Below are 72,089 nucleotides of genomic sequence, written 5' to 3'. Positions count from 1 at the left end.
TTCCCAAGGGTACCAGGAGAAATTGGACCCCAAAAGTTGTTGTCCAATTTGTTCTGAGTATGCTGATACCCCATATGTGGGAGAAAACTACTGTATGGGCACACGTCGGGGCTCAGAAGGGAAGTAGTGACGTTTTGGAATGCAGACTTTGATGGAATGGTCTGCGGGTGTCATGTTGCCTTTTGAGAGCCCCTAATGTACCTAAACAGTGGAAACCCCCCACAAATGACACCATTTTGTAAACTAGACCCCCCAAGGAACTTATCTAGATGTGTGGTGAGCACTCAGAACCCCCCAGTGCTTCACAGAAGTTTATAACGCCCGGGCATGAAAATAACAAATTCGTATTTTTTCCACGAACATGATCTTTTAGTCACCATTTTTTTATTTTCCCAAGGGTACCAGGAGAAATTGGACCCCAAAAGTTGTTGTCCAATTTGTCCTGAGTATGCTGATACCCCATATGTGGGAGAAAACTACTGTATGGGCACACGTCGGGGCTCGGAAGGGAAGTAGTGACGTTTTGGAATGCAGACTTTGATGGAATGGTCTGCGGGTGTCATGTTGCCTTTGGAGAGCCCCTAATGTACCTAAACAGTGGAAACCCCCCACAAATGACCCCATTTTGAAAACTAGACCCACTAAGGAACTTATCTAGATGTGAGGTGAGCACTTTGAACCCCCAAGGGCTTCACTGAAGTTTATAATGCCAGGGCATGAAAATAAAAAAATCGTATTTTTTCCAGAAACATGATCAATTAGTCCCCAGTTTTTTCATTTTCCCAAGGGTAACAGGAGAAATTGGACCCCCAAAAGTTGTTGTCCAATTTGGCCTGAGTACGCTGACACCCCATATGTGGGAGAAAACTACTGTATGGACACACGTCGGGGCTCGGAAGGGAAGCAGTGACGTTTTGGAATGCAGACTTTGATGGAATGGTCTGCGGGTGTCATGTGCGTTTGGAGAGCCCCTGATGTACCTAAACTATTGAAACTCCCCACAAGTGACCCCATTTTGGACACTAGACCCCCACGGAACTTATCTAGATGTGTGGTGAGCACTTTGAACCCCCAAGTGCTTCACAGAAGTTTATAACACTCGGACATGAAAATAAAAAAATCATTTTTTTCCACAAAAATGATATTTTTGCCCCCAATTTTTTATTTTCCTAAGGGTAACAGGAGAAATTGGACCCCAAAAATTGTTTTGCAATTTGTCCTGGGTAGGCTGATACCCTACATGTGGGGGTAAAACACTGTTTGGGCGCATGGCAGAGCTTGGAAGGGAAGGAGCACCATTTGACTTTTTCAACTCAGAATTGGCTGGAATTGAGATCAGACGCCATGTTGCATTTGGAGAGCCCCTGATGTGCCCAAACAGTGGAAACCCCCAATTATAACTCCAACCCTAACCCCAACACACCCCTAACCCTAATCTGAGCCCTAACCCTAGCCCTAACCCTAACCCTAACCCTAGCCCTAACCCTAGCCCTAACCCTAGCCCTAACCCTAGCCCTAACCCTAAGGCTGTGTGCACACGCTGCGGATTTTGCTGCGGTTCCGCAGCGGTTTTGGCTGCTGCAGACCCGCAGCAGTATCTGCTGCGGTGTACAGTACCATGATTCCCTATGGGAATCAAAAACCGCAGTGCAGACGGTGCGGAATTTTCCGCGCGGATTATCTGCGGTTTTCAATCCGCAGAAAGAATTGACATGTCAATTCTTTCTGCGGATTCTCCTGCGGTTTGCCATCTCCTCTATTGAGGAGATGAAAAACCGCAGGACAAAACCGCAGAGCAATCCGCAGGTAAAACCGCAGGTCTTTTGACCTGCGGTTTCACCTGCGGATTTTACAAAATCCGCGCGGATGAATCCGCACCTAATCCGCAGCGTGTGCACACAGCCTTACCCTAACGGGAAAATGGAGATAAATACTTTTTTTTTAGTTTTATTATTTTTCCCTAACTAAGGGGGTGATAACGGGGGGTTTGACTTACTATTTATGGCGGTTTTTATGTTTGGCGACTGTCACACGCTAAAAGACGCTTTTTATTGTAAAATAGTTTTTGCATCACCACATTTTGAGAGCTATAATTTTTCCGTCTTTTGACCCACTGAGTCATGTGAGGTCTTATTTTTTGTGGGACGAGTTGACGTTTTTATTGGTACCATTTTCGGGCACGTGAAATTTTTTGATCGCTTTTTATTCCGATTTTTGGGACGCAGAATGAAGAAAAACCAGCGTTTCATGAATTTCTTTTGGGGGGGTGCGTTTACACCGTTCCGCGTGCGGTAAAATTGATAAAGCGGTTTTATTCTTCGGGTCAGTACGGTTACAGCGATACCTCATTTAGGTCGTTTTTTTATGTTTTTGTCGGTTTTATGCAATGAAAACTATTTTATATAAAAAATAATTATTTTTGCATCGCTTTATTCTGCGAGCTATAACTTTTTTATTTTTTCGCTGATGATGCTGTGTGGTGGCTCGTTTTTTGCAGGACAAGATGACGTTTTCAGCGGTACCATGGATATTTATATGCGTCTTTTTGATCGCGCGTTATTACACTTTTTGTTTGGCGGTATGATAATAAATCATTATTTTTTGCTTCGTTTTTTATTTTTATTTTTTAAGGGGTTCGCTAAAAGGGTTAACTAATGGGACAGTTTTATAGGGCGGGTCATTACGGACGCGGCGATACCTAATATGTGTACTTTTATTGTTTTTTTTTTTATTATTTCCAAAAAATGGATTTATTGAGGGAATATTTTTTTTTTTTTTTCTAATTTATTTGGCGATTTTTTTTTAATTTATTTTTACATTTTTTTTTAATTTTTTTTTTACTATATTACATAGTCCCAGGTGGGACATCACTGTCCTGTGACAGATCGCTGATCTGTCACATCACAGATCACTGTGACAGATCAGCAATCTGTCACAGGCATTGAAGAAGACTTCCTCTTGCCTGCGCTTTGCAGGCACTGAGGAAGCCAGCTTCCTCAGGTCCCCGAAGGCCCCCGTCGCCATCTTGGATCCGGGGGCCTGGAGGATAGGAGCCCCCGGCAGCAGCGCTGCACATTGCGCTGCCGTGGGGGGCTCAGGGAAGCACGGAGGGAGCCCCCTCCCTCCCGATGCTTCCCTTTAACTCCCGGTACACCGCGATCATGTTTGATCGCGGTGTGCAAGGGGTTAACGTGTCTGGGGCGGTCCGTGACCGCCCCTGACACATAGTGCCGGGTGTCAGCTGTGATAATCAGCTGACACCCGGCCGCAATCAGCGGCGCTCACCACGTGGGCGCCGCTGATCGCGGTAGACGTACTATCCCGTCCACGGTCATACGGGCCCGGGTACCGTGGACAGGATAGTACATCGGATGTCAGGAAGGGGTTAAACTTCCCAATTCTTTCCCTTGGCACTCCCTGACGAAGGAACTTATGTTCCGAAACGCGCATCGGGGCTCATGCTGTATGTGATACCGGAGGCTTTTAAAGGTATTGTATAATTGTTATACATTTTGCACACATTTATGAAAAAGGAATTTTTTGTATTCTCTTATATGTTGGTGTTCACACATGTTTTTATGGGATATTTCATATCTTTGGGAATCCTTTTAGCTACAGTACATATTGATTGGGACTATTGTTTATTGGGTTTATGGAATGATACTGTTTTTTTATCCTTTTTCTGCCTACCTATTTGGTCAAGATATAAAATTTATTGTATTTCCAGTAATTTTTTTTTATAGGGCCGGTATTATACAGACACTGTGTGTTGGGTATTTTCCCATTGCCATTGTTTTTATTTTTATATATAATAAAAGATTTTTAATTATCTACTTACCTTGTCCTTCCTTATGGATGTTCTTGGTTTTTCTGGTTTCTGGGTATTTCCACCTTTCATGAGCACTAGCTATAGAGCTCCTGTTTATATATGTGTATAAGCTTTACACATCATTTGAGCAGAAGGCATGCGCTGGGGCACAAGCATAGTCATGAGTGAAGCTATCGAGCTCCTGCATGTCAGGTCCGGAACTGAAGAGGCTGCATCCACTGTTCCCGGGGGGAAGCCTGAGTGAGGAGGACCTTCCCTATTGCCTGGTGGAAGTACTAGTGAAGCAGACCTTCCTGCAGTCCCAGGAAGGTGGGAAAAGACAGAAAAGTGCGCGCAGCAGCAGGGGGGAAAAAGGGAAAATCGTGTGAAGTGGGGAAGTCTGGCGCTGGCACACAGGAGTACAGAGGGCATCGTGCTCTGCTTTCCCCGTCAGAGAGTGCCGGTGTGACAACGGGCCACATAGAAGGAGCACCCGACGCCTGCAAAGAGAGCCATACAGAGCAGAGCCATGCCAGCAGAGCAGAGCCGTGTCAGCAGAGCAGAGTTGTGCAGAGCCGTGCACACAGAGCACAGCTGAGCCGGGGTTTGCAGCAGCAAGAGAGAGGAGTGCTCCGTCCGGGAAGCACCAATGCCACACAGACCAGCGACCGCTGTCGCTTGCAACCAAACGCAGGGACCAGAGAGAGAAAGACGGGCAAGATGTGCCCGGTGACTGACATAAAGCAGGTGCCAGACTCTTCAGGATCGTGAGTACCGTGTGCATGCTGCCTGAAATAGACCGGGTGTTGTGAATTCTCTTTCTGGGATCCCTCTGGTGGTTACTGAAGGTAGTGGAGCTGATCAGATTGATAGAGGTGTTGCGAGTTCTCTTTCTGGGATCTCTCTGGTGGTTACTGGAGGTAGTGGGGCTGGTCAGATTGACAAAGGCTTGCCACCTAGTAATGATGATGACGATTGGAGATCTGGGGTTTCTGACTGGTGTATTTAAGACAGCTGACTTCATTCAATTCCTGCAGGTGATTTTTTTCCTGTGCCTTCTGAGGTCTGATGTCTGATGTCTCCTGCTCTGTTCCTGCATGGTTCAGATAAGTGGCTCATTTGCTAATCTTTTTGCATTTGATCTGGCTTTGTCTATATCTGCTTTGTGCGGGTCAGCTTGCTCCTGCTGGGGCTGTGCTGGATCAGCGCCCATATGTTACTGCTTGTGTCAGTTTGTTTTGTGGAAGGCGTCAGGGATGGCTAAGTCGCCAGGGGCAGAAGTTGGAGCGGAGCGCCAATGTTTATCGGCGGGCGTCTTCATTCTCACTTTAGAGACTTGAGTGACATGTGGGATGCGAGCCAAGCTGTTACGAACCTCCATTGCCCGGTCTGGCACCGGCAAGGGATACAGTAATCCAGCCGGCCTCTGTTTAGAGGAGCTGCACTGAGCACAAGAGGCGCATGCCTGAATATATTTTTTAGTGTCCTGGGCCCTGATCGATGCCCTTTGGCATAATCAGCAGGGACAACGTCTCGTGATGAGACCGGGAAATTGAGAGCCTTAGGGGTGCTGTCTGGTGGGTAATCTGGGATGGTAAGGTCGCACCGTTGACCATCCTGATGGTCAGCGGGTGAGGAAGAGGCACCAGCGGAATAGCGTGTTCATGGGTGAAGGCCGAGGACATAAAGTTTCCTTCGGCCCCGGAGTCCACCGTGACCTCTACCTACCAGGTGGAAGCACCGCTATCTAACGTCCCTCAGAATACCGGTTTGGGGGAAAAAGTTGTCATATTAGATAGACCCCCACCAACTACTACAGGACGTGACCGTTTTTTCGACCACTGCGGACAACTGTTAGCCAGGTGACCAGACTGTAGACACAGGTAACAGCGTGTGGAGCTTTGTGCCGGGCGCGGCTTGGAACCGGCGCGGGACACCTCCATGGGCTTAGGTGGAGAACTCTCCGGCTCGAGAGGTTCTAGAGGCTCAAAGAGGTTGGAAGGCAAGCTAACCTTCCGTCTGGATTGAGCACGCTCCAGCCCGCACTCAGAAAAACGGAGATCAATGCGGGTGGAAATGGCGATCAGCTCTTCCAGATTTATAGGAACCTCCCTGGTAGATAGAGCATCCTTAACATGCTCTGCCAAACCTCTCCAGAACACAGGGATGAGGGTTTTGTCAGGCCACACCAACTCGGAAGCCAGTGTGCGAAAACGGACGGCGTACTGGCTGACCGAGAGGGATCCCTGTGTTAACGCTAGTAGCTGGAGAGCGGAGTCGTGAGTGACCCGTGGCCCCAAAAATACCTGCTTTAGGGATGTGAGGAACTGAGCAGCAGTCCGAACCTCAGGGTCACCACGCTCCCACAGTGGCGTGGCCCACTCCAACGCCCTGCCCGACAGAAGGGAAACAAGAAACCCCACCTTGGCCCGTTCTGTAGGGAATCATGCAGCCAGTAACTCAAGCTGGATAGAGCACTGACTCACGAAACCCTTGCAGGAGGCGCTGTCGCCAGAAAATTTATCGGGCAACGGGAGGCGGGAAACTGCCGGTGCAGGCGTGGACGTGGACACACATGAGACAGCCTCTGCGACTGCCTGAGCAGCAGCCTCAGTAAACTTCACAGCTGAGGTGGCACTCTTGAGAGTGGCCAACCTGCCCTCCAGCTGCCGAATGTACTGCAGAAGCTGCTGCTGCTGCTGGTACGCCATTGCTAGCCAGACCCTGGCGCTAGTATAATGTTAGGGACGGTGGAACACACTAAATATTAAATAATAGAAAGTGCGTTCGCAGCCCGGGTCCACCGTGCAGTAGGTGTTAAAACCGCTGCTAGACAATGGCAGATGCGCTATATGGCGGTATAAGGCACACGGGTTCAACGTCACCCGATGTGCGCAGAGTGGACTCTGTTAGCTCACAGAGGTGCTGTAACACAAATATAAACACTGAGCCTGTTAGACTCACAGGTCTCAGCGAAATCGTACGCACGGTATCTGGTCACAGGACATGGGTCCAAGAGAGGGGACGGTGTCCATCTAGACCTCCCGTGCGTGTGGCGTCGCTACTGCGGACGCCGATAACTGCTGCTGAATGCAGTGCGGAAACAGACACTGCCGCTGATCGACAGTGCCCGGTAGTAGGCGCAGTTTCGGACGCTAGGACTGAGGTGAGGTGTGGCACTGACTCTTCTTTTAGTTCCCTATCCACATGCGTAATATCATAGGGAGGGGAATCTTAATAAGTCAGTCACCAGAATCATACATCCATCACCATTCACACATCTAGCAAGTAAAGTCTATACTAGCGCATGGCCGAAAGGCCATGCGGACCTTTTATAGTTGTGCGGGACCTTCCAGATCTCTGAGATGGACCATTGAGATCAGGAGAAGGACCTGAGCACGTGACTCCCGATCTCCAATGGGAGATCGTCTCGTGAGCATGCTCAGTAGAGCGGCGGAGGGATTTGCTGCTGAGCAGCCTGCATTGCTATTGCTGACCCAAAGGTAGCAGCAACATCCAGACCCATAGAGCAGGTCTGGGCAGAGCATCTGCGACGCTGGGACTACTGAGCAATCTCCTCTGCGGTCGATAAATAATGGAAGACCGCAGAATGTGCGGCTCTGGATTCCTGCTGAGCTGCCGCAGGAACCCGATGCCTAACAGGTCTGCCCTAAATGATAAAAGTGTTTTGCTCATGCATTTGCGGTGGGCAGTGTACAGCCTAAGTTCCTTTTGGCAATTACCTTGATCTGCTCCTTGTCTACATTTTCCGCTAAAGCTTTTGTTGATTCAGGAGCAGCTTTAAATCTGATGGATTTTGACTTTGCCAAACGTTGTGGTTTTCCCATGATACCCCTGTGGACTCCTATCCCTTTGAGGGGTATTGATGCTACTCCTTTGGTGGAGAATAAACCCCAGTTTTGGACCCAGGTGATAATGCGGGTCGCCCCGGACCACCAAGAGAATTGTAAATTTTTGGTGTTGTACAATTTGCATGATACTGATGTTCTGGGTTTTCCTTGGTTGAAACTCATAATCCTGTTTCGGACTGGAAATCTGTGTCTGTGGTGAGTTGGGGTTGTCAATGTGTTCTTAGGGACACTCTTGTTTTCTCCACCTCTCCCCAGGCTCATGATATTCCTGACTATTCGGCTGATTTTTCTCATGTATTTAGTGAGAGTAAGTCTGCGTCTTTGCCTCCTCATAGGAGTTATGAATGTGCAATTGAGTTGATGCCCGGGTGTAAAATTCTCAAGGGTCGGCTTTTCAACTTATCGGTACCCGAACATGATGCTATGCGATCTTATATCAAGGAGTCGTTGGAGAAGGGTCATATTAGACCATCCTCATCACCTTTAGTTGCTGCGGTTTTTTTTGTGGCCAAGAAAGATGGCTCATTAATGCCATGTATTGACTATCGTTCCCTTAACAAAATCACTGTTAAATATCAGTACCCATTACCCCTGATTTCTGATTTATTTTCCAGAGTTAAAAGTGCCTGTTGGTTTACCAAACTTGACCTCAGGGGGGCGTATAATCTGATTTACATCAAGCACGGGGATGAATGGAAGACGGCGTTTAATACCCCGGAGGGACATTTTGAGTACCTGGTGATGCCTTTTGGGCTCATTAATGCCCCTTCTGTCTTCCAATCTTTTATGAACGATATTTTCCGGGACTTTGTGGATAAGTTTTTGATCATTTATCTGGATGATGTTTGATCTTTTCCAGTGATTGGGATTCTCATGTGGAACATGTCCGGACTGTGTTCCGGATTTTGAGGGAAAATTTTCTGTATGTTAAGGGATCGAAGTGCCTCTTTGATGTACAGAGGATTTCATTTTTTGGATTCATTTTGTCCCCGTCTACTATTGAAATAGACCCGACCAAGGTACAGGCCATTTATGATTGGGTTCAGCCCACTTCTTTGAAGGCTCTCCAGAAGTTTTTGGGTTTTGCTAATTTCTACCGTAAATTTATAAGTAACTTTTCTGTTATTGTTAAACCACTGACTGATTTGACCAAAAAGGGCGCTGATGTGGTGAATTGGTCTCCAGAGGCAGCCTCGGCATTTCAGGACCTCAAGCGGAGATTCACTTCTGCTCCAGTTTTACGGCAACCTGATGTCTCACTCCTATTTCAGGTGGAGGTAGATGCTTCTGAGATTGGTACAGGAGCCATTTTGTCCCAAAGAGATCCGGAGACTTCTAAGATGAATCCCTGTGCCTTCTTTTCTCGAATATTTTCTCCATCTGAACGTAACTATGACGTGGGGAATCAGGAATTGTTGGCCATGAAATGGGCTTTTGAAGAGTGGAGACATTGGTTGGAGGGAGCTAGACATCAAGTTGTGGTCCTCACCGACCACAAGAATTTGATTTATCTTGAATCAGCTAAACGCTTGAATCCCAAACAGGCTAGGTGGGCCTTGTTTTTCACGCTTTTTAATTTTGTGGTCTCTTTTCTTCTGGGCACTAAGAATGTTAAGGCAGATGCCCTTTCTAGGAGTTTCTTTGCTGATTCTCTTGATGTGACCGAGCCTACTACCATTCTAAATGAGGATGTAGTTCTTTCCGCCATCTCACCCGATTTGAGACGTTCCCTGGGGGAATTTCAGTAGGACAAACCTGAACGTTGCCTTATGGGAAAATTGTATGTCCCTGAAAAGAGGAAGAAAAGAGTAATGTCTGAAATTCATTGCTCCACGTTGGCTGGTCATCCAGGTATTTTTGGTACCAGAGATTTGGTGAGTCTGTCTTTTTGGTGGCCTGTCTTATCTCGTGATGTCAGTAATTTGTGCAGTCCTGTGGGACTTGTTCTCGGTCCAAGCCCTGTTCTCGTTCTAGTGGTTTGTTGATACCCCTGCCGGTGCCCAGGAGGCCATGGACCTATATCTCAATGGATTTTATTTCTGATCTACCTGTCTCTCAGAGAATGACTGTTATCTGGGTGATCTGTGATAGATTTTCTAAGATGGTGCAACTTGTACCACTCCCAAAGTGGCCATCTTATTCTGAGTTGGTGCCCTTGTTTTTACAACAGGTGGTTCGTTTGCACGGGATTCCTGAGAACATTGTGTCGGACAGAGGAGTCCAGTTTGTTTCCAGATTTTGGAGAGCTTTTTGTTCCAAACTGGGAATTCAGTTATCCTTCTCCTCTGCATTTCATCCTCAGACCAATGGGCAGACTAAGAGAACCAACCAGACTTTGGAATCCTATTTGAGATGTTTCATATCTGCTGATCAGGATGACTGGGTCTCATTTTTGCCCTTGGCCGAATTCACGCTAAACTATAGGGCTAATTCTGCCAGTTTGATGTCGCCTTTTTTCTGTAACTTTGGATTTCATCCTCGATTTTCTTCAGGGCAGGTGGAATCTTCGGCCTGCCCAAGTGTGGATTCTGTGGTAGAGAGAATGCAGCAGATTTGGGACCAAGTAGTGGATAAGTTGTCCCACTCTCAGGAAAAGGCCCAAAGGTTTTCCAACCGGCATAGGACTATTGGTCCCCGGTTTAAAGTGGGTGATATGGTTTGGTTGTCTTCAAAAAATGTTCCTATGAAGGTTGTGTCTCCAAAATTCAAGCCAAGATTCATTGGACCTTATAAGATTTTGGAAATCCTTAACCCCGTTTCTTTCCGTTATGTTTAAGATTCATAACGTTTTTCATAAATCTTTGTTGAAGAGGTTTGTGGAGCCAGTAGTTCCCATGGTGGCGCCTCCTGACTCTGTATTGACTGAAGGTAATTTGGAGTATGAGGTAGAGAAGATATTGGATTCTCGTTTTGGCTAGACAGAGACTCCAGTGCTTGGTCAAGTGGAGGGGTTTTGGCCAGGAGGATTATTCTTGGGTCTCTGCTTCTGACATTCATGCCGAAAGATTGGTTCGTGCTTTTCATCGGGCCCATCCTGACCAGTTTGGTGGCGTGGATGAGGGTTCGGTGACCCCTTCTCAAGGGGGGAGTACTGTTGTGAATTCTCTTTCTGGGATCCCTCTGGTGGTTACTGAAGGTAGTGGAGCTGGTAAGATTGACAGAGGCTTGCCACCTGATAATGATGATGACGATTGGAGATCTAAGGTTTCTGACTGGTGTATTTAAGACAGCTGACTTCCTTCAATCCCTGCTGGTGATTTCTTCCTGTGCCTTCTGAGGTCTGATGTCTGATGTCTCCTGCTCTGTTCCTGCATGGTTCAGATAAGTGGCTCATTTGCTAATCTTTTTGCATTTGATCTGGTTTTGTCTATCTCTGCTTTGTGCGGGTCAGCTTGCTCCTGCTGGGGCTGTGCTGGATCAGCGCCCATATGTTACTGCTTGTGTCAGTTTGTTTTGTCCCCAGTTATATTGGTCTCTTTTTGCTTTGCTTTCAGTATTTACCAGAGTGCTGATATAGTGGGGGCGAAATCGTGTGACTTTTTAGTGTTTTTTGTTCATCAGTGTTTTTTGTATCTGAATTTTCGACATATCATATCACTGATCACAACCAATAGATGCAATTTTTCCATTCCCAAAAACAGGTTAATACAGTTTTGGCCAAAAGTATTGACACCCCTGCAATTCTGTCAGATAATGATTGCAAACACAAATTCTTTGGTATTATTATCTTCATTTAATTTGTCTTAAATGAAAAAACACAAAAGAGAATGAAGCAAAAAGCAAAACATCGATCATTTCACACAAAACTCCAAAAATGGGCTAGACAAAAGTATTGGCACCCTCAGCCTAATACTTGGTTGCACAACCTTTAGCCAAAATAACTACGACCAACCGCTTCCGATAACCATCAATGAGTTTCTTACAATGCTCTGCTGGAATTTTAGACCATTCTTCTTTGGCAAACTGCTCCAGGTCCCTGATATTTGAAGGGTGCCTTCTCCAAACTGCCATTTTTAGATCTCTCCACAGGTGTTCTATGGGATTCAGGTCTGAACTCATTGCTGGCCACCTTAGAAGTCTCCAGTGCTTTCTCTCAAACCATTTTCTAGTGCTTTTTGAAGTGTGTTTTGAGTCATTGTCCTGCTGGAAGACCCATGACCTCTGAGGGAGACCCAGCTTTCTCACACTGGGCCCTACATTATGCTGCAAAATTTGCTGGTAGTCTTCAGACTTCATAATGCCATGCACACGGTTAAGCAGTCCAGTGCCAGAGGCAGCAAAGCAACCCCAAAACATCAGGGAACCTCCGCCATGTTAGACTGTAGGGACTGTGTTCTTTTCTTTGAATGCCTCTTTTTTTCTCCTGTAAACTCTATGTTGATGCCTTTGCCCAAAAAGCTCTACTTTTGTCTCATCTGACCAGAGAACATTCTTCCAAAACGTTTTAGGCTTTTTCAGGTAAGTTTTGGCAAACTCCAGCCTGGCTTTTTTATGTCTCGGGGTAAGAAGTGGGGTCTTCCTGGGTCTCCTTCCATACAGTCCCTTTTCATTCAGATGGATAGTATGGGTTGACACTGTTGTACCCTCGGACTGCAGGGCAGCTTGAACTTGTTTGGATGTTAGTCGAGGTTCTTTATTCAACATCCACACAATCTTACGTTGAAATCTCTTGTCAATTTTTCTTTTCCGTCCACATCTAGGGAGGTTAGCCACAGTGCCATGGGCTTTAAACTTCTTGATGACACTGCGCATGGTAGACACAGGAACATCCAGGTCTTTGGAGATGGACTTGTAGCCTTGAGATTGCTCATGCTTCCTCACAATTTGATTTCTCAAGTCCTCAGACAGTTCTTTGGTCTTCTTTCTTTTCTCCATGCTCAATGTGGTACACACAAGGACACAGGACAGAGGTTGAGTCAACTTTAATCCATGTCAACTGGCTGCAAGTGTGATTTAGTTATTGCTAACACCTGTTAGGTTCCACAGGTAAGTTACAGGTGCTGTTAATTACACAAATTAGAGAAGCATCACATGATTTTTCGAACAGTGCCAATACTTTTGTCCACCCTCTTTTTTATGTTTGGTGTGGAATTATATCCAATTTGGCTTTAGGATCATTCTTTTTGTGTTTTTTCATTTAAGACAAATTAAATGAAGATAATAATACCAAAGAATTTGTGTTTGCAATCATTTTCAGGAAGAAACTGAGTATTATCTGACAGAATTGCAGGGGTGTCAATACTTTTGACCACAACTGTAGGTATGTCCTTCTTATCTCTTCTTCCATTGGTTTTATTCATATTGTAGGAAAACAATGTATACTGGCATTTTTCAAATATGGTCCAGTATGGATCTCATTTGTGCCTTTGTTTGTGTCACACTTGTCATTTGCTCTGAAATGTTCAGGAGGCTCCCTGGAGAAAATGGGGGGCCTCTTGGACTCTCAGAAGATGAGGTAAAACTATCAGGTGCCCCTTTGAATCCTCCAGAACCCACCTGGAAAGTAGCTCTTACAGAAAGACCATTCTGTAGAACTATTATTTCTTCAATAGTAGGATAGGCCCGGGAAGAGGTGGCAATGCGTAAGGGATTGGCATTTAAGAGCTTGACTATGGATCAAAAAAGTTTTGTGCATGAATTTCATATAGTCGTTCCTTCCTTGAAGACCTTACGTTGAAGTTTGCTGTTGGTTTTAGTGGTACACCATATTGAATATTATCATTACATTGTGTCTGTCTGAACACCTACATTTTGATGATTTTGCTTTCGATGTATGCTAGTAATTAAAGATGAGTGAATCAATTCGCAGGACCCTGGTCCAGAGATCACATCCAGGTTTCATGGGAGCCCTGCAGACTGTCCCCTTACTTGCCGACATACTCGAGTCCTCTTTTGAAAAGCAGATCTGGAGGAACATTGTGTGTGCCCATCACCTCACAATAATGATATGGCGCCATGCCGGCAAACCAAAAAAGAAGCCAGAGATGCCAGCAGGTAAGAGTGACATGGCCACTGGACCAGGGTCTGGCAAGTTTATCGGCTTATCTTGGAGGAGCTTCTTCTAATTATCAATAAGATTCCAGAATGTGCAGATTACGCACAGAAAATAAGTACGTCAATTGTTTTCCCTCTTCAGGAAGGGATTCCTTTAGTGAATTATTTGAAAATAACTACTAGATTTGTTGGAGTGTGAACATGTTTTGATCAAAGGAAGTAATTTGTACTTGTTGGAACATTCATTGCTGCAAGACACCACAATTCACAACCACCCTGGAGAATTCCTTGAAGTACAGAATGAATTGTTTTAGGAGATATTGGGTAGAGAAAAACTAACAGCCTCAGGAAGACTGTCCATGTCCTCTTCCTGCAGACAAAATACTAATTCTGCAATGAATATATAGAACATCTGGATATGCAGGACATAAACAGCGGTGCACAAATTCCTTGCAACAAAGTAAAATATTTTTTGACCACACTTTGGGGCTCCAGAACAAAGCATTGTCCATATACAAGGGTGTATGCAACCTCTGTATGGTTTCTAGAATGAGGGTCGCAAATCAGAGTGGCTGCCACAGATTTTCTATTGTAGTTTAGGAGTTCAAAGATAGACCCTGAGGCTTGGGGACCTGTGTGGTCATGGACAGGAGATGAAGAGCAAGCAAGCCCCATGTCCTCCTATACCAGGTGGCCACCATCAGAGGTATGGTAATGTTAATCAGACCCAAATTAGGGCACCAAACTAAGGCTTTTTATGGATTTTGATATTATTGTTTATCAGTTATAATAAATTATAATAATAATAAGTTTTATTTCTATAGCGCCGACATATTCTGCAGCACTTTACATTCCAGAGGGGACTTGTACAGACAATAGACATTACAGCATAACAATACTCACATAGATCATAACAGATACCAAGAGGAATGAGGGCCCTGCTCGCAAGCTTACAATCTATGAAGAAAAAAAGGGAGACACGAAAGGTGGGTGGTAACAGTTGCCCTAATTGTATGGACCAGCCATAATGTTAAGTGTGTAACAGTACAGACATAGAGGGCTAATAGATGCATAAAGCATGTGGGAACATGATGTGAGGAACCTGGTTATGGTAAAAACTTTTGGCTGTGCCACATAGGGATAGATTAGGTTAATGTGTTGAGGCGGTAGGCCAGTGTGAATAAATGAGTTTTCAGGGCACGCTTAAAATTGTGGGGATTGGGGACTAATTGTATTGACCTGGGAAGTGCATTCCAAAGAATTGGCGCAGCACGTGTATAGTCTTGGAGACGGGAGTGGGAGGTTCTGATTATTGAGGATGCTAACCTCAGGTCATCAGCAGAACGGAGGGCGCGGGTAGGATGGTATGCTGAAACAAGGGAGGAGATGTAGGGTGGTGCTGAGCCATGAAGAGCTTTGTGGGTGAGGGTAATGTTTGTACTGGATTCTGGAGTGGATGGGTAGCCAGTGTAATGACTTGCACAAGGTAGAAGCATCGGTGTGACGATTGGCGAGGAATATGATCCTTGCAGCAGCATTCAAGACAGATTGGAGGGGGGAGAGTTTGGTAAGAGGGAGACCGATTAGAAGAGAGTTAGAATAGTCGAGACGAGAATGAATAAGAGAAACAGTAAGAGTTTTTGCGGAATCAAAAGTAAGAAAAGGTCGAATTCTAGAAATGTTTTTGAGGTGCAGATAACAAGAGCAAGCCAGTGATCGGATGTGGGGGGCAAAGGAAAGCTCGGAGTCAAGTATGACCCCAAGACAGCGGGCATGTTGCTGGAGAATAATAGTGGAACCACACACGGAAATGGCAATGTCGGGTAGAGGTACATTAGTAGAGGGAGGAAACACAAGGAGATCAGTCTTTGGCAGGTTCAGTTTCAGATAGAGTGAGGACATGATGTTAGACACAGCATTTAGACAATCGCCGGTGTTTTCTAGAAAGGCTGGCGTGATGTCAGGAGAAGAAGCGTATAATTGGGTAACTTCAGCATAGAGATGGTACTGGAAACCAAATCTACTGATTGTTTGACCAATAGGGGCAGTATACAAAGAGAAGAGGAGGGGGCCTAGGACTGATCCTTGAGAAACCCCAACAGTAAGGGGAAGATGAGAGGAGGAGGAGTCAGCAAAAGATACAGTAAAGGAGCGGTCAGAGAGATAGGAGGAGAACCAGGAGAGAACGGTGTCCTTGAGGCCAATGGAATGGAGCATAGTGAGGAGGAGCTGATGATCCACAGTGTCTAAAGCTGCAGAGAGATCCAAGAGAATTAGCATGGAGTAATGACCATTTGATTTAGCTGTTAGTAGATCATTAGAGACTTTAGTGAGGGTAGTTTTAGTAGAGTGTAAAGAGCGGAAACCGGATTGGAGAAGGTCGAGAAGAGAGTTATCAAAGAGATAACGGATAAGACGGGAGTGGACCAGGCGTTCCAGGAGTTTAGAGATGAAGGGAAGATTAGAGACAGGTCTATAGTTAGCGGCACAGTTTTGGTCGAGGGATGGTTTTTTAAGTAGTGGATGTATGACGGCATGCTTAAATGAGGAGGGAAAGATACCAGAAGAGAGAGAGGTTAAATATTTTAGTTAGGTGAGGGGTGACAGCAGGGGAAAGGGGCTGGAGTAGATGTGATGTAAATGGGTCACTGGTGCAAGTGGTTGGGCGAGAAGATGCAAGGAGCCTGCTTACTTCTTCTGTGACTGGTTCAAAATCAGAGAGTGAGCTAGATGCAGTGGGGGAGGGAGGACAGTACATGGTATGAGGTGATTGGGAGATAATTTCCTGTCGGATCTGGTCAATTTTTTCTTTGAAGTAATTGGCCAGATCGTCAGCTCGAAGTTCCGTGGTTGGGGCCTGTACTCTTGGGTTGAGTAGAGAATAAAAAGTGTCAAAGAGATGTTTCGGGTTTTTGGACAGTGAGGTGATGAGGGTGTCGAAATAGATTTGTTTTGAGAGGTGAAGGGCAGTGTTGTATGTTCGAAGCATAAACTTATAATGGATGAAATCTTCGGGTAGGTTGGATTTTCTCCACAGACGTTCAGCGCACCTGGAGCACCGCTGCAGGATAACGTGTTTGCAGGATGTGCCAGGGTTGTCGCCATCTGTGTTGTGGTGTTCTATGTATAGGAGGTGCAAATTCATCCAGGGCATTTTGAAGTGTTTCATTGTAATGCTTCAATGTAGAATCAGGACATGAGAGGGAGGAGATAGGGGCCAATGAAGACTGCAAGTTCTTCATAAGTTTCTGGGTGTTAATGGTCTGTATGTTTCTATAAATATGGACAGTGGGGGTGACCTGAGCAGCCTGGCAGTTCTTGATAGAGAATGAATGAAGGTTGTGGTCAGAGAGCGGGAGAGGGGAGTTTGCAAAATCATCCACTGCACAAAGCCGAGAGAAGACCAAGTCGAGGGAGTTTCCGTCTTCATGCGTTGGAGAATTAGTAAGCTGCAAAAGGCCAAACGAGGAGGTTAGAGATAAAAGGTGAGTAGCAGATGGGGAGAGGGGAAGAGCAATAGGGATGTTGACATCAACCATGATGAGGGTAGGGATGTCACAAGAGAGAAAATGTGAAAGCCAAGTGGCAAAATGATCCAGGAACTGATGGGAAGGGCCGGGAGGACGATATACCACCGCCACTCGCATGGAGAAGGGGGTGTAGAGTCTGACGGCATGGACCTCAAAAGAAGCGAAGACAAGTGAGGGTACTTGAGGGATAACCTGAAAGGTACATTTTGGTGATAGGAGCAGACCAACGCCTCCACTTGCTCTATTGTCTAATCTTGGGGTATGAGAGAAGTGTAGTCCACCATATGAAAGAGCAGCAGCGGCGGTAGTGTCTGACTGCTGGATCCAGGTTTCAGTAAGAGCCAGAAGGTTAAGAGAATTAGAAAGGAAAAAGTCATGAATGAAGGAGAGTTTGTTACATATTGAGCGAGAATTTCAAAGGGCACAATTAAGAGAGACAGATGGCAGGCAGGGAATATTAATAAGATTAGAGGAGTTTCTGAGTGTAGCAGTTGGGGGGATTGACTTTCTATAACATGGGGGACCAGGGTTGGGAGCAATATCTCCTGCGACTAGGAGGAGGATAGAAAGAGTGAGCAGATGGTTAAGTGACTTGTGAGAGCGTCTCTGATGTTGAATGGTGGGACTGAATGGATCTGTGCATTTAGCAATGTGAAAAGAGCGTGAGTGCTATACATAGGAGAGGAAAGGAGTGAGGGGCCAATATCGACGGAGTGTAGAGAGTTAATACCAGGGCGGTGGATGTGTGTAAATACAGCGGCCAGGATATAAATTATACAAATGCATATGGTAAATATTTGCGGTAGCCCAAATGTACAGGGAATAGATTTATTTATTTGTCTTACCTGTCTCCTGCCCTGTCTAACTGCCATGTTATAACTGCCAGGGTACTTTGATACATGTACTTCGATTACATGTGCATAAATGCCCCCTGCATAAATGCCTTCCACAGGCTAGCTCTGAATTTACAGAAGATAAATCTAAGATCTTTTTTTTTTTTTTTTTCTTCTTTCTCTCTCCTTACTCGTTAGCAATCAATCAAACTAAGTTAGGACAGCAGGACACAATAAATGTTTTTAGCAGATAAACAAGTGTCCAGGCCTACATGGATCATAAACCACTTTGAAAAGTTACTTGAGTTGGGTATTACTATTGTGTTCTGGTACCAGTCTGGGTAGTGTTGCCTGTATAATGCCATGGTTTTGTACATCGCTTGCTACATGATAAATTCAGCCACAGAAGTAACACCCATCAGTTAAATAGATTGCATTTTAGTGACTAGCACTATCAGGTGATTTTTTTAGTATAATACTAATGGTATCCTGAAATAGGGATTGGGCAGTCCTTTCAGAATCTGTAACTTTTATTTCTGTAGCTTCTTCGGTTTTCTTGCTGTATGCACCAGAGAATTCACAGCCATGCGCCTGCTGGTCAAGCATATGTAAAACCAAAATGAATATGCACTGCACCCCCCACACCCAAAATCCTGCCCACCCCTCTGCACAAGCATCAGTGATACTAATTTTGGATTTACTATGCACTGCTCTCCACAGCCATAATCCTGCCCACCTGTCAGCACCAGTGTCAGTGATAGTAAAAATCCAATTAGCTGCGGCTGGGCGGATTTTAACGATCACCGACGGTGGTCCAGAGGGGTTGGCAAGATTATGGGCGTGGAGAGCAGTGCATAGTAAATCCAAAATGAATATGTATACGGTTTATTCAATGCTTGTATATATTTATGCATGCCTATTATTCACTGCTGGTGTGCATTTATGTACAGTATATGGTTTATTCACTGCTGGCATATATTTATTTATACAGTTAATTAACTACTAGTAAGTATTATCATATATTTATGTATAGATTTATTCACTGCTGGTTTACATTTACACACAAAGCCCCAAAACAGCATTCTGTTTAAGCTACAGTATATATAGAAACTTCTAGATTTTATTTCCAGACGGACAATGGCGGAAGGTCAAACAGGAAATTGGCAATTTGATTGTATGGTGCCATGAAATTTCCAATGGCAGCCCTGTTCACAGATGAAAGATGTACTACAAGGATATCTTTGGGCTGGTTGTCATCTCAAACGCCTCTTGAACAGTCTTCTGACCTACAGTATCATCTCAATGGAGCTCAATTCCTTGAATCTATGGACAGATTAACTTCTCCAGATAAGCAAGGATCACTTTTGGGGTCTCCTAGTTAAAATTCAAGGTTCAGTATAATGTCTTCTAGTCGTATACTGATTTCTCCCCAAAAACAATGCCACGTCTGTCCATAGGTTGTTTGTGGCATTGCAGCTCAGCCCCTTTCGTATCAATAGAGTTGAGTTGCAATATCAGACACAACCCATGGACAAGTCTAGTGCTGATTTTGGAAGACTTCAGCAGCACCCAAAGAGAAGAAAAGTGATTCACGTGTCTCGAAAAGGGGACATGGCTATCATCGAAAATATTGGCAGCTGTCACATTCTCTTTATTCCAGAATAGCCATTCTAAAAAGTTGATAAGTACGTTTGGATTTTTACAGAGGTTTCTCTGAGCCAGGAACAATTTTGTATCAAGGACGCCAGGTCACATTGTGGCATCATGGACACTGGAAAGTGTACATGGGGATATATGGGTATATTATTTTTTAATTTTACTTATTTTCTTTACATATTTTACACAGTGGAACATACAGCATGTTTCATAAATATGTTCCTCCATAAACCAAGAACAAACATTATGTAACGAGTCCCAAGATCAGACGAGATCCCACAACATCCAAGAAGACTCTCTGAACTCACGGGACAAATATCCTTATTCTTGTTAATAATTGTGGGAAAGCCGGCAGGGGATTTAGGATATTTCTGTATGGGAAATGTTCTAATTTATTCACTATGTCAACAGTAACAGAAGCCATTTATGGTATAGTGCTGCGGGGACCGCGCGAGGCTACAGTGATTTACTGTCAGATTTTTCAGGTATTTATGACGGCGCTTTAGATTTTATTAAGCTATTAGAATTTTACCCTTTTCTGACATTTCTCTTCTTTGAGGATGCATCTGTTTTTTGAAAACTCATTGAAGTGAAGATATTAGCTTAAAGATTAACATTAGAAGCTATCACCTACTCACAGTGGGGTTCGACCAGTGGGAACAAGGGTCTGCAATGCCTGTATCAATGACGGGGACCCAACATATGATGTAATAGTGCGTAATAAGTCGGAAAAGGCTTAAAACAAACCTGTCACCAAGTTTTTTTCATATAAAGTACGGCCACCTCCATTAGGGCCTTTAGAGCACACTGGAATGCTGTATATATGTTCCGAATTCAGTCTGCAGATACCAAAAAAAGGCATTATTATACTTACAGACAGGGTGGTTCGATCCAATGGGCATCTCTGGTCTTGATCTGACTCCTCCTCTATTCGTGTGATTGCCGTCCTCCTTCCCTGCTTTGTGTTGATGGCGCATCCTTCACAATTCGCACTGCGTCCTCCACTGTGCAGTTGGACTTTGCTCTGCCCTTCCATGGGTGGAGTGAAGTACCGTAATGCAGATGAGCCAGGAAAGGATAAAGAGCGTCAATGACCCAGAAATAAAGCCGGTGCATGCGCATTGCAGTACTTTACTCTGCCTTCGTCGTCAGGCCAGAGCGAAGTACGCCTGCACAGTAGCGTGATGGAGGATGCTATGTGAATTAAGTAGGATGTTTTATACACATGAAACAGGAAAGGAGGAAGGTAATGTTAAGAAAAGAGAAGGCGCTATATCAAGACCAGAGATCCCCATTGGGCAGGAACACCCTATCCGTAAGTATAATAAAAGCTATTTTTGGGATCCGCAGATGGGATTGGGGACTTTTTTACAGCATTCAAGTATGCTGTAACATCGTCCATAATAGTGCTGACCATATTTTGTATGGGGAAAACTTGGTGATGTTACCTTTAACCCGTTCACAACAAAGCCTGTTTTCACCTTCCTGACCAAGCCAAATTTTACAATTCTGACCAGTGTTACTTTATGTGGTTATAACTTTGGAAAGCTTCAACGGATCCCACCGATTCTGAGACTGTTTTCTTGTGACATATTATACTTCATGATAGTGGTAAAATGTGTTCAATCTGACTAGCATTTGTATGTGAAAATTTGAGAAATTTAGCAATTTTCAAACTTTTCATTTTTATGCCCTTAAATTAGAGAGTTATGTTACACAAAATCTATATATAATTGCCTTAAATTGTCTGTCATCCACTTCCGTCTGAATGTCCCCGAATCCCACAATCCACTGCGCCGCACCGGAAGTACGCCGACCGCCATTTTGATACACCCAAGTGATGCCGCCCAGATCCAGGACGCAGCTGCGATCCTGATGGCGCTCGGATCCAGGCCACCGCTGCGATCCCAACCGCCCCTGGGATCCCAGCTGCCGCTCAGATCCAGGCAATCGCTGTGATCCCAACCACCCTTGGGATCCCAGCTGCCACTCGGATCCAGGCTGCCGTTGCGATCTCGACCGCCGCTGTGATCCCAGCCGCTGCTTGGATCCCAGCCGCCGCCCGGATCCAGGCCGCTGCTGCGATCATGAGGCTGTGAAAGGGGTGTAACGAGGGGTATAACAAGAGGGGTGTAATAAAGGGGGTATAATGAGAGGGTGTAATGAGGGGGGAGTAATGAGTGGGATGCCGCCGCCGGACCCCTGCCAGGATCCAATGCCTGACTACATACGCCGGATCCCGCCGCTGCCTGCCCACCCACCTCCGTGCAGTTACAGCCGGCAGGAAAGAACGCGGCTTGAGGCCTGTGCTGGAGATTGGGTGAGGCCACCCTCTGGTGGCGCCGCACACCATCTCCAGCACAGACCGCAAAGCACCGTCTTTCCTGCCGGTTGTGACTGCACGGAAGTGGGTGGGCCGCCAGGCCCAGCGCCACAAAGCTGCCCTCATCGTGATGTTACTGCCCTCCCGATGCGATAGCATCGGGCACACATCTAGTAGCTAATAAATAACATTTCCCACATGTCTACTTTACATCAGCACAATTTTGGAAACCTAACTGGTTTGTTAGGAAGTTATAAGGGTTAAAAGTTGACCAGCGATTTCTCATTTTTCCAACAAGATTTACAAAACCATTTTTTTTATGGACCACATCACATTTGAAGCAACTTTGGGGGGCGTATATGAAAGAAAATACCCAAAAGTGAGACCATTCTAAAAACTGCACCCCTCAAGGTGTTCAAAACCACATCCAAGAAGTTTATTAACCCTTTAGGTTTTTCACAGGAATTAATGGAATGAGGAAGGAAACAATGAACAGTTAACTTTTTTCACAAAATTTTGTTTTAGAACCAATTTTTTTATTTTGCAAATGTAACAGGAAAAAATGATCCCTAAAATTTGTTGTGCAATTTCAACTGGGTACGCCGATACCCCATATGTGGGGGAAAACTACTGTTTTGGCGGATGGGAGAGATCAGAAGGGAAGGCGCGCCATTTGACTTTTTGAATATAAAATTTGCTGGAATAATTAGCGAATGCCATGTCACGTTTGGAGAGCCCTTGACGTGCCTAATCAGTGGAAACCACTCACAAGTGACCCCATTTTGGAAACTAGACCCCTTAGGAACTTATCTAGATGTGTGGTGAGCACCAAGAACCCCCAGGTGCTTCATAGTTTATAATGTTGAGTCGTAAAAATAATCACATTTTTCCCACAAAAATATTCTTTTCTCCCCTTTTTTTATTTTCACAAGGGTAACAGGAGAAAATGCACCATACAATTTGTTGTGCAATTTCTCCTTTATATGCTGATACTCAATTTGTGGAGGAAAACTACTGTTTGGGCGCACAACAGGGCTTGAAATGGAAGGAGGGCCATTTGACTTTTTGAATGCAAAATTTCCTGGAATCATTAGCGGACGCCATATCGAGTTTGGAGAGCTCCTGATGTGCCTAAAGAGTGTAAACCCCCACAAGTGACACAATTTTATAAAATAGACCCCACAAGGAACTTATCTAGATGTGTGGTGAGTACTTTGACCCCCAGGTGCTTCATAGAAGTTTATAACTTTCAGGGGTAAAAATGTAAAAAAAAAATCACGTTTTCCACACAAATTTTTTATTTTCACAAAGGTTACAGGAGAAAATGAACCCCAAAATTTGTTGTGCACTTTCTCTTCAGTATGCAGATACCCCATATGTGGGGGAAACCACTGTTTGGGCACACGGCAGGGCTCAGAAAGGATGAAGTGACGTTTTGAAATGCAGATTTTGATGGAAAGTTCTGCAGGTGTCATGTTGTGTTTGGACAGCCCCTGATGCACCTAAACAGTGGAAACCCGCCCCCCACAAGTGAACCCATTTTGGAAAGCAGAACCCTCAAGGAATTTATCTAGTTATGTGGTGAGCACCTTGAACCCCCATGTGCTTCACAGAAGTTTATAACGTTGAGCCATGAAAATAAAAAAAATCACATTTTCTATCACAAAAATGTTCTTTTAGCTACATTTTTTTATTTTCACAAGGTTAACAGGTGAAAAGGGACCCAAAAATTTGCTGTGCAATTTCTCCTGAGTACACCAATAGCCCATATGCATGCAAAAACTGCTAGATTTTGCTGGACTGGTTTCAGGGTGCCATGTCACACACATTAGTAAAACCCATGAGGTGCCAGAACAGTAGAACTTCCCATAAGTGACCCCATTGTACAAACTACACCTCTCAATTAAATAATCTACAAGTGCAGTGATCATATTGACACCACATGTGTATCACAGAATTTAATACCATTGGGCACTTAAGAAAAAATAATTACATTTTTACCACCAACATGTTTTTAGCCCCATATTTTATATTTTCACACTGGGAAATGGGTAACAATGGAGCCAAAATTTGTCCCACAAATGAATGTGGAAATGGAGCGCCCGCCAGGGTCGTAGGGATACTCGGTACCGGGCGGGTTCTTAAGGGGATGTGTCACGGCAGCAGTGACCCGGCCCGTGGCCCTGGACGTCCAATAAAAATGATGAATTAAAACGGGAATAAAGTTTATAAGAGATAGTTTGTGACACCACCTGTGGTACTCGGCAAATAGGAGATGTTAGCCGACGCTGTTTGAGGAGACCACTGGGGCTGATGGTGATGCAGAAAAGTTGTTACAGCTCTCCACAGGTAGAGTTAAACCCCAGGGCAGTTGTAGTGTGATACGATGGTGAAGATGTTGGTTGTAGTGCAGGGCAGATGACACAGTAAATAAATTGGAGGACTCAGCAGTGTACGGTCTTCACAGGTTTTACTCACAGTTCTGATGTTACAATGCCCAGCCGGGGCGCTGTGTCCTCAGGGTCTGCGGTCCAGACAGCTCTCAGGTAAATTGGGTTACACCATGTCAGGACCCCCTTCAGATGTTCCTTTCCTGGCCATCTCTCTACATTGGCTTCCCCCTCTTCTGATCTGCGCCTTCACACACAGTGTCCCAAGCCAGCAGCCGCAGATCCTGTTGGGCGATATCCTCTAGGACCCCCTTGATCCTATGTGGCTGCCTTTTCAGGGAATATGTGTGGATGTGGCTGTAGCACTTGCAGTGCCTACAGCCTCCGGTTTTCTAGCTGAGTCCTCAGTTTCTCCACTAGACCCCTATCTGCAACCTGGTCCCTACACCCAACTAGGGTCAGCATGGATGCGGCCCCCACTGGTGGATTCCTCACTAACCGTGCCCCTAGGACCCCTTCTTCTTCCCTCTGGAGTCACCCTCTGTCTTCTTCCTTACTCTCTTCCTTTTCTGGAGTCTGGGGACAAGCTCCTGGCTCTTTCAGTCTCCACAGCAGACTGTCCCTCTGGTCTCTCAGACCACTGCACAACACTCCTTGACTCCTCTCCTTCTCACTTCCTCCATCCACACCCTCTACCCAATCCCTCCCTGCACCTGAGAGAGATCTGGTGTTAGATGCAAGTGCCTGGGTTCTGAGTAGTGCTCCCTCCTTACCTGAGAGTGGGGTACCACACCTCTGGATAAGATCCAGTACCTCTGTGGCATCTGGACCCTCATGGGCACCACAGAAGTAACCCATATGCGGCTAAACAGTACTGCTTAGCCATACAGCAAGATTCGGGAAGGCTGGAGCTCTATTTTCCTCCTGGAGTGCAGATTTTGTTAGAATAGTTTGTGGACTCCATGCACAGAGCACCTAAGTGCTAGAAGAGCAGAATCCCCCCTCAAGTGACCCCATTTTGGAAATTTTACCATTTGGGAATTTATCTACAGGTACAGTGACGATTTTGCAGTCACCAGTACATTGTAGTCACCAGTATGTTGTAGTGCCCAATAAGTTGGGGTATCAAGTTCATGCTTCTGGAGTAAAACCCCTGTAAATTAGGTGGGCTCTCATCGCTATAAAAATGCCAAACATGTGGACTCAAAATCTGCTTTAGCAACACTGGAGCACAGAAGGGAGGGGGACATTTGGATTTGGGAGTACAGAATTTGCTGAATCTCTTTTGGGGGGCGAGGAGCTATAGCGCTTTTCCAGAGCCTTTGTTCTACCAGTAACATGGAAGCCCCCTATATTTCTGTTAACAGATGTCTTTGCTGAGCTGGGACTTGCTTTTTCTGTGGATTGAGTTGAAGCTTTTGTTGGGAACGTTTTACATTATGGGTCGCCCTCCCAGGGCTGTGGGGTACTCGGTACCGGGCCGGTGTCAGGGGAATGTGTCACAGCAGCGGTGACCCGGTCCGTGGCCCTGGGCGCCCAAGTAATGGGGGAATGTAAATGGTGGAATGAAGTTAATGGAATAGTTTGTGAAGCCACCTGTGGTGTTCGGCAAGTAGGATGTTAGGCCGACGCTGCATGCAGATCCTCTGGGGCTGGTGGTGTGTTGCAGCCTAGATGGTGTAGCTCCCCACAGGTGAAGCTGTAGCCCCAGGGCAGCGTGGATGCAATGGAAGAGGAGAGGTGCAGGCTGTGTGGAGAATGGTACCCAGCTATAGCGGTGCTGAATGTGTTAGCGCACAAATGAATTGAGGACACCGGGGCTTGTAGTTCCAAAGCTTTACTCACAGTCCGTTGTACACACACAGGTGCCTGCCTCCGGGCCGTGTACTCCGGGTCAGAGACTCAATCAACCTCCGGGCAAGTTAGGATTCTCCCCTCCAACACTCCGCCAACATGTACCTTTCTGAACGACTCCTCTATAGCGCCTTAAAGTGTGAAGATCTCCTAGTACTGAGTTACACTGGAGTTCCTCCTGTCAGATGTTCCCAAGAACTCTACTTGTATGGCAGACAGCTGTAGCCTGCTTCGGTGACTCCCTTCTCCTGAGTCCCGGCTCTCTATCCAATTGCTGTTGTGCCCCAAGTCTTAGATGGGAGTAGTGCATTTACAGCCAACTACTCCACCGGTGTCTGCTGCAGAACCATAAGTGTCCATACAACCTCGGGGACCGGGCCCCGGCCTTGCGCTGAGAACCTATAGGCAGGGTTGCTCCTCTAACCCACGTCCTCCCTGTTCTCTCTACTCCTTCGTTCCGTACTTGTCTTTCTTTCTTATGGAAGCTTAGAGTTCAGTTCTACGTCTTTCTCCTTCTTTTCCTTTCCCGTGCCAGCTGGCTCAGATCACTGAGGAAGCTTCAGCACTCCTTCCTCCATCCCTTCTTCCAGGGATCCTCACTCCTGTCTGAGTGACTCCCTACCCAACTGACCTTCTGTCAGACTGACCTGTCCTCCTACACTTTCCCACTCTTTTATGTATTTTAACTCCACCCACCTCCCAGCACGTCCAGTGTTCCAAGTAGGGAACCACAAAAGGTGCTCTGCTACCCTCTGAGCAAGGAGCCGCAATGTGGTTGTGCAGAACTACCCTGTTGTGTGGGGTGCGAGTGTTGGAGTGTGGAAAGAAGTTCCCACCTTATCCGGATGGTGGGGCACTACACCTTAGGAGAAGGTGCAGTACCTCTGTGGCAACTGAGCCTCAGGGGCGCCACAATAACGTTTGGGATCACATTTATCCGGCTGTCTACGCTGAGCACTTACATCAGAGTTTACATCCTTTTCATGCTATGATTACGGGCGGTTGTTCAAAACGCATGAGTTTTGAAAATTTACTTCACCAACGTTTTTCTTCTTCTAATTTTAATGGATTATTAATAAAATGGAATATTTTTTTACAGACGGTTGTGCTGGACCTCCTTTCATCTTACCTGTTTGTGCAGACTCAGCCATCTGGATACGGCACCTTCCAGTGGATACATACAGCACAGTTGGCAATCTATTGGCAGCACTGGTGAGCTTTTTACTTTTTCTGTTAAATCTCCAAGTGAGGTGATTCAGATGATTCCCCCGAGAGATACATTCACTATAATGCAGCAGCAGAGTTACTTGGGACTCTGTCTGGCTTCTATTCAAGGGTGTCCTTCTTTTCAGAAGTGCACAAAACTATGGTGGACCAAGCTTTTATTCACGCTTAAAAGGACACCGAAGGATCATAGGAAGCTAGATGGCATCCACAGTGCCTCCATCAACCTCATTATGGGGAATCTTCCATCGGGAGTTCTGTCTTAATCACGTATTTCAGAGATTTACACGGAAACCCCAGTGTAAGTGCTCAGCATAGAGCATAGAATAAATGTGAGTCGAGCCTTCCTGGGATCTTTGGGAGGCAGAATAAACAGATCAACAGCAGGTGAAGAATTATTATTTTTTTATGCCGTTTCTTATGTGGTATAAGTGACTAGATGACTTTATTCTTCAGGTCAGTGCAATTACATCGATAACAGATTTATATTGTGTTAATTTGTTTGGCTGCTGTCACACAGTAAAAAAGCTTTTTATTGCAAAACAAGTTTTTGCATCGCCATATTTTGAGAGCTAAAATTTTTCCATATTTCGGCTGACAAATTCATATGAGGGCTTGTTTTTTGTGGGACGAGTTGACGTTTTTATTGGTACCATTTTCGTGTGCATTACTTTTATTATTTGCTTTCTCTCCCAATTTTTGGGAGGCAGAATGAACAAAAAACAGCAATTCAGGATTATTTTTAATTATTCCACTCCACGTGTGGTAAAATTGATAAGGCAGCTTTATGCTTCAAGTCAGTATGATTACAGTGATACCACATTTATATTTTTTTATGTTTCGGCGCTTTTACCCAATAAAATCTATTTTAATAAAAAATTATTTATTTTTGTATTGCTTTATTCTGAGAGCTATAATTTATTTTTCTGATGCCAGAGCTGTTTGTAAGCTTGTTTTTATTTACATATGTCTTTTTGATCATGTATTATTCCACTTTTTGTTCGGCAGTATGATGATAAACCCTAGTTTTTTGCTTCGTTCTTTGTTTTTTTAACGGTGTTCAAGAAGGGATTAACTAGTGGGACGGTATTGTAGGTTGGATTGTTCCTCTTGCAGCAACATGTGTACTAATTTACATAAATAAATGCATTTATTGGACTAATATTTTTTCTTTTTTTTGGTTCTTTATTATATTTTTTTTATTTTTACAATTTTTATTAATTTTTATTTATGTTTTTGGGTTTTTTACATTGTCCCACAATGGGGCATAAACTTCACACTGACAGATCACTGATCTAATACTCTGCAATGCTTCTGCATTGCAGAGCATTAGATCAGCGTCTGGCATACAATTTTTCCTGAGGATACCGATACCCCATATGTGGGGGAAAACCACTGTTTGGGTCCACAGCAGGGAAAGGAAGGTAAGGAGGTCCATTTGACTCTTTGAATGTAAAATTTGCTGGATTAATTTGTTTAACCCCTTCACGACCCATGACGCCTACGTAGGCATCATGAAAAGCAGTGCCCAAACGACCTATGACACCTACGTAGGCGTCATGCTATAAATAGCCCCCCTGCGGGTCGGGTGACTGGGGTCACTGAAAGGTCACCCGACCCGCACACAAAGGACCCTTCAGAGTTAACACCTGGGGGTGTGGCTTAGCCCCCACGTGCCTACGATCGCTCTGATTGGCTGTTAAAAGTGAAACTGCCAATCAGAGCGATTGTAATATTTCACCAATGAAAATTGGTGAAATATTACAATCCAGCCATGGCCGATGCTGAAATAGCATCGGACATGGCTGGACACCGAGACCCGACCCCCCCCACACCGACTGACGGCACCGATCGGCTGCCGCCACCGTCTGACGGCACCGATCGGCAGCCGCCGTCATGATCTGCCCCTCCGCCTTCCCTCCGCCCCCCCCAGCCCTCCGATCGCCCCTCCGATCACCCACTCTCACCCTCCTTTGTGCCTCCGACCTCCCGCTATCCGTCCCGGTGTCCTGCCGTCCAGCGTCATGGGCGCTGCCATCTTGCAAGATGGCGGGCGCATGCGCAGTGCGCCGAATCGAATCTGCAACGCTGCAGATTCATTCATTTATTTTGATCACTATGATAAACTTTCATAGTGATCAAAATAAATAAAAAGTAAATCACCACCCCCCTTATCACCCCCATAGGTAGGGACAAATAATAAAATATTTTTATTTTTTTTTTCCATTAGGGTTAGGTCCAGGGCTAGGGTTAGGGTTAGGGTTAGGGCCAGGGTTAGGGTTAGGGTTGGACTAAGGGTTAGGGTTGGACTAAGGGTTAGGGTTGGACTAAGGGTTAGGGTTGGACTAAGGGTTAGGGTTGGACTAGGGGTTAGGGTTGGACTAAGGGTTAGGGTTGGACTAAGGGTTAGGGTTGGACTAAGGGTTAGGGTTGAACTTAGGGTTAGGGTTGAACTTAGGGTTAGGGTTGGAATTGGGGTTAGGGTTGGGGTTGGGATTACGGTTAGGCTTGTGGTTAGGGTTAGAGTTGGGATTTCGTTAGGGGTGTGTTGGGATTAGGGTTGTGGTTAGGGTTATGATTAGGGTTAGGGGTGTGTTGGGGTTAGGGTTGGAGATAGAATTGAGGGGTTTCCACTGTTTAGGCACATCAGGGGCTCTCCAAACGCGACATGGAGCCACCATTTATTCCAGCCAATTTTGCGTTCAAAAAGTCAAACGGTGCTCCCTCCATTTCGAGCCCCGACGTGTGCCCAAACAGTGGTGTACCCCCACTTATGGGGTATCAGGGTACTCAGGAAAAATTGCACAACAACTTTGGGGGTCTAATTTCTCCTGTTACCCTTGGGAAAATAAAAAAATGGGGGCTAAAATAATTATTTTTGTGGAAAAAAAAGATTTTTTATTTTCACGGTTCTGCGTTATAAACTTCTGTGAAGCACTTGGGGGTTCAACGTGCTCACCACACATCTAGATAAGTTCCTTGGGGGGTCTAGTTTCCAAAATGGGGTCACTTGTGGGGGGTTTCCACTGTTTAGGTACATCAGGGGCTCTGCAAACGTAACATGACGCCCACAGACCATTCCATCAAGTCGGCATTTCAAAGCGTCACTACTTCCATTCCGAGCCCCAACGTGTCCCCGAACAGTGGTCCCCCCCATATATGGGGTATCAACGTACTCAGGACAAACTGGACAACAACTTTTAGGGTCCAATTTATCCTGTTACCCTTGTGAAAATAAAAAATAGTGGGCTAAAAATCACTTTTTGAGGAAAAAAAAATATTTTTTTATTTTCACAGCTCTGCGTTATAAACTTCTGTGAAGCACTTGGGGGTTCAACGTGCTCACCACACATCTAGATAAGTTCCTTGGGGGGTCTAGTTTCCAAAATGGGGTCACTTGTGGGGGGTTTCCACTGTTTAGGTACATCAGGGGCTCTACAAACGTAACATGACGCCCACAGACCATTCCATCAAGTCGGCATTTCAAAGCGTCACTACTTCCCTTCCGAGCCCCAACGTGTGCCCAAACAGTGGTCCCCCCCATATATGGGGTACCAACGTACTCAGCACAAACTGGACAACAACTTTTGGGGTCCAATTTATCCTGTTACCCTTGTGAAAATAAAAAATAGTGGGCTAAAAATCACTTTTTGAGGAAAAAAAAATATTTTTTTATTTTTACAGCTCTGCGTTATAAACTTCTGTGAAGCACTTGGGGGTTCAAAGTGCTGACCTCACATCTAGATTAGTTCCTTAGGTGATATAGTTTCCAAAATGGGGTCACTTGTGGGGGGTTTCCACTGTTTAGATACATCAGGGGCTCTGCAAATGTAGCATGACGCCAACAGACCATTCCATCAAGTCTTCATTTCAAAGCGTCACTACTTCCCTTCCGAGCCCCAACGTGTGCCCAAACAGTGGTCCCCCCCACTTATGGGGTACCAGCGTACTCAGGACACACTGGTCAACAACTTTTGGGGTCCAATTTATCCTGTTACCCTTGTGAAAATAAAAAATAGTGGACTAAAAATAATTTTTTGAGGAAAAAAAAATATTTTTTTATTTTCACGGCTCTGCGTTATAAACTTCTGTGAAGCACTTGGGGGTTCAAAGTGCTCACCACACATCTATATTAGTTTCTTGGGTGATCTAGTTTCCAAAATGGGGTCATTTGTGGGGGGTTTCCACTGTTTAGGTACATCAAGGGCTCTGCAAACATAACATGACGCCCACAGACCATTCCATCAAGTCGGCATTTCAAAACGTCACTACTTCCCTTCTGAGCCCCAACGTGTGCCCAAACAGTGGTCCCCCCCACATATGTGGTACCAGCGTACTCAGGACAAGCTGGACAACAACTTTTGGGGTCCAATTTATCCTGTTACCTTTGTGAAAATAAAAAATAGCAGGCTAAAAATTTATTTTTTGGGGGAAAAAAAATATTTTTATTTTAACGGCTCTGCGTTATAAACTTCTGCGTAGCACCTGGGGGTTCAAAGTGCTCACTATGCATCTAGATAAGTTCCTTAGGGGGTCTAGTTTCCAAAATGGGGTCATTTGTGGGGGAGCTCCAAAGTTTACGCACACAGGGGCTCTGCAAACACAACATGGTGTCCGCTAACGATTGGAGCTAATTTTCCATTCAAAAAGTCAAATGACGCTCCTTCCCTTCTGAGCCATGCCGTGCGCTCAAACAGTGGTTTTCCCCCACATATGGGGTACCAGTGTACTCAGGACAAACTGGACAACAACTTTTGGGGTCCAATTTATCCTGTTACCCTTGGGAAAATAAAAAGTAGTGGGCTAAAAAATCATTTTTGAGGAAGAAAAATTATTTTTTTATTTTCACTGCTCTGCGTTATAAACTTCTGTGAAGCACTTGGGGGTTCAAAGTGCTCACCACACATCTAGATAAGTTCCTTCGGGGGGTCTAGTTTCCAAAATGGGGTCACTTGTGGGGGAGCTCCAATGTTTAGGCACACAGGGGCTCTCCAAATGCGACATGGTGTCCGCTAACGATTGGAGCTAATTTTCCAATCAAAAAGTCACAAGGCGCTCCTTCCCTTCTGGGCCTTGCGGTGCGCCCAAACAGTGGTTTATGACCACATATGAGATATTGATGTACTCAGGAGAAATTGCCCAACAAATTTGAGGATCCATTTTATCCTGTTGCCCATGTGAAAATGAAAAAACTGAGGCCAAATAAAATTTTTGTGAAAAAAAAAGTACTTTTTTTTTTTTACAGATCAATTTGTGAAGCACCTGGGGGTTCAAAGTGCATACTATGCATCTAGATAAGTTCCTTGGAGGGTCTAGTTTCCAAAATGGGCTCACTTGTGGGGGAGCTCCAATGTTTAGGCACACAGGTACTCTTAAAACAAGACATGGCAACCGCTAAACATTCAAGCATATTTTACATTCAAAAAGTAAAATGGCGCTCCTTGCCTTCTGAGCTCTGCCGTGCGCCCAAACAGTGGTTTATGACCACATATGAGGTATCAGTGTACTCAGGAGAAATTGCCCAACAAATTTTAGGATACATTTTATCCTGTTACCCATGTGAAAATGAAAAAACTGATGCTAAAATAAAATTTTGGTTGGAAAAATTAAAATGTCCATTTTTTCATTCCATGTTGCTTTAGTTCCTGTGAAGCACCTGAAGGGTTAATAATCTTCTTGAATGTAGTTTTGAGTAGCTTGAGGGGTGCAGTTTTTAGAATGGTGACACTTTTGGGTATTTTCTGCCATTTAGACCCCTCAAAGTGACTTCAAATGTGAGGTGGTCCCTAAAAAAAATGGTTTTGTAAATTTTGTTGTAAAAATGAAAAATTGCTGGTCAACTTTTAACCCTTATAACTTCCTAACGAAAAATAATGTTGTTTCCAAAATTGTGCTGATGTAAAGTAGACATGTGGGAAATGTTATTTATTAACTATTTTGTGTCACATAACTCTCTGGTTTAACAGAATAAAAATTCAAAGTTTGAAAATTGCAAAATTTTCAAAATTTTCGCCAAATTTCATTTTTTTCACAAATAAACGCAAAAATTATCGACCTAAATTTACCATTATCATGAAGCCCAATATGTCACAAAAAAACAATCTCGGAATCGCTAGGATACGTTGAAGCGTTCCTGAGTTATTACCTCATAAAGGGACACTGGTCAGAATTGCAAAAAATGGCCAGGTCATTAAGGTCAAAATAGGCTGGGTCATGAAGGGGTTAAGGTGCTCATCACCCATGTAGATAACATTGAACCATGAAAATAAAACAATCACATTTTCCCCACAAAAATATTTTTTACTCCCAAATTTTGCATTTTCACAAGGGTTAAAGGAGAAATTGCACCATACTTTTTTTTGTGCAATTTCTCCTGAGAAGACTGACACCCAATATGTGGGGGAAAACTACTGTTTAGGTACACAGCAGGGCTTGGAAGGGAAGGGGTTCCATGTGAATCAGGTATTTAAGAGATTTACACAGAGGCTTTTTTTTGCGGGATGAGCTGACGTTTTTATGGGTATCATTTTCAAGCTCATCCCGGCATCTTCCAATCCCAGTAATGCTTTGTGCGAAACACCGCTGATGACGTCGTGCTCTCGCGAGAGTGACGCCATCTCCAACCCTTCTCGCTAAGCATTACTGGGACCGGAAGTGCGTGGTGAGAGGTGGGCAGAGTCCGGGGGCCGTTGGAAGGTGAGTATATAACTATTTTTATAACTATTTTTTATTTTAACAGAGACTCTAGAATATCCGATGCGATAGAATCGGACCACCATCTAGTGTATTATACTCCTGTTACACCCGGAGCTGCTGTCACTGTTCTGCTGTTACCTAAAGTATTGTACTCCAGTTACAGGCCGAGCTGCAGTCACTGTTCTGCTGTTATCTAGTGTATTGTACTCCAGTTACACCCAGAGCTGCTGTCACTGTTCTGCTGTTATCTAATGTATTGTACTCTAGTTACCCCCAGAGCTGCAGTCACTGTTCTGCTTTTACCTAATGTATTGTACTCCAGTTACACCCAGATCTGCAGTCACTGTTCTACTGTTACCTAATGTACTCCTGTTACACCCAGAGCTGCAGTCACTGTTCTGCTGTTACTTAATGTAGTGTACTCCAGTTACACCTAGATCTGCAGTCACTGTTCTGCTGTTATCTAATGTGTTGTACTCCAGTTACTCCCAGAGCTGCAGTCACTGTTCTGCATTTACCTAAAGTATTGTAGTCCAGTTACACCCAGAGCTGCAGTCACCGTTCTGCTGTTACCTAATGTATTGTACTCCAGTTACACCCAGATCTGCAGTCACTGTTCTGCTGTTACCTAATGTAGTGTAGTCCAGTTACACCCAGATCTGCAGTCACTCTTCTGCTGTTACCTAATGTAGTGTACTCCAGTTACAGCCAGAGCTGCAGTCACCGTTCTGCTGTTACCTAACGTATTGTGCTCCAGTTACACCCAGATCTGCAGTCACTGTTCTGCTGTTACCTAATGTAGTGTAGTCCAGTTACACCCAGAGCTGCACTCTCCGTTCTGCTGTTACCTAATGTATTGTACTCCAGTTACACCCAGATCTGCAGTCACTGTTCTGCTGTTACCTAATGTAGTGTAGTCCAGTTACACCCAGAGCTGCAGTCACTGTTCTGCTGTTACCTAATGTAGTGTACTCCAGTTACATCCAGAGCTGCAGTCACCATTCTGCTGTTACCTAATATAGTGTACTCCAGTTACACCCAGATCTGCAGTCACTGTTCTGCTGTTACCTAATGTAGTGTACTCCAGTTACTCCCAGATCTGCAGTCACTGTTCTGCTGTTACCTAATGTAGTGTACTCCAGTTACACCCAGATCTGCAGTCACTGTTCTGCTGTTACCTAATGTAGTGTACTCCAGTTACACCCAGATCTGCAGTCACTGTTCTGCTGTTATCTAATGTATTGTACTCCAGTTACACCCAGAGCTGCAGTCACTGTTCTGCTTTTACCTAATGTATTGCAGTCCAGTTTACACCCAGATCTGCAGTCACTGTTCTGCTGTTATCTAATGTATTGTACTCCAGTTACTCCCAGAGCTGCAGTCACTGTTCTGCTTTTACCTAATGTATTGTAGTCCAGTTACACCCAGAGCTGCAGTCACTGTTCTGCTGTTACCTAATGTATTGTACTCCCGAATATGTACAGGACTGTGCCTGTGTAGTGAGCGACGCAGCAGTGATGCCTTTAACAGCTGTAATGTGCCTGTACAATAAGCGATGCAGCCGTGTTGCCGCGACGACTAAGCAATTGTCGCTGATTGGTCGCGGCAGTTAGGCCGCGACCAATCAGTGAGGCGGGATTTCCATTGCAGACAGACAGACAGAATTAGACAATTATATAGTAGATAATTATTTTTGCATTGTTTTATTCTGGGAGCTATAACTTTTTTATTTTTCCGCTTATGGATCTGTATGGCAGCTTTATATTTTTGGGACAAGATGGCGTTTTCAGAGATACCACTTTTATTTGCATTTGCCTTTTCGATTGCATTTTACTCAACTTTTTGTATGATGATAAAGCATAGTTTTTTGCCTCGTTTTTTCTTAATTTTTTTACGGTGTTCACTAGTGGAACAGCTTTATAGGTCATGTTGTTCCAGATGAGGCACTACCAAATATGTGTATTTTTTATTGTTCTTTTTTTGTTTTTTCATAATAATATTTATTTGTGGGTACAATATAAATATCTAATATATAAAACTCAATGTGTGTGTGTGTATGTATGTATGTATGTATGTGTCTGTGTGTGTATGTCCGGGATTGGCATCCGCACCGTCGCAGCCACAGCCATAAAATTTGGCACAGTCACACGTCTGGACCCCAAGAGCGTCATAGGCTATGTTGTGAGGTGAAATTTTAACCTCGCGCGTTCCAATTCACCAAACAATTTTGCCCCCATCTACATAATGGGGGAAAAAGTGAAAGGAAAAGTGTTGGAGGCAAATTGACAGCTGCCAGATGTGAACAAGGGGGACTGAAAGAATGAGAGCGATGGCGCCAAAGAGTATATACCGTACAGTTGCTAAGGTGGGGCCCTGACATGGGATACTCACCACACACGGGGATATGAGCACACACACAAAATGCGCCACACACTACCATGTGCTTCACCACATAGACCACCCTCAGCACACATTTCACCACACATTACACCAACCTCACCACATAAAAGTCGAAACATAAAAGTCGCCACTCTGTCCCAGAGCTGTTTAAATGATGAAAAATGAGCTGTGATTGTTGCTGATAGCGACCAGTTTTCTTTGTAGACAGTTGTGGTAACTGAGGCCTATTATTCTTATCATTTCTATGGTGTTATCGTCCTTCTGTAAAGCTGGAAATAACACAATTTATTACCGTGCCAACACAGACCACCCTCTGACACAGACTGCAGGGGGAGCCCAGTATCACACAGGATAGGATTAGATGCACGGCTCAGCAGTCAGTATCACACAGGATAGGATTAGATACACAGCTCAGCAGTCAGTATCAGGATAGGATTAGACACACAGCTCAGCAGTCAGTATCACACAGGATAGGATTAGATACACAGCTCAGCAGTCAGTATCACACAGGATAGGATTAGATACACGGCTCAGCAGTCAGTATCACACAGGAGAGGATTAGACACATGGCTCAGCAGTCAGTATCACACAGGATAGGATTAGATACACGGCTCAGCAATCAGTATCACACAGGATAGAAAGAGATATACGGCTCAGTAGTCAGTATCACACAGGAGAGGATTAGATACACGGCTCAGCACACAGTATTACACAGAATAGGATTAGATACACGGCTCAGCAGACAGTATCACACAGGATAGGATTAGATACACAGCTCAGCAGTCAGTATCACACAGGAGAGGATTAGACACATGGCTCAGCAGTCAGTATCACACAGGATAGAATTAGATAGACGGCTCAGCAGTCAGTATCACACAGGATAGGATTAGATACACAGCTCAGCAGTCAGTATCACGCAGGAGAGGATTAGATACACGGCTCAGCAGTCAGTATCACACAGGATAGGATTAGATACACGGCTCAGCAGTCAGTATCGCAAAGGAGAGGATTAGATACACGGCTCAGCAGTCAGTATCACGTAGGAAAGGATTAGATACACGGCTCAGCAGTCAGTATCACACAGGATAGGATTAGATACACGGCTCAGCAGTCAGTATCGCAAAGGAGAGGATTAGATACACGGCTCAGCAGTCAGTATCACACAGGATAGGAATAGATACACAGCTCAGCAGACAGTATCACACAGGAGAGGTTTAGATACATGGCTCAGCAGTCAGTATCACACAGGATAGAATTATATACACAGCTCAGCAGTCAGTATCATACAGGATAGGATTAGATACACAGCTCAGCAGATAGCATCACACAGGATATGATAAGATACACAGCTCAGCAGTCAGTATCACACAGGAGAGGATTAGATACACGGCTCAGCAGTCAGTATCACACAGGATAGGATTAGATACACGGCTCAGCAGTCAGTATCGCAAAGGAGATGATTAGATACACGGTTCAGCAGTCAGTATCACGCAGGAAAGGATTAGATACACGGCTCAGCAGTCAGTATCACACAGGATAGGATTAGACACACGGCTCAGCAGTCAGTATCACAAAGGAGAGGATTAGATACACGGCTCAGCAGTCAGTATCACACAGGATAGGAATAGATACACAGCTCAGCAGTCAGTATCACACAGGATAGGATTAGATACACAGCTCAGCAGATAGCATCACACAGGATAGGATTAAATACACGGCTCAGCAGTCAGTATCACAGAGGATAGGATTAGATACACAGCTCAGCAGATAGTATCACACAGGATAGGATTAAATACACGGCTCAGCAGTCAGTATCACACAGGAGAGGATTAGATACACGGCTCAGCAGTCAGTATCACACAGGAGAGAATTAGATACACGGCTCAGCAGTCAGTATCACACAGGATAGGATTATATACACGGCTCAGCAGTCAGTATCACACAGGAGAGGATTAGATACGCAGCTCAGCAGTCAGTATCACACAGGATAGGATTAGATACACAGCTCAGCAGTCAGTATCACACAGGAGAGGATTAGACACATGGCTCAGCAGGCAGTATCACACAGGAGAGGATTAGATACGCACCTCAGCAGTCTGTATCACATGATAGGATTAGATACGCAGCTCAGCACACAGTATCACACAGAATAGTATTAGATACACGGCTCAGCAGACAGTATCACACAGGATAGGATTAGATACACAGCTCAGCAGTCAGTATCACACAGGATAGGATTAGATACGCAGCTCAGCACACAGTATCACACAGAATAGTATTAGATACACGGCTCAGCAGACAGTATCACACAGGATAGGATTAGATACGCAGCTCAGCAGATAGTATCACACTGAATAGTATTAGATACACGGCTCAGCAGACAGTATCACACAGAATAGGATTAGATACACGGCTTAGCAGTCAGTATCACACAGGAGAGGATTAGACACATGGCTCAGCAGGCAGTATCACACAGGAGAGGATTAGATACACGGCTCAGCAGTCAGTATCACACAAGAGAGGATTAGATACACAGCTCAGCAGTCAGTATCACACAGGAGAGGATTAGATACACGGCTCAGCAGTCAGTATCACACAGGAGAGGATTAGATACACAGCTCAGCAGTCAGTATCACACAGGATAGGATTAGATACACGACTCAACAGTCAGTATCACACAAGATAGGATTAGATACACAGCTCAGCAGTCAGTATCACACAGGATAGGATTAGATACATGACTCAGCACTCAGTATCACACAAGATAGGATTAGATACACGGCTCAGCAGTCAGTATCACACAAGATAGGATTAGATACACGGCTCAGCAGACAGTATCACTCAGGATAGGATTAGATGCATGGTTTTTATGTGCAATATAATCATTATAATTTGTTATAACTAACCACAGTTGGTTACTATGCCCAGGCAACGCCGGGCTCTTCAGCTAGTATATATATATATATATATATATATATATATATATATATATTTTTTTATTATTATTATTTTGTGATGTTTAAAAAATATATTTTTGCAACTTTTTAACTTTCTGCAGTCTGATCGGAGTTATAAGACATAGCAACGCAGGAGCATTGCTATACCTTATAACTTGTCAGACCTGCAGACACAAGTTAGTTAAATCATGCACTTAGCATTGAGAGAGAATCAGCTGACACTCAGTGGCCATCGTCGGCACACAGCCTGCAGTGCATGAGTGATTGCCATAACATGCACTGTATTGGTTGGGAGGTCCTTCCCGATCATGACACAAATGTACATAAATGTACTTAAAATGTTGGGAAGGGGTTAAAGGACAGTATTCCCACAGGTGGGGGGTGCAGAGAACACAGAGCAGCTTCAAGGACAGTACTCCCACAGGTGGGGGAGTACAGAGTACACAGAGCAGTTCAAAAGGACAGTAATGCCACAGGTGGATGGTGAGGAGACCACACAATGGCTTAAAGGACAGTACACCCACAGACGGGGGTGCAGAATTCACGCAGCAACTTTTAGCACAGTATTCCCACAGATGTAGGTTGAGTACACACAGCAGCTTTTAGCACACTACTTCCACACATATAGGTTGTAGAGTACACACAGCGACTTTTAGCACAGTATTCCCACAGATGCAGGTTGAGTACACACAGCGGCTTTTAGCACAGTACTCTCACAGATATAGATTGTGTACACACAGCGGCTTTTAGCACAGTACTCCCACAGATATAGGTTGAGTACACACAGTGGCTTTTAGCACAGTACTCCCACAGATATATGTTTAGTACACATAGCGGCTTTTAGCACAGTATTCCCACAGATATAGGTTGTGGAGTACACACAGCGGCTTTTAGCACAGTATTACTACAGATATAGGTTGTAGAGTACACACAGCAGCTTTTAGCACAGTATTCCCACAGATTTAGATTGAGTACACACAGTGGCTTTTAGCACAGTACTCCCACAAATATAGGTTGAGTACAAACAGTGGCTTTTAGCACAGTATTCCCACAGATAAAGGTTGAGTACACACAGCGGCTTTTAGCACAGTACTCCCACAGATATAGGTTGTGTACACACAGCGGCTTTTAGCACAGTACTCCCACAGATATAGGCTGTAGAGTACACACAGTGGTGTTTAGCACAGTACTAGCACAGATATAGAGTTTTTTCTGCACAATGCGCAGTCAGAATGTGTCCCTCACTCCAGCTGTGTCCTATCCATACACTGAAGAGAGCAGAATGGCAGCGGCACTAGTGAGCCGACCTTTATACAGGCCTGGTCACATGCTGTGCCAGTCAATCACAGCAATGCCAATACTTGGCCCACAGTCTAAAACCTTTATTAGGCTGGTGAACCCAGACACTAGGTGTTCAGTACAGACCCCGTCCTTTTCAGTTCGCGTTCGCTCAGAAGAATGTGCAAATCTGGAGAATTGCTTGTTAAATGTTACCTAATGGCAGCCCCAGATTAAGCATCTTATTAGTCAACAGGCAGAGGTAATACAATATATGATGTTCTTATTAGATAAGTTACAAGCATTGAGCTGTGGCTAGTATCCTGTATGAGCATCTTCATTCGTAACACTTCTACATCCTGCTGCCAGCTGGACCGCCGACCGGTAGAGGAATGTAATGTAATATCCCAGAGTCCACATCACTCAATACCCAGCTGGTTTGATAGACAGAGTAAGTAAAAAGTGATTAGAAGATGATTTTCCAGCATTTTTACGTTACCGTCAGTGGCTTTTTTTTTATCGCCGGCATTTATCAAAGCCTCAGGGACAAATGAAAGCTTTTAGGACAAAATGGCCCAGATCGAGAATCGTTTCTTAATCAATTTACGCTCATTACATGGTCTCTGAATTCTCTAGATGTGGGTTATTTATTTATGATTCCCAAATCAGGTTACGGCAGGCGATCTCAGATAACGCCAAACTTATGTAATTATGTCTTATGTAAACTTTGCGGTAAGGAAGCCAACAAGCCTCGCGTGTAATTGAGGCATAAAGTAAATACATGCTCCTGGATAGGAATGGGAGTTATTATCACAAATTTAGATGGTAGAAATGACAGTAATTGTAGCAGATTACACCCTGTAATGCCAATGATCTCATAAAAATGCAAGAAAATCTAAAAAATATACAATGCAGATGAATGTCAGGGAAGGCAGCGTGCCGAAACGCGCACTGGGGAGGACACCATTCAGGAGACAGAGAGATCCATAGCACTTGAGTAAGTAGTACTCCCATCCACAACTGGACATATACAGTGGGGCAAAAAAGTATTTAGTCAGTCAGCAATAGTGCAAGTTCCACCACTTAAAAAGATGAGAGGCGTCTGTAATTTACATCATAGGTAGACCTCAACTATGGGAGACAAACTGAGAAAAAAAAATCCAGAAAATCACATTGTCTGTTTTTTTTTCATTTTATTTGCATATTATGGTGGAAAATAAGTATTTGGTCAGAAACAAAATTTCATCTCAATACTTTGTGATATATCCTTTGTTGGCAATGACAGAGGTCAAACGTTTTCTGTAAGTCTTCACAAGGTTGCCACACACTGTTGTTGGTATGTTGGCCCATTCCTCCATGCAGATCTCCTCTAGAGCAGTGATGTTTTTGGCTTTTCGCTTGGCAACACGGACTTTCAACTCCCCCCAAAGGTTTTCTATAGGGTTGAGATCTGGAGACTGGCTAGGCCACTCCAGGACCTTGAAATGCTTCTTACGAAACCACTCCTTCGTTGCCCTGGCGGTGTGCTTTGGATCATTGTCATGTTGAAAGACCCAGCCACGTTTCATCTTCAATGCCCTTGCTGATGGAAGGAGGTTTGCACTCAAAATCTCACAATACATGGCCCCATTCATTCTTTCATGTACCCGGATCAGTCGTCCTGGCCCCTTTGCAGAGGAACAGCCCCAAAGCATGATGTTTCCACCACCATGCTTTACAGTAGGTATGGTGTTTGATGGATGCAACTCAGTATTCTTTTTCCTCCAAACACGACAAGTTGTGTTTCTACCAAACAGTTCCAGTTTGGTTTCATCAGACCATAGGACATTCTCCCAAAACTCCTCTGGATCATCCAAATGCTCTCTAGCAAACTTCAGACGGGCCCGGACATGTACAGGCTTAAGCAGTGGGACACGTCTGGCACTGCAGGATCTGAGTCCATGGTGGCGTAGTGTGTTACTTATGGTAGGCCTTGTTACATTGGTCCCAGCTCTCTGCAGTTCATTCACTAGGTCCCCCCGCGTGGTTCTGGGATTTTTGCTCACCGTTCTTGTGATCATTCTGACCCCACGGGGTGGGATTTTGCGTGGAGCACCAGATCGAGGGAGATTATCAGTGGTCTTGTATGTCTTCCATTTTCTAATTATTGCTCCCACAGTTGATTTCTTCACTCCAAGCTGGTTGGCTATTGCAGATTCAGTCTTCCCAGCCTGGTGCAGGGCTACAATTTTGTTTCTGGTGTCCTTTGACAGCTCTTTGGTCTTCACCATAGTGGAGTTTGGAGTCAGACTGTTTGAGGGTGTGCACAGGTGTCTTTTTATACTGATAACAAGTTTAAACAGGTGCCATTACTACAGGTAATGAGTGGAGGAAAGAGGAGACTCTTAAAGAAGAAGTTACAGGTCTGTGAGAGCCAGAAATCTTGATTGCTTGTTTCTGACCAAATACTTATTTTCCACCATAATATGCAAATAAAATGAAAAAAAAACAGACAATGTGATTTTCTGGATTTTTTTTTCTCAGTTTGTCTCCCATAGTTGAGGTCTACCTATGATGTAAATTACAGACGCCTCTTATCTTTTTAAGTGGTGGAACTTGCACTATTGCTGACTGACTAAATACTTTTTTGCCCCACTGTAAGTATACACCCACACTTTGGGCTCTTCTCTCTCCCTTATATATATTGTCTATCTGCATTTTCTTTGATATTAATATGATTATAATAGCACTTAATTATATGTAGCTCACATGTAGAGATTATTTTTCATTTTGGATTTTATAAGATTCTCCACGAAGAACTTTCTTAGTATGATGTATTTTCTTCAGATATCATGCTTCTTATTACTTTTCTTGTATTAGTTCGTGATATGCACATTAATGAATATAAGTTGTACAGTGTGTTTGGCACGGTACCTGTGGCCCTATTACAATAATTTTTTGGCTAGATCTTTTGGTATCCTGATTGTGCGTCCTTGTGTTTTTTGTGCTTTTAACATTATTGTATGCACACATTGATTGGTTGCTTCCTAGTTGTCCCTGGATTTTACTATCTATATATATAAACGCCTTATCGTGTCTGTCTGTAACTGAAATCGCGGCCCGCTGATTGGTCACGGCCGCCAGGCCCCCGCCAGGCCGCAACCAATCAGCGACAGGCGCAGGCCTTAATGTGTAAAAAAGAGAATTAAAATAAAAAAAGTTATTTTCACCTTCCGACGGCCTCCTGTCTTCTTTCCACGCGCCAGGCCTCGAGTTCCCAGTAATGCTTTGTGGCTTAGACCGCTGATGACGTCACTCTCGCGAGAGCGAGAAGACCGACGTCACTCTCGCGAGAGCGAGAAAGAAGACCGACGTCATTAGCGGTCTAAGCCGCAAAGCATTACTGGGAACGCGAGGCCGGGCACGTGGAAAGAAGACAGGAGGCCGTCGGAAGGTGAGAATAACTTTTTTTTATTTTTTAATATTATTTTTGTACAGGGCCATGGCAGTGATTGGTCGCTGCTACAGGGCCGCGTTGCTGATTGGTCGCGGACAGAGGGCCGCGACGCTGATTGGTCGCGGCTATACGGAAAGGGGGGTGAAGGGACCATGCATACCAGGATTGGGGGTTGAGGGGACCATGCACACCAGGATAGGGGGTTGAGGGGACCATGCATACCAGGATTGGGGGGTGAGGGGACCATGCATACCAAGAGAGGGGGTGAGGGGACCATGCATACAAGGATAAGGGGGTGAGGGGACCATGCATACCAAGAAAGGGGGGTGAGGGGACCATGCATACCAGGATTGGAGGGTGAGGGGACCATGCATAACAAGAAAGGGGGGTGAGGGGACCATGCATACCAAGAAAGAGGGGTGAGGGGACCATGCATACCAGGATAGTGGGGTGAGTGGACCATGCATACCACGAAAGGGGGGTGAGGGGACCATGCATACCAAGAAAGGGGGGTGAGGGGACCATGCATACCAGAATAGGGGGGTGAGGGGACCATGCATACCATGAAAGGGGGGTGAGGGGACCATGCATACCAAGAAAGGGGGGTGAGGGGACCATGCATACCAGGAAAGGGGGGTGAGGGGACCATGCATATCAGGATTGGGGGTGTGGGGACCATGCATACCAGGACTGGGGGGTGAGGGGACCATGCATACCCCAAAAGGGGGGTAAGAGGACCATGCATACCAGGAAAGGGGGGTGAGGATACCATGCATACCAGGATTGGGGGGTGAGGGGACCATGCATGCCAGGATTGGGGGTGAGAGGACCATGCATACCAGGAAAGGGGGGTGAGAGAACCATGCATACCAGGATAGGGGGTGAGGGGACCATGTATACCAGGATTGGGGGGTGAGGGGACCATGCATACCAGGATTGGGGGTTGAGGGGACCATGCATACCAGGATTGGGGGTTGAGGGGACCATGCATACCAGGATAGGGGGTGAGGGGACCATGCATACCAGGATAGGGGGTGAGGGGACCATGTATACCAGGATTGGGGGGTGAGGGGACCATGCATACCAGGATTGGGGGTTGAGGGGACCATGCATACCAGGATTGGGGGGTGAGGGGACCATGCATACCAGGATAGGGGGTTGAGGGGACCATGCATACCAGGATTGAGGGGTGAGGGGACCATGCATACCAAGAAAGGGGGGTGAGGGGACCATACATACCAGGATAGGGGGGTGAGGGGACCATGCATACCATGAAAGGGGGGTGAGGGGACCATGCATACCAGGATAGGGGGGTGAGGGGACCATGCATGCCAGGATTGGGGGTGAGAGGACCATGCATACCAGGAAAGGGGTGTGAGAGAACCATGCATACCAGGATTGGGGGGTGAGGGGACCATGCATGCCAGGATTGGGGGTGAGAGGACCATGCATACCAGGAAAGGGGGGTGAGAGAACCATGCATACCAGGATTGGGGGGTGAGGGGACCATGCATACCAGGATAGGGGGTGAGGGGACCATGCATACCAGGATTGGGGGGTGAGGGGACCATGCATACCAGGATTGGGGGGTGAGGGGACCATGTATACCAGGATTGGGGGGGTGAGGGGACCATGCATACCAGGATAGGGGGTTGAGGGGACCATGCATACCAGGATTGAGGGGTGAGGGGACCATGCATACCAAGAAAGGGGGGTGAGGGGACCATACATACCAGGATAGGGGGGTGAGGGGACCATGCATACCATGAAAGGGGGGTGAGGGGACCATGCATACCAGGATAGGGGGGTGAGGGGACCATGCATGCCAGGATTGGGGGTGAGAGGACCATGCATACCAGGATAGGGGGTGAGGGGACATGCATACCAGGATTGGGGGGTGAGGGGACCATGCATACCAGAATTGGGGGGTGAGGGGACCATGTATACCAGGATTGGGGGGGTGAGGGAACCATGCATACCAGGATAGGGGGTTGAGGGGACCATGCATACCAGGATTGAGGGGTGAGGGGATCATGCATACCAAGAAAGGGGGGTGAGGGGACCATACATACCAGGATAGGGGGGTGAGGGGACCATGCATACCAAGAAAGGGGGGTGAGGGGACCATGCATACCAGGATAGGGGGTGAGGGGACCATGCATACCATGAAAGGGGGGTGAGGGGACCATGCATACCAAGAAAGGGGGGTGAGGGGACCATGCATACCAGGAAAGAGGGGTGAGGGGACCATGCATATCAGAATTGGGGGTGAGGGGACTATGCATACCAGGACTGGGGGGTGAGGGGACCATGCATACCCCAAAAGGGGGGTGAGGATACCATGCATACCAGGATTGGGGGTGAGGGGACCATACATACCAGGAAAGGGGGGTGACGGTGAGCATACATATCAGGACTGAGGTGTGAGAGGACCATGCATACCAAGAAAGGGGGGTGATGGGACCATGCATACCAGGATAGGGGGGGTGAGGGGACCATGCATACCAGGAAAGGGGGGTGAGGGGACCATGCATACCAAGAAAGGGGGGTGACGGTGAGCATACATACCAGGATTGGGGTGTGAGAGGACCATGCATACCATCAAAGGGGGGTGAGGGGACCATGCATGCCAGGATTGGGGGGTGAGGGGACCTGCATACCAGGATTGGGGGGTGAGAGGACCATGCATTCCAGGATTGAGGGGTCAGGGGACCATGCATAACAGGATAGGGGGTTGAGGGGTAGCATGCATATCAGGATTGGCGGTGAGAGAACCATACATATCAGGATTGGGGGTGAGAGAACCATGCATATCAGGATTGGGGGGTGCATTATTGCATTATTATTAAATCTTCAAAAATAAATTGCATATATATTCTAGAATACCCGATGCGTTAGAATCGGGCCACCATCTAGTTATTAATAAATACCATTAAATTATTTACTGATTGGACGTTATGGTCGGCTTCTTTTCTTCTTTCTTGGTTGGTTGATTCATTGTTAAACGGGGAGAAATGTAAGAGCGGTGGACAATTACTGTCATGTTTCTACCCCTTAAGACACCAATAGCATCAATGAATTGCAATGTGAATAAAGTCATGCGTCTTTTGTAAATATTGTGCTTTTTGAATTGTAATGTATGGTGAAATAGAACGTGATTAGCATTGTTAGCATAGTGTATAGTAATGTAAGACATAGTGTAAGGTATGGTGTTAACAGATAATGTAAATAGTTGACTACAGGGTAAGATACAGTAAATGTTTGAGATTAGCCCATAGTGGGAGGGCCTAATATTAAGTAGAGTGACTGCTTTCTGCTAGGAAGGTATATAGGGTCTGGGGTGTGTAGTGAGCAGTGTTGAGTCAGAAGATGACTCTGAATGAGTGCAGACTGAAGAAAGAGGGATAGCAAGTTCCTAAGGAAAAGTTACAAAGAGACAGAGTGGCCTTCTGTAGTCAGGTGCTAGGAGAGGATGCCTAGCCAGAAGAACTTGAACTTGTAACGCAGAAGGTAACAGAACTTAACAGTACTGAGAGACATGGACTAGTGAAGGGTCCCGAGGGGAGATCCAAGGAGCCAGTAGTGGATGAAATATGTAAAGCGCCATTGAATAAATGACGCTATAATAATAAGTAGGACGCAGAATCACTGAGCGAGTACAGGAGACTTGTTAATCAGGACTGTAGCATTAATTCTGGGTTGTGGTGAAGTACAGAGAAACAGTGTTCCTAGAAAGGAAGGATACGGTGTGGAAAATGCTTCATACTGTAAAGGAAATGTTCACAAGACTTTATACCCACTTTCTATTGCATATATTTGTCACGAGTGTGTCACGCCAACCTGGGCGATCTGGGGATAGTAGATCACTGCATATTGTGAATTGCAGATCTTCCATTTAGCCTGTGTGTTTGGATGCCATATTAAATAGATTTGCTTTCCTTTGGTGCTGAAGAGATAACAACCCTTTCTATGCTGGTCAGAAACATGCAGCTCCATTTCAGCCACTTCTAATCTGGTCCTTAACTCTTCTAATAAAACCTGGCCAGACCCTCTCTGTCTTGCCGGTGAAAGCTCTGCTTCCTTGCTCTTAGGAGACGCTGTGCTGAATAGGAAATTGTAGTTGCTCTTGGAGATCCGTCTTCCTGCGCTTAGGAAAGAAGTTGTTTTAGACGTGTTCTGTTTTACATGTGTTTTTATCTCCTGGTCCCTGTTCCCATTTGGTTTATTCCTCCCTTTCCCTATCTGCCTTCCTATTGTCGGTTGGTGCTTTTGTATGATAGAGGGTTTCTGTTATCCCTGTTTTGTCTTGTGGGTCTTGACTTGTTCACATTACATTTCTGTCCCAGGCTCCATGGGGTGAGGGAGGGGACAGACCAGGGATAAACAGGAACATGGTGAGGTCAGAGACTCGGGCCACTCTATCATTAAGAGTACCCCTGAAACCGGGATAGTTAGGGTCCCCAGTTCCAGAGACCGGTTTATTTTTGAATGGTGGTCTCCCTCTTTGAACTGTGAAATATCTGGTCCTGGCAAACCCACATCATCGGTTACATGCGGCCTGCACAAATGTAAGACCCTCACAGCACAAGTGCACTCACCCGGCCAGGACCCCCACATTTTTATGTAACATGCCATGGCGCTAAAGGAGAGTGCTTCAGCACAGCTACTACCCTGTGACCCATTATAGTCCTCTGACAGCTTTCTTTCCAGCTCAATATGAGTATCTGCTGGACAAACTATTGGTGTATTAAAGATATCCATCAAGGTAAGGATCTGGTCTCCGGTACAGGAAGACCGTAAAGATCCAAGTACGGTAATCTGATTTAGTTTTTCCTGTTTAAATTTTTAAAGTAATCTAGTTGAGCAGGAAAAGTTTGATGAAGAGAGCCTTGATCTGCCACTTTACGTTGGAGCAGGAATGTCAAACTCAAATACACAGAGGGACAAAATTAAAAACTTCTGATTTTCCTCTTCCTGTTGATGGTCTACAAATTGCAGATATTCTTTCTCCCAAGGAGTTAGGTTAGTGGCTGCCTGTGCAAATGGGGTGGCAGCTGATGGAACTGCTGCCCGTGGTACAGCAGGGGTAACAACTTGTACCAATGGATGTTGTACTTCAGCTTCTGCTGCCTTGGCTTTTGGTCTGACCGCTGGTGAACTTGGGTGCTGCCACTTAAGACCTGAGCAAGCACTGGACCATTTAGGTCCACAGGTACAGTTCCCAGCACCAGGATCATGGCAGAGGCAGTGATCATACCTGGTACCTCCCGATGATGTTCTGGCTCCGATGTGGGTACAGGGTGGCGAACTGTGGCAGCTGCAACCTCCGGAGCTGCTCGGCCAGCGGGCGGCAGCTGGGTCTGAGCGGGCACGGAATTGGTGTCTACCGAGGCCTCCGATGGGGACCTGCGCGGCCGCGCCCGGTCCGGGCAGGGATACAACCCCCGCCTCACAGGCTGCTCCGTGGCCCTCATGTATCTCCTCCTTGCAGGCCGCATCCAGTGGCAGTATCAGCTTGGCGGTGGTGGCGGGCGCTGCAAAGGGTATCGCAGCATTCGTCTGTTCCCCAGGTGCTGCCTTGGGGAGAGTTGCTTTTCTCCACCACTTTCTCCTTGCCTCCGTCCTTCCATCATGGCGTCCTGGCATTCTCTCTCCTTCCCGGGCTCCTTTCCCGCTGCAGGGCTTTGCTACTCCTTCTGGAGGTGGCGTCTTCTTCCTACTCCTCCATACCAGGCCAGTATACGAACCACTCTGGGGGTGGGCCATGTTGCTGTTGCATAGAAGTTTAGGCAGGGGAGGCCCAAGACAGTTCGCGCTCTTTTCTTAGGACCACCCATGTTGTCATGCCCTTCTTCCCCACGCCAGCGGCCATTTTGAGAGTCCATTTTACAGTCTATCAATTTGGTTATTTTGCACATTCTCAGCAATTAAGTCCAATAAATCTTCGGCATACAGAACCCGGTGGCACCGGGCTTCGTCATCCTGTTCGTGACGCCAAAAATGGGTCACACTCCCAGGGCCGTGGCAGGGCTGAGGGGTACTCGGTACCGGGCCCGTGGAGTTCAATGGGAGATGTCACGGTAGCTGTGACCCGGTCCGTGGCCCTGGGCGTCCATTGTAAAAGGGGAATGTTGAATGTGTGGATGATGATTAAAGTTTATTAGTGAATGATTCGTGATGCCACCTGTGGTGTTCGGCAATGAAGATGTTAAGCCGACGCTGCAGACAGATCCTCTGGGACAGATGGTGTGGTGCAGCAATGATGTTGTGGCCCTCCACAGGTAGGGCTGTAGTCCCAGGGCAGTGTAGGTGAAGAGATAGGGAGGAGACGTAGATGGTGCGGTGTCAGGCACAGCGATGTAGCAGTGCTGAGTGTGTTGGCACAGGAATAAGTGGAGGACACCAGGGCATGTAGTTCCAAAGCTTTACTCACAGTCTGTTGTGCATATAGGTGCCCGCATCCGTGCCGTGTCCTCCAGGTCAGGAGCTCAGCCATCCTCCAGGCAAGATGAAGTACTCCGTTCCACCACTCCGCCAATATATGTGCCTTTTCTGAACGTCTCCCTCCTTAGCGCTCGTAGTGAAGTACTCACAGTGCTAAGTTACACTGGAGTTCCTTCTTTCAGATGTTCTTAGAACTCTACTTGTACAGCAGACAGCTGTAGCCTGCTTTGGGGACTCCTTGCTACTAAGTCCCGGCTCACTCTCGTTGCTGTTGTGCCCCCAAGTCTTGTGTGGGAATAAAGTGGTGACAACTTCTATTCCGCCAGTGTCTGTCGCAGGACCATTAGTATCCATACAACCTCGGGGACCGGACCCCGGCCATGCACTTAGAACTTGAGGAAGGGCTCTGCTCTAACCCTAATCCTTAGTTCTCTTCTTCTCCTTACGTTCTGTACAAATCAATCTTTCTTATGGAGAATTAGGCTTTCTGAATATCTCTTTCCTGTGCCAGCAGACCCAGATCACTGAGGTCTGCTGCAGCACTTCCTTCATCTATCCCACTCAGAGGATCCTCTCTCTGACTCCTCGTCAGACTGACTGACCTAGTCCCAATCATCTCCCTCTCTCTTGTGCAGACTAAGCTCCGCCCACCTCCCAGCACTCTTCGCGTTCCAAACAGGGAGCCACCAAAGGTGCTTTGCTACACTACTATGTTGTGTGGGATGCAGGTGTTGGAGTGTGGTCAGGAGTCTCCACCTTACCTGGATGGTGGGGCACCACACCTCAGGAGGAGGTGCAGTACCTCTGTGGCAACTGAACCCTCAGGGGCGCCACAGTGGCATTTGGGGAACGACTAAAGGAGGACATGGGGACTGAATAGTCTTTAAATTATTAATTTGTAGTTGTGATGTGCCCTTTGATGTTTGATCCCCGTGCCCTCTTTTCTTCCCTATATGCTACTGTTGTGCCATTGCTATGCAATAAAGAATGTAATGTAGTTCAGATGTGATGTTTTTATAAATTCTATTTTGTTGTTGGTTATTGCGACCTATATATTGCCATGGATTTGGTAACAATAAACTTTTGACTCCACAGGCTGGCTGAGCTTCTGGGCGTCTTGGCAGCGGTGGTAGGTTGGTTTACATGGCAAGTCAAGTGACCTGTCAAGTGATGACCTCCATGGTCTGACTGATGCCCACGGCCGCGCTGACTTGAGGATGGGTGCCTTTGCGCGTGCACGGCTGACGGTGGGCGGAGCGTGGTCGGCTCTTGCAGATTGCGCCCTGTCTGTGACACCGCACATGCGCGGTGTTTCTGGCGTGGTTACATCGCGAGATCCCGCCCGTGTGTCTGCCTTTCCTGCGGCTGCGCGGCACCACTGCACGTTATCTATGAGCCTTGTACACAGGTAATTACGGCAGCCTTTCTTCATCACTTGTGTGGACTGCCGTTATAGGCTATTTGTTTGGCGCCAACGCTAAGTAGTGTTCTCATTTGTCTGAGGGAGGTGTCCATTTATGTATGGTATTGATTGGCGGTTTATCACCGTAGTGACCGCTATGCCATATGAGGATTAGGCGATCGTTTTGTGGACAATGTTTACAAATATTTGTGTACCTCTGTTTGTGAGATTTTCTGTATTTACATGACTGCACATTGTATTATATATAACGCACTGATTGTTTTGTATATTTGATGTCTCATAAGATGTGATTTTTATGTATTTTTGACTAAGGCTGGAGTCACACTGCCATATTTCTCATCCGAGAATCGCATCATAAAACTCGCACTGGCTGTCGGCTCTCCTGACCTGGGCTTGACATATGCATAGTAATCCATCATGCTGTCATGCTCAGGTCAGGAGAGATGCCGGCCAGTCCATTCAGTGCGATGCGATTATCGCAGGAGAAATACGCCAGTGTGACTCTGCCCTAAGGGGCGTTTCCTGAATGGTGATTGGTTTGTCCACACCATATAAGGCCGCTCCAATTGCTATTTGATGTACTTGATAAAGACCATGTTTTGGTCGAAACGTTGCATCTATTGATGGCAGAATAAAAGCTAAAGTTTTTTCTTCACCTGGAATGGATGCTGCTCCTTTTTCATGTTTTCTGTGAGCCGAAGAATAAAGCAGTGTTATCACTTTTACCACATGTTGAACGGCATAACCTTTGTGAAAAGGAAAAATCTGGGGCTGAAGCAACATTTCATGGGAAAGTTTTTTTTTAATTTTCATGGCTCAACGTTATAAAGCTCTGTGAAGCACTTGGGGGGGTTCAAGGTGCTCAGCATACCTCTAGATAAGTTCCTTGAGGGGTGTAGTTTCTAAAATAGAGTAACTTGTCTGGGATCTCCACTGTTGTCAGGGCTCTGTAAACTCGACGTGGCATCCGCTATCTATTTCAGCCAATTATGTGTTCCAAAAGTCAACTGGGCTCCTTCCTTTCCAAGCCCTGCAGTGCACCCAAACAGTAGTTTTACACCACATCGACATACTCAGAAGAAATTGCTCTAACAATGGTTGAGTAAGAGCTTGTGTAGCTCGAAACGCGTCAGCCGTTATGTTTGTTTTTTTTAATTTTCCTTTTCATGTTTTAATCTACTAATAAATGTGAAGTTTTATGACTTTTGCGGTTGCTGGATTTTCCCATTTTCTTCACGGTTGCTTTCATTAGTCAAGTCAAAATGAGCAACCATCTAAAAGCACAAACTACCCTGCGCCCATAAGTCAACTGTTCGGCAATGATGCCGGGTTAGGACCAACCTGATATTGGCAGATTATCCTACCGATAATCCTTTATTATTGTCCTGGAAAACCCCTTTAAATAAGTAGTCTATATGCAGTTTCATCACAACACTTTACATAACATTCAGGGCTCAGGAAATGACCTCCATATGTTCAGATCTGGCCGCCCGCCTGAGGAAGAGCGAAACATACCTCTAATTGTTTACTTCAAAGCCACATTCTATCTCCAAATGAAAAGCCAATTACTGCACTTCCTTGTCTATTTCACTCTCTCCTTTGCACCATACAAGGGAAAACTATTTTTTTCATGAGTCTGAAATGAAAAAAAAATCTGGAAAAAAAAGTACATCACACGAAGAACTTCTGTTTCTGGACATAAAAAAAACAAGTATATCGCTATATATGTTGCGTTTTCTATTTTGGATATCAGAGGATTGTTGATCAATGTGACCAGAATTTAAAAAATTCAATGTCGATACAAAAAAAATGAAAACCTTCAAATTCATATTTTATAATTTATAATCTTATTATTCATATTGAATAATGTGTTTTTTCTGCCAACTCTGCAAAATCTGCTGCAAAAACTCAGCATGTACACATACCCTAAGAAAATAAGGAGGGTCAAAGTAGAGTGTGGATTATATCAAAACAATGAGTAAAAGACCAATCCTAGTTATAATAAACGTAAGGTATGTCCACACAAATTTTTTAATGTGAATTTTACTACAAAACCGACATTCAAAAAAACATTTCAAATGCTCCTCCAACAATCGTCCTACTGACTTGAATAGGAAAGCCACATTGCTGTTAATACATTTTTTTTTTACCCTATGAGGCTTTGAAAACTATCCAACCCGAAAAATAATTAGGCTATGTGCACATGTTCAGGATTTGGAGCAGAAAATTCTGCATACCAGTGCTCTGCTCTCCAGCCTCACAGCTTCCAGATTGACTGGGGAGTGATATGCTCTTGAAGACTGACAGTTCAGGCCAACTGCATGGTTGAGCCGATGGTCAGAACTATGCACTCTTTCTTGATGCAAGCAGAGGGAGCTTTGCCTCTTCAGCATCGGAGGCATGTTGGAGAAATGAAGCTGGATGGATACAGTGATCTAGTCAGCTTCAAGGTAACGTTTCAAAGCTCTACCGCAAAGAGCTTGTAAGTAGAGACGAGCGAACCCGAACTGGAAAGTTCAGAGTTCATACAGGACACCTAGACTTTTTCCGGAAGTCCATTTTAGAGTTTGGAGTTATGAGCGAAGTCCGATGGGAAGGGAGAAGAGATGAGAGAGAGAGTGACTTTGCACCTCCAAAGTTCAGGTCCTCATTGATTTTTATGGGGTTTCGGGCTCAAATTCAGGTACAGTTGTTGTGGTAAACGTTCAGTCGAACCCAACAAACTCGAACTTCCGCTCATCCCCACTTCCTTGCTTAGGAAATTGCCCATCAGTTGATTAATTAACCCCTTCATGACCAAGCCTATTTTGACCTTAATGACCAGGCCATTTTTTTACAATTCTGACCAGTGTCCCTTTATGAGGTAATAACGCTTCAACGCATCCTAGCGATTCTGAGATTGTTTTTTTCTTGACATATTGGGCTTCATGATAGTGGTAAATTTAGGTCGATAATTTTTGTGCTTATTTGTGAAAAAATCGGAAATTTGTCGAAAATTTTGAAAATTTTACAATTTTAAAATTGTATACATTTCCCACATGTCTACTTTACATCAGCACAATTTTGGAAACAATTTTTTTTTGTTAGGAAGTTATAAGAGTTAAAAGTTGACCAGTAATTTCTCATTTTTACAACAAAATTTACAAAACCATTTTTTTAGGGACCACCTCACATTTGAAGTTAGTTTGAGGGGTCTATATGGCTGAAAATGCCCAAAAGTGACACCATTCCAAAAACTGCACCCCTCAAGCTGATCAAAACCATGTTCAAGAAGTTTATTAACCCTTCAGGTGTTTCACAGCAGCAGAAGCAACATGGATGGAAAAAATGAACATTTAACTTTTTAGTCACAAAATGATTTTTTAGCAATCATTTTTTTATTTTCCCAATGGTAAAATGAGAAAATGGACCCCAAAAGTTGTTGTCCAATTTGTCCTGAGTACACCGACACCCCATATGTGGGTGGGAACCACTGTTTGGGCACACGGCAGGGCTCAGAAGGGAAAGAGAGCCATTTGACTTCTTGATTGGAAAATACGCGCCAATCATTAGCGGACACCATGTCGTGTTTGGAGAGGCCCTGTGTGCCTAAACTTTACGGTTCCCTGACAAATGACCCCATTTTGGAAACTAGACCCCTAAGGAACTTATCTAGATGCATAGTGAGCACTTTGAACCCCCAGTTGCTTCACAAATTGATCCGTAAAAATGAAAATGTACTTTTTTCACAAAAATTTTCTTTTAGCCTCAATTTTTCATTTTAACATGCGCAACAGGATAAAATGGATCTTAAAATTTGTTTGGCAATTTCTCCTGAATACACCGACACCTCATATGTGGTCATAAACCACTGTTTGGCGCATGGCAGGGTTCAGAAGGGATGGTGCGCCATTTGACTTTTTGAATAGAAAATTAGCTCCAATCGTTAGCGGATGCCATGTCACATATGGAAAGCCCTTGATGTGTCTAAACATTGGAGCTCCCCCACAAGTGACTCCATTTTGGAAACTTTTCCTCAAAAATGATTTTTTAGCCCGCAATTTTTTTATTTTCACAAGGGTAACAGGAAAAATTGTTGTACAGTTTGTCCTGAGTACGCTGGTACACCATACTGCATGTGGGGGGAATCACTGTTTTGGCACACATTGGGGCTTGGAAAGGAAGTAGTGACGTTTTGAAATGTCGACTTGATGGAATGGTCTGTGGGCGTCATGTTACGTTTACAGAGCCCCTGATGTGCCTAAACAGTAGAAACCCCCCACAAGTGACCCCATTTTGGAAACTAGACCCCCCAAGGCACTTATCTAGATGTGTGGTGAGCACTTTGAGCCCTCAAGTGCTTCACAGAAGTTTATAACGTAGAGCCGTAAAAATAAAAAATCACATTTTTTTTCACAAAAATGATCTTTTTGTCTCCATTTTTTAATTTTACCAAGGGTAGCAAGAGGAATTGGACCCCAAAAGTTGTTGTGCAATTTGTCCTGAGTATGATGATACCCCATATGTGGGGGTAAACCTCTGTTTGGGTGCACGGTAGAACTCGGAAGCTATACCCCCTAAGGAACTTATCTAGATGTGTGGTGAGCACTTTGAACCCCCAGGTGCTTCATAGAAGTTTATAGCACAGAGCCATGAAAATAAAAAATCTTTTTATTTCCTCAAAAAATGATATTTTAGCCCGCAATTTTTTATTTGTACAAATGTAACAGGAGAAATTGGACCCCAAAAGTTGTTGTCCAGTTTGTCCTGAGTACACTGGTACCCCATATGTGGGGGGGAACCACTGTTTGGGCACACGTCGGGGCTCGGAAGGGAAGTAGTGCCGTTTTGAAATGCCTACTTGATGGAATGGTCTGCAGGCGTCATGTTACGTTTGCAGAGCCTCTGATGTGTCTAAACAGTAGAAGCCCCCCACAAGTGACCCCATTTTGGAAACTAGACCCCCCCAAGGAGCTTATCTAGATGTGTGGTGAGCACTTTGAAGCCCCAAGTGCTTCACAGAAGTTTATAACGTAGAGCCGTAAAAATAAAAAATCATTTTTTTTTTCACAAAAATCATCTTTTTGCCCCCAATTTTTTATTTTACCAAGGTTAGCAAGAGGAATTGGACCTCAAAAGTTGTTGTGCAATTTGTCCTGAGTAGGCCGATACCACATATGTGGGGGTAAATCTCTCTTTGGGTGAACGGTAGAGCTTGGAAGGGAAAGAGCGCCATTTGACTTTTCAACGCAGAATTGGCTGGAATTAAGATTGGACACCATTTTGCATTTGCAGAGCCCCTGATGTGCCTAAACCATGGAAACCCCCACAAGTGACACCATTTTGAAAGTTAGACCCCCTAAGGAACTTATTTAGAAGTGTGGTGAGCTCTTTGAACCCCCAAGTGCTTCACAAAAGTTTATAACGCAGAGCCGTGAAAATAAAAAAAACATTTTTTTTCCACAAGTATCATTATTTAGTCCCCAATTTTTTTATTTTCCCAAGGTTAACAAGATAAATTAGACCCCCAAAGTTATTGCGCAATTTTTCCTGAGTACTCTGATACCCCATATGGATACATGTCGGGGCTTGGAAGGGAGGGAGCACTGTTTGACTTTTTGGAAGCAAAATTGGCTGGAATCAATGGTGGCGCCATGTCACGTTTGGAGGCCCCCTAGTGTGCTTAAATAGTGGAAACCCTCTCAACTCTAACTCAACCCTAACCCCAACATACCCCTAACCCTAAACCCATCCCTAACCCCAATACACCCCTAACCCTATTCCAACCCCTAACTACAAGCCTAACCCTAATCCAACCCCAACACTCCCCTAACCCTAATTCCAACCCTAACCCTAATTCCAACCCTAACCCTAATTCCAACCCTAACCCTAATTCCAACCCTAACCCTAATCCTAACCCTAATTCCAACCCTAACCCTAGCCCTAACCCTAATTGCAACCCTAACCTTAATTCTAACTCTAACACTAATTGCAACCCTAACCCTAATTGCAACCCTAACCCTAGTTGCAACCCTAACCCTAATTCCAACCCTAACCCTAAAGGAAAAATAAAAATAAATATATTTTCTTTATTTTATTATGTGTTGTGAATTCACTTTCTGGCCTCCCTCTGGTTATTACTGAAGGTAGTGGAGCTGGTCAGATTGACAGAGGGGTTGCGCTTTCTCTTTCTGGGCTCCCTCTGGTGGTTACTGGAGGTAATGGAGCTGAACTGATTAACAGAGGCTTGCCACCTGATAATGAGGACGACGATTGGAGATCTGTGGTTTCAGATTGGGATTTAACACAGCCGACTCCCTCTATCCCTGCTGGTGATTTTCTTCTGCCTCCTGAGGTCTGATGTTTCCAGCTCAGTCCCTGCATGTTCAGTTAAGTGTTCATTTGCTATTTTGTTTGCATTTGATCTGGTTTTGTCTATCTCAGTCTTGTGTGGGTCAGCCAGCTCCGGCTGGGGCTGTGCTGAATCACCGTCCATATGTTACTGCTTGTGCCAGTTTGCTTTTGTCCCTTATTAGATTGGCCTCTTTTTGTTCTGCTTTCAGAATATACCAGAGTGCTGATATAGTGGGTGAAGTCGTGCAACTTCAGTGTTTTTTGCATCAGACGTCTTGGACTTTTTCCAATCCAAACAATTTCTACCTCAAATCACCATAAGTAATGATCCCTTCAAAACATCAGATCATAGCACCAAAGGAGAAACAACGAATGAACAAATAGATCCAAAATATATCATTTTATTTATACAAACCAGTTATTAAAAAGTATATCATAGCAACACTATACCACTCAATAAGATACAGAATACATAAGGGGTGGTAAATACCTAACCCTAATTAATTACTCATAGCTGTGAATACCTGACAACTGTAAAAGGCCACATAAACCAGACCATTAGGCAGTAATAAATTGTTGGGGTATTATGTCATATAACAGGGACAAAAGTCCCATATCTAAACCCCCAGCAATTACAATGGCAAAGGTGTTGGCAAAATAGCCACTGACTATATCACTCAATATACAATATTTATTAAGAAATGGCTCAGTATATAACTAGCCATTGTAGTCAGAGCTGATAGAAAATAAACAAGGTAATCAATATTGAACCCATTTACCTGCAGTCATATTGCCGTCTGGTTAGCTGGATATAGTGACCTGTGACGCACCCCGACGCACATTTCACCGCCTCTGCAGTTTCATAAGGAGGACTTTTTGCAGGGATTTTTGCATGATTGCAGACAGCATCTTTCCTTTCCTGTCCTGTCTAGTCAGTGTGGGCCCCATCATTTGCTCAGTCTATTTTCCTGACTGCGTTTGTGTTTTCACCTTGTCTCACAGACAGTATATGTTGGGGGCTATCTATTCCTTTGGGGTCTGCTCTGGGGCAGTTTAGATTTCCCCTTTCTTGCTTTAGGCTTAGTTAGCTCTCCGGCTGTCCAAGGCGTCTAGGATCATCGTAGGTACGCGCCACGGCTACTGCTAGTTGTGTGGATAGGATCAGGGGTCTGAAATCCACTTAGTTACCAACTTCTCTGGTTTTCTGTGGCTTAGCTTGGGCTTGCTCTACTCCTCGGTGACCCATTCATAACAATTATGTGTCCCTACCTATGGGGGTGATAAATGGGGGCTTTATTTACTTTTTTGTATTTTGATCACTGTGATAGTTTATCACAGTGATCAAAATGTACCCGTAAAATGAATGAATGAATGAATGAATGAATGAATCCGCCGGCTGGCAGATTCTCGGGCACACTGCGCATGCACCCGCCATTTTGTAAGATGTCAGCGCCCATGGAAAGAAGACAGCGGCACACGGGGAGGGTACCGGGGGAGGCAGGGGGGAGCAGGGGAAAGCAGAGGGGGAGCAAATACTGACGGCGGCGGCCGATCGCCGCCATCAGACATGGCGGCGGCACATCGCCACCATCAGTAGGTGTGGAGGGGGTTGGATCACGGTCTCCAGCCATGCCCCATGCTAGTGCAGCATCGGCCATGGCTGGATTGTAATATTTCACCAAATATCATTGGTGAAATATTACTATCGCTCTGATTGGCTGTTTCACTTTCAACAACCAATCATAGCGGTCGTAGGCATGGGGGGGCTAAGCCACACCCCTGTGGTGAAGTACAAAGCCCCCTGTACGTGTGGGTCAGGTGACCTTTCCATGACCCCAGTCACCTGACCCGCAGGAGGGCAATTAATTCATGACGCCACATAGGCGTCACTGATCAGATTGGCACAGCTTTTCATGACGCCTATGTGGCGTCATTGGTCGGGAAGGGTTTAACACTAAAAGTCCCAGAAATTTTGAGCTCCCCCTGAAGTCCTGATATGAAGGTGTCAGGATCGCTGGTAAATCGCTATGTGATCGCTGGTGAGCTGTCACACAGACAGCTTCACCAGCGATCAGCACAGCGATGCTGAGCGCCCGGCATCGCTGGCCATCCTGTAAAAAATAGAATCAAAATAAAAAATATAGTTATTCTCACCTTCCGATGTCGCGTTCAGCCATCCCGCCTCTCTCCACGCTCCGGTCCCAGTGATCCTTTGCGAGAATGACCGCGAGATGTCACAGTCTCGCGGGATAACAAAGTCTCGCGGTCATTCGTGCAAAGGATCACTGGGACCGGAGCGTGGAGAGAGGCAGGATGACTGAACGGGACGTCGGAAGGTGAGAATAACTATATTTTTTATTTTTTAATTATTTTTTACACCTGATCGCTGGTCTCCCGCCTGTCACACGCAGCGATGCGTGCTGGCCAGCGGGAGACCAGCGACCAAAGAAATGTCCAGAGGTTTCTTCCAGCGATCAGCGATACCGGCAGGGGGGCCGCTCGCTGATCGCTGTCGCACACAGCAATCTCGCTGGTGAGATCGCTGTTATGTCACAGAAGTTGTGACTCAGCAGTGATCTCGCTACCAAGATTGCTTAGTGAGACGGGGCCTTTAGTCCAAACTGACAACTGTGATGGCTCCAATTAGCATCCTTTCATTTGTAAATGTGGCCATTGCCTGAGGAATCTGCAGGGGGCAATTTTGTTGATTAACCTCAACAAAGGTCTTGTAAGAGAGTGTAAACAAAAGAATGTAAGCTGCTCCTGAGTGTGTCTGCCAACCCCCCAGCTGCATTGTCCTTTTGTGCTGTGGGGGATAGGTAGGTGACTTCACCTTTTTTGTTCACAAGAAACAAAATGCAGAGAAGGCACACCATTCAACAGGCATTGGAACTGATCCTGAGCAACACCAACCCTTCAACCGGATTCAGACTCTGAGCTGTCTTCAGGTTAGATTTTTCAAATTACCTATTTTTATTTCCTGACTATCTTTTTTATTTATTAATTATTATTATTATTATTATTTATTTATATAGCACCATTGGTTCCATGGTGCTGTACATGAGAAGAGGTTACATACAGATTACAGATATCACTTACAGCAAACAAACTAACAATCACAGACTGATACAGAGGGGAGAGAGGACCCTGCCCTTTCGGGTTTACATGCTACAGGATGGTGGGGAAGGAGACAGTAGGTTGGGGGGCTACAGCAGTTCCAGTGATGGTGAGGCGGTAGCTCCAGTAGTGGTGAGGAGGCAGCGGGGATCACTGCAGGCTGTAGGCTTTCCGGAAGAGGTGGGTTTTCAGGTTCCGTCTGAAGGATCCAAGTGTGGTTGATAGCCGGACGTGTTGGGGCAGGGAATTCCAGAGGATGGGGGCTATTCGGGAGAAGTCTTGGAGGCAGTTGGGTGAGGAGCAGAGCCTTGGGGGACGCCAACAGAGAGAGGGTGGGATAGTGTGGGAGTAGGAGACACTGAATGTGCGGTTTGAAAGGTATGAGGAGATCCAAGATAGGGCTAGGTCTTTGATGCCAAAGGAGGAGAGGATCTGTAGTAGGAGGCAGTGGTCAACTGTGTCGAAAGCAGAGGACAGGTCTAGAAGCAGGAGTATAGAATATTGTCCTTTTGCTTTGGCTGTAAGTAGATCATTAGTGATTTTGGTCAGGGCTGTCTCAGTAGATCCAAAACAAAATGTTAATTTGAAATTATTTATCTTGCAGATGATGAGACTCCTCCTCTACCAAAAAAGAGAGCTCGGTTGGCGAGTGAGCAAAAGATGGCACAGTGTGGCGTGAAGTACAAGTGGTGAAACGTCTCCATTTCACCCCAATAGAACCATACCCTACAGATGGAGAGCCAAGTGCTAAGGCCAGAGAAAGTGTCCGGAGTCGCCTTCAGAGCTTCCTCTGTTTTATCACTCTTGACATGCTTCGTAGCATTCAAGAATGGACTACTCAACATGCACGTCACATGGAGCAGGTGGATTGGTTCATGGGTCTCCCGGAACTAATGGCATTTATTTCAGTCATTATCTTGCGGGTGGTGACCAAGGTTCCATCACTACGTGACAGCTGGTCAGCAAACCTGGCAAACCCAAGGATCATTGCAACTATGGCCCGAAACCACTTCCAAGACATCATGCAACACCTACGCTATGATGACATGTTCACATGCAGTGAGCGAGCGGAGACCGATAAGTTTGCTGCAATCTCTGATGTGTGGAGATCGTTTGTCACCATCTGCATCGCATCCTACCACCCTGGTCGACACATCACTATTGATGAACAGCTTTTCCCGTCAAAGACTCGCTGCTGTTTTCTGCAATACATTGCAACAAAACCAGACAAGTTTGGCCTCAAGTTTTTGGTGGCTTGCGACTTGAAATCAAAGTACATCTGTAATGTGCTCCCATATCTTGGCAAGGACCCCAGTCGTCCCAGCGGGGAGAGACTGTCCGAAACTGTAGTGATGAGGCTGATGGAACCATTCATGGACAAGGGCAGAACTGTAACCACGGACAATTTCTTTACATCATTGTCACTTGCACAACGACTGCTTAGCCTGAAAACCACTATCCTCGGCACAGTCAACAAGAGTCGCCGGGAAATTCCTCAATCTGCTAGACAGATGGACGGCAATGAATTCACCACTCAGGTGTTTTCAAACACTGGTGCCACACTGACAGTGTATGCACCCAAACGAAAGAAGGCCATCTACATTCTCAGCAGCATGCACAGCGTGGTTGAGACTGAGGATACCAACAAAAGGAAGCCAAACACGGTCACACAATACAACCACACAAAGTGCGGTGTGGATGTAATGGACCAAATGGTGCGGGAGTACAGCGTGCATGCAGGAACACGGAGATGGCCAGTCGCCGTGTTCTACAACATGATTGGCATGGCAGCACTGAATGCGCATGTTCTTTATCAGGCATGCACTGAAGTGCAGGAGAGATGGGTGGACTTCCTGGTTGAGCTTGCAAAAGAGTTAGGTGGCTCTCATGTGAGTGAAAAGAAGGCACGCAAGGAGAAACTCCTTCGGCAACAACCTTCCACACCCAGCCCTGGCAAAAGGGCGAAGTGTCAGGTCAACCATCGATGCACGAACAATTGTGCAACTGAGAGATGTGTTGACTGCTACAAATACACGTGTGGCAAATGTACCAGGTGCCAGGTATGTTGCGACAGTGCAGACAGACTGCTCGGTGAGTGCTGAAATGCTAGTCACACAAGAAGAACATACCACTCACACACACACATGCAGCCCCGCCACTGTAGCCTATTGTAAATATGTGTGGAATTGTTTTATTCCTTGTATTTTTTTATTATTTTTATAGCAAAAATAAAAAGCATGGAGACAAATAACAGTTGTTCTTTTGTATATTTTTTCACACTGAAATTTCAGTCCTCTTGACTTAGACACAAATGTTTCTGGTCATTACTCACAGCTGTACTTTGCTCTAAAATTTCTAATTCTCTATTTAAAATATATAAAAAATGATTAATTGTTTCAGTGCTTTTTTGCTCAAATGACTGTGTGCTATATGGCGGTACAGACACCTTACAGCTGTGTGACTGTGCACCATATTGCTCTGTGACTGTGCACTATATGGTGCTACAGGCCCCTCATAGCAGTGTGACTGTGCACTATATGGTGGTACAGGCCCCTCATAGCTCTGTGACTGTGCACTATATGGCGGTACAGACACCTTACAGCTGTGTGACTGTGCACTATATGGCAGTACAGGCCCCTCATAGCTCTGTGACTGTGCACTATATGGCAGTACAGGCCCCTCATAGCTCTGTGACTGTGCACTATATGGCGGTACAGGCCCCTCATAGCTCTGTGACTGTGCACTATATGGCAGTACAGGTCACCGATAGCTGTGTGACTGTGCACTATATGGTGGTATGGCCCCTCATAGCTGTGTGACTGTGCACTATTTGGCGGTACAGGCCCCTCATAGCTCTGTGACTGTGCACTATATGGCAGTACACGCCCCTCATAGCTCTGTGACTGTGCACTATATGGTGCTACAGGCCCCTCATAGCAGTGTGACTGTGCACTATATGGCAGTACAGGCCCCTCATAGCTCTGTGACTGTGCACTATATGGCGGTACAGGCCCCTCATAGCTCTGTGACTGTGCACTATATGGCAGTACAGGCCACCCATAGCAGTGTGACTGTGCACTATATGGTTGTACGGCCCCTCATAGTTGTGTGACTGTGCACTATTTGGTGGTACAGGCCCCTCATAGCTGTGTGACTGTGCACTATATGGTGCTACAGGCCCCTCATAGCAGTGTGACTGTGCACTATATATGGCAGTACAGGCCCCTCATAGCACTGTATATATATAAAAAATGATTCATTGTTTCAGTGCTTTTTTGCTCAAATAAAACTAAACTAAATACAATATAAAAAAAATAAAAAACCATCCAGTCTGGCCTAAGCTTTTACTAATGGTTCAGCTGCTCGATCCTTGTTCACATTCACGCCACTTGGCAAGTGAAAAGGTTTTAAATACTAGAGTAGGGACTGTCCCACAAGGGTTGCCGTGACGTGGCGGGATGGCTTGTACATTATTTTGATCAAAATTATGTTTACTAAATACCCTTATTATTATTACCTTTATGCATTATTTGCAGTTTATTTTTTACTTTTTAGTTCAGGATATTTGTGGAAGCTTTTTGTTTTCTCTGATTAATGGTCATGTGTTAATATGCACTTACATTGTGCATACACATTAACTTGTTTTCACTAAATACAATATGTATAGTCTTTATATTATCAAATACAATAAACTGAATAGAACTAACTAGAAACTAAATGGTTAAACTCAATGGAAAACAACCTCCTGTGGTGCTACAGTAGTTGCCTTAATTACATAACAAAGACGGTAATTATAGGATGTTAGATAAAATCCTTCAGGTCCTTCCACCCGTCTCTGGGTACCAAAGGTAGAAATGTTAAATGACCCCTCTCTGGGACTTCTAGTGTTAAGGAAGTTGTTTAACACTGGGACAACTTCTTGTCTTACCCCATGCTTGGCCCCCATAAAATATTAACGCTTATACTCACCACCTGTGTTGACGCCATTCCCGGCACTCACAGTCCTGGACTCCTGTGCTGTTATTGTCACTGTCCTCGTCTCCTGTCGAATTGAGCATAGAATCATAGAATCATAGAATCATAGAATCGTAGAGTTGGAAGCATGAAGAGGAAGTCCGAGATAAGCTGCAGCTCTGACTTCCGTGGAGACAGTGACGCCAGCGCTGATTGGCCGTCGGCATCACGTGTCAAAACAACCGCATGGGAGCCCCGGGACTGCGAGTGCCGACAACGCAGGAACGGCTACGGCACAGGAGGTGAGTATAGGTTTTATTATTTTATGGGAGCCAAACATTTTGATCAAGAAGGGGTTGTCCTAGTAGTGGACAACTTCTTTAATCACAGCAGTTGCCAGTAACATAGGCAGTGAGCAGTACAGAAAATAATTCTTGAGAACAGGGAGGATTTTTAATGACAAGTAAATTGAAAAGTTGATCGTTTTTACAAACACGACAATTATAACCATTTATCACGTTAGGACAACTCCTTTTAAAGTTCAATTATGAGACGCAAAAAAAAGAATAAATTCAAAAAGTACAAAAACAACAATATATTAAATAAAAAATAAAAAAGAAATTCTTAAAAAAATTAAAAAACACTTGTATAGTAATATATCCTATCAGTAGTCATGAGATGGACTTTAAACACTTTCACTTACCATATTTTAAAACAATGATGAACAACATGGAACAACATGGAAAAAAGGAGAAAAAGCCAGTGCTAGTCCCCTCATAATGACATGAATAAACATTACTCGTTAATATATTGTATATTTACTAAAAAAAGAAAAAAACAGTTATTCAATGTTGTGAAATGTCAAGATGAGAAATGTGCCACTTGAAAGCCTGAAAGGTTAAATCATAATATATACATTCGTAATAATGTACAATATACAACGAGAACTGAACCACATTCTGCAGCATAAATCACAAACAAATGAAAGATTTGCCAGCGCTGGGGCAGATTATATTCCCCCGTCACTGTTCCGCCATGCTAATCCAAACATCACAACTTCAGTATAACATCCGGTGAAGTAATAAAAAGAGGATTCAACCCACCAGGGATAATAACGTTATTTATAGAAAGTGTAATAAAAAGACATCCTGCGACTACAGACTGATCAGTGAGTCATGGTAATATCGAGGTCCGGACATTTATTGCTACCATAATCCTAGTAATTATAAGGAACCTCCATCATATTAGATCTGGCACATCACTGTCACCTTCACAAATTGCACACGGGACAACTTAACACTCAAATCACCAACAAAACCAGGTGACTCCTTAGCAATGTACTGATCGTGTAGCTAAGGTAGCACCCCGGGGGGGGGGGGACACTCTGCTGTGAATGATAGTGTTATTAATTGGGGTTCTGACATATACTGTAGAGTGATATTAATTATTTGTACTGTAGAGCAGCATAATTTACATGTGCTATTTTGTTGGATTAGTTTTTGCACAGTATGGCAGTATTATTTATGTGCACTGTATGAATACATTTGACATCTGTGCAGAACAGCAGCATTATTTAATTGTACGGAATTTAGTAGTACGTTGCCATAGCATTTAATATTTGTACAGTATGGCAGCATTATTTATGCGTCAAGTATGATTGCACTACTTAATTGTAAAGTATGGCAGCTAGAGTTGAGCGATACCAGCCGATACTTGAAAATATCGGATCGGAATGGATCGGCCGATCTTAAAAAAAAGTATCGGTATCGCCGATTCCGATACCGGGAACCAATGCAAGTCAATGGGGCCAAAATATCGGAATTAAAAAAAACCCTTTCTTTCCTTGTAGGTTAATTCTACATGAAGAAAAACAACTAAGAATAATGTAGAATGTATTGTGGGAGGTGGAGGAGACATTAAAGCCATAGAGGTTTAGCCCAATCAAATGGAATAGCAGGAATTAAACTTTTTTTTTAAAGACGTTAGGAGTTACAAAGATATTGACTATGTTAGCCTCATTTATATTTTGCCAGACATGTATGTCTTCTTCTTCTTCTTCTTTCTTCTTCTTTCTTATTCTTCTTCCTTTTTTTACATTCTTATTATTATTATTATTCCTTTTTTTACATTCTTCTACTTCCTTTTTTTACATTCTTCTTCTTATTCCTTTTTTTACATTCTTCTTCTTCTTCCTTTTTTTAAATTCTTCTACTTCCTTTTTTTACATTCTTCTTCTTCTTCCTTTTCTTACATTCTTCATATTCTTCTTATTCAACAATTATTATTCTACATATTCAACTTCTTCATCTTCTTCCTATTCTTCTTCATCATATTCTTATTTGTGTCAGGCATTCCTGTAGTTGTTATCTAGAAAAGTTAGAAGTTTACACCTTCCGTTCTGCTTGTCACAAAAGATTTACAACAGGATTTGTCCGCGTTCAGTTTGGCCTGCAGCAGCAGGCCTTTTCCAGGGGCACCACGAGGAGGAACGGACTCACCCCCATACACTGCTTAGTCTTCTTCTGCTTATAAATAAGATAATATCATTTGCTCAGAGTATTAGTCTTATGCTTAATGTTCTTCTGCTTTGTTTTTTTATGCTTCTTTGTCTTCTCTCTCTTGTTGTTCTGCATCTTGGTGGTTGTCTTCCTGTTCTTTGTCCTCTTGAACCAGCTGATGGTACTGGCACCCGGAGGGGCAGCAGAAGGAACAAGAGCCAATGGCACTACCGAGGACCAGCTGACGGTGCTGGAACACGGTTACTAAGCAGGAGGTACCTGTGCTACAAAGCACTACCAAGGACCAGCAGACGTTGCCGGAACTCGGATACCGAGATGGAGGCACCTAGGCCAAAGGCTTTGCCGAGAACCAGCTGACGGTGCTGGAACCCAGATGGGTAGCATAAGCTGCAAGAGCAAATGGAAATAGCGAGGACCAGCTGACAGTGCTGGCACCCGGAGGGGCAGCAGAAGGAATAAGAGCCAATGGCACAACCGAGGACCAGCTGACGGTGCTGGAACACGGTTACTAAGCAGGAGGTACCTGTGCTACAAAGCACTACCAAGGACCAGCAGACGTTGCCGGAACTCGGATACCGAGATGGAGGCACCTAGGCCAAAGGCTCTGCCGAGAACCAGCTGACGGTGCTGGAACCCGGATGGGTAGCATAAGCTGCAAGAGCAAATGGAAAAAACGAGGACCAGCTGACAGTGCTGGCACCCGGAGGGGCAGCAGAAGGAATAAGAGCCAATGGCACAACCGAGGACCAGCTGATGGTGCTGGAACCCGGTTACTAAGCAGGAGGTACCTGTGCTACAAAGCACTACCAAGGACCAGCAGACGTTGCCGGAACTCGGATACCGAGATGGAGGCACCTAGGCCAAAGGCTCTGCCGAGAACCAGCTGACGGTGCTGGAACCCGGAGGGGTAGCATAAGCTGCAAGAGCAAATGGAAATAGCGAGGACCAGCTGACAGTGCTGGCACCCGGAGGGGCAGCAGAAGGAATAAGAGCCAATGGCACAACCGAGGACCAGCTGACGGTGCTGGAACCCAGTTACTAAGCAGGAGGTACCTGTGCTACAAAGCACTACCAAGGACCAGCAGACGTTGCCGGAACTCGGATACCGAGATGGAGGCACCTAGGCCAAAGGCTCTGCCGAGAACCAGCTGACGGTGCTGGAACCCGGATGGGTAGCATAAGCTGCAAGAGTAAATGGAAATAGCGAGGACCAGCTGACAGTGCTGGCACCCGGAGGGGCAGCAGAAGGAATAAGAGCCAATGGCACAACCGAGGACCAGCTGATGGTGCTGGAACCCGGTTACTAAGCAGGAGGTACCAGTGCTACAAAGCACTACCAAGGACCAGCAGACGTTGCCGGAACTCGGATACCGAGATGGAGGCACCTAGGCCAAAGGCTCTGCCGAGAACCAGCTGACGGTGCTGGAACCCGGAGGGGTAGCATAAGCTGCAAGAGCAAATGGAAATAGCGAGGACCAGCTGACAGTGCTGGCACCCGGAGGGGCAGCAGAAGGAATAAGAGCCAATGGCACAACCGAGGACCAGCTGACGGTGCTGGAACACGGTTACTAAGCAGGAGGTACCTGTGCTACAAAGCACTACCAAGGACCAGCAGACGTTGCCGGAACTCGGATACCGAGATGGAGGCACCTAGGCCAAAGGCTCTGCCGAGAACCAGCTGACGGTGCTGGAACCCGGAGGGGCAGCTGAAGTTACCCCTGAAAAGCAAAGTTGGCATGCCGCAAGCTGGCCGCAGTTACCGAATCACACAGTCCTACAGGGGGTGCTTGTCCTACTGGCACTACGGAACAAGCCTTTCTTACCAGAACCCGCAGTCCACATAGGAAGCACCTAAACTGCTGGCACCCTAGCCTCGGCTAACCCAACCGCAACACGACATGGCAACTTGGGGTGGCAAACTGACATTGACACTTCCCGGAAACAGCAGGCAGGGCTGGAACCAAGCTGGGCAGGAGGGAGTACCCGTGCCAAAGTCAGTTATGAGCAGCAACTGGCGATGTTGGAGCCCAGGGACAAGCACTTAGCAGGCTGAGGCCTGATGTGCTGTCAATTGGGAGGCAGCGGGACAGATTACCATCAAAACAGCAGGGGAACAGCTGACGTTACTGAACCCCACAAACACAGGAGCTAGTGTTTTACTCTGTGAAGACGGCACTTCCGAGCAACAACTGGCTGTGTTGAAGCCCAGGGACAAGCACAGAGCAGGCTGAGGCTGCATTGAAGAAATTTTAAGATCGGTTGTAGACTTCTACTAATTTTAACCAAGCTCCACTTAGGCCTTTGGCTTCACTGATTTTCGTATTTCCCCTGTCCTCCAACCCCGCCAGTTACAACTCCGAAGTGGCGTCTGCACAATCCACACTTGTTCCTGTGTTACAGGTGTTCAGTCCGGTCAGTTAATCCCCTGATGTGTGTCCGGCAATGTCGCCTGCTCTGTCCACATTCCCATTATGGGAATGTGGACAGAGCAGGCGACATTGCCGGACACACATCAGGGAATTAACTGACCGGACTGAACACCTGTAACACAGGAACAAGTGTGGATTGTGCAGACACCCCTTCGGAGCTGTAACTGGCAGGGTTGGAGGACAGGGGAAATATGAGAGACAGTGGAGCCACAGGCCTAATTGGAGCACGGTTAAAAATCAGTAGTAGTAGGACTGTGTAGGCAGCAGGAGACTTTGCCATCCACACAGCAGGGGATCAGCTAGCGTTACTGAACCCCACTGAGACACGGGAGCAAGTGTCTCTTTCCGTGTGGACGGCACTTCCGAGCTACAACTGGCTGTGTTGAAGCCCAGGAAATAGGAGGGTGTAGGCAGAGGCCTACTGTCTTTGGAATGCGGAGACAGCAGGAGAGACTGCCATCCACACAGCAGGGGAACAGCTGGCATTACTGAACCCCACTGAGACACGGCAGCAAGTGTCTCTTTCCGTGTGGACGGCACTTCCGAGCTACAACTGGCTGTGTTGAAGCCCAGGAAATAGGAGGGTGTAGGCAGAGGCCTACTGTCTTTGGAATGCGGAGACAGCAGGAGAGACTGCCATCCACACAGCAGGGGAACAGCTGGCGTTACTGAACCCCACTGAGACACGGCAGCAAGTGTCTCTTTCCGTGTGGACGGCACTTCCGAGCTACAACTGGCTGTGTTGAAGCCCAGGAAATAGGAGGGTGTAGGCAGAGGCCTACTGTCTTTGGAATGCGGAGACAGCAGGAGAGACTGCCATCTCCACAGCAGGGGAACAGCTGGCAGTGCTGAACCCCACTAACACTTGAACGAATGTGTTTGGCTCTGTGGAGACGACACTTCTGAACACCAACTGACGCTGTTGGAGCCCAGGATTAGGCGAGGAGCAGGCTGGGGCCTGTTGCTTTTGGCAGGTGAAGGCAGCAGGAGACTTGCCATCTCCACAGCAGGGGAACAGCTGGCAGTGCTGAACCCCACTAACACTTGAATGAATGTGTTTGGCTCTGTGGAGACGACACTTCTGAACACCAACTGACGCTGTTGGAGCCCAGGATTAGGCGAGGAGCAGGCTGGGGCCTGTTGCTTTTGGCAGGTGAAGGCAGCAGGAGACTTGCCATTTCCACAGCAGGGGAACAGCTGGCAGTGCTGAACCCCACTAACACTTGAACGAATGTGTTTGGCTCTGTGGAGACGACACTTCTGAACACCAACTGACGCTGTTGGAGCCTAGGATTAGGCGAGGAGCAGGCTGGGGCCTGTTGCTTTTGGCAGGTGAAGGCAGCAGGAGACTTGCCATCTCCACAGCAGGGGAACAGCTGGCAGTGCTGAACCCCACTAACACTTGAACGAATGTGTTTGGCTCTGTGGAGACTACACTTCTGAACACCAACTGACGCTGATGGAGCCCAGGATTAGGCGAGGAGCAGGCTGGGGCCTGTTGCTTTTGGCAGGTGAAGGCAGCAGGAGACTTGCCATCTCCACAGCAGGGGAACAGCTGGCAGTGCTGAACCCCACTAACACTTGAACGAATGTGTTTGGCTCTGTGGAGACGACACTTC

This window comes from Dendrobates tinctorius, unplaced genomic scaffold, assembly GCF_039654945.1.
Source record: "Dendrobates tinctorius isolate UK_male_01 unplaced genomic scaffold, ASM3965494v1 ptg000245l, whole genome shotgun sequence".
Classification (NCBI taxonomy): domain Eukaryota; kingdom Metazoa; phylum Chordata; class Amphibia; order Anura; family Dendrobatidae; genus Dendrobates; species Dendrobates tinctorius.
Note: the sequence above shows the minus strand (reverse complement) of the source record.